The sequence below is a fragment of the Quercus robur genome, chromosome 12 (assembly GCF_932294415.1).
Source record: "Quercus robur chromosome 12, dhQueRobu3.1, whole genome shotgun sequence".
NCBI classification, from domain to species: domain Eukaryota; kingdom Viridiplantae; phylum Streptophyta; class Magnoliopsida; order Fagales; family Fagaceae; genus Quercus; species Quercus robur.
The window spans coordinates 28,430,642-28,502,730 of NC_065545.1; the positions used below are offsets into that span (position 1 = coordinate 28,430,642).

Sequence of the window (72,089 nt, forward strand, 5' to 3'; positions counted from 1 at the left end):
TTTACCCTTTGACTGTAGCTTTAACCTCTTGTAATAAGAACATAAACAAATGCCCTTCAAATTCTTATTAACAACAAAACTACCACTATAACATTTGGGTTGGTCAATATGTGTACTGTAGTGGTCAACTACAGTACTACACCCTTTTGGTGCAACCTGCCCCAACTTTGGGTTTAAGTCGTATTCAATGCAAAATCTTGGTTGGTGATATTTCTCATGCATTTATTTAATGAGATAAAGTGTTTTTTTTTTTTAATATATATTTTTAATTTATAAACGACATAAAGTGTTGCCTTAATGCCATTCCACCAAACCAATGATAATTAAGTAAGCCACCATGCCTGTTATCATGGTTTTAGTAAGCTAAATTAGGTTGGTTTGTCTTGGATTTTTAGATGGCTAGTATTGATCTTTGGAATTCGAGTTTATGATCACAAGTAAACTTGGGAATTTGGGCTAATAATCTACTCCCCAAATCCTCCCTCCCGACCCCCCATGTCCCCTAAAAATAATTTAAGATAAAAGTAAAATAAAAAGTATAACAAAAGATTTTGTTGGTTTCATAAATAATTATGCTAGAAAAAGGCATAAAGTTTTAACCGATTTATTATATATGGTCCCCCTCACCCCAAAAAAAATAAATAAATAAAAGAAGAAAAACTCACTTTTAAGTCTAATTTAGAAGTGAATCATATGACAAAGCCTTTTTTTCCCCCAACTAGGTTTAAATACTCTTTCTCGATTCATGAAATTTTAAAATAAATTTATAAATAAATATGTATGGGGTAAAAACCAATTACCCTTTGGGGCTGGTTCTTAACAGAAACAACTAATTTGTAGAGATAGATCTATAAGCTAATTCTTTAAAAATAGAAAAGGAGCTCATGATAAAAATATTTGATTAAAATATGTTATGGAAAAATAACTACTACTTCTCTTTTATAAACTTTCCTCGATCAGTCCAAGGAAGACTAATATACAAGGATAATAACAATATAGATGAAGGTGTTACAAGGCCGTTTATAATCTTTTCTCTTAACTTAATCTTTTTTCATATTTGCGGCACATAAAGTGCTTTTTTCTATTTATAGGATAATTGCAGCCATCTTAGCCGTCCACTTGTAGGCCAAATGATTTCCCTAGTGGGATACTTGTCCCATCCTCCCCTTCCCCTCCTTTTGAAGCTGAGATGTGAATATAACAATCTATCGAAACACTGTTCAGGAGGGTCATTCAACCATAAAATGTAGCATGACTAGTTGGTGCAGTGCATTTAATGTAGATGAGATAGCTACTTTCTCAATAAGCTTCCTCCAAGTTTCACTTGGGGATTCTATTGCTCCTTTGTCAGATAGTATCTTATGAGTAACTTGCTAGTCTTCAATTGTTCATCCATGTTTCCAAGCTTGCCTTTCTCCTCGGCCTGGGTTCTTGGTACAAACCTTCCTCAGGTTGGTCTTCTTGGAATACCAGAAGGTGGTTTGCTTTAGGACATGTATTTTATGGGCCAAATCATTTGCCCTTTGGCCCACAATGCTCGGTTTAGGGCCCATTTTTTCTTTCATCAGTACACAATTGGGCCTCTTCGAGATTATCTAGGCCCAATCCTCTTTGATCTTCACCCCCCTCCCCCCCCCCCCCCCCCCACCCACCCACCCACAATATTTATTGATATTAAAAAGGCGGTGTCCCAATTATTGATTAGTATTTTGAATTTAAAAAATTGTCTAATTAACGGGTGTCTGGGTATTTGACAAAAATATAAAAAGGTGTCAACGAAATTAATTACTTTTTTTTCCCATAAAATTTTCTATAAATATTTCTTAAATCAATGCCTTTAAGGCAACCATTAATTTTCCCCTTTTAAAAAATCTATAACAAAAGCCAATTAAATATCAAATAAGTCAAACAAAATAAATCAAATTTTGTTGTATTAGTTTTCCAATATATAAGATGACAATTTAATTATATCAAAAATTTATAATAAAGTAATATCCAGGTCTAGCTCAATATATTTGGGGGCTTAAGGCAATAATTTTAAGCAAGACCTTAATATTTAAATATCAATTCAATAAATTTATTTAATATGAATGAAATCAAGGTCAATTTGAGGAATACTATATGTATGTGTGTGTGTGAGAGAGAGAGAGAATAAATACTAACCAAACTAAAACTAATTTCATATGCAGAATTAAGTGTCATGGTTGAAGAATAAAATTTAACAAAATTTTTTAAAAGTATTATTATGTTAAAACAACAGTTTACTTTATCTTAAATAAAACAATGCATTGTAATAAATTTTGATTTGTGTGTTAAGAAAGAAATAGATGTTGTTTGGTGTGTAGTCATGTTGACAATCTATTGTGTAAAATATTGGCTTAAAAAAATTAAAGCATCAAAACAATTCTCCCCCACCCCCCCCCCCCCCCTCCCCCAAAAAAAGTCTATGATTTTCAATTGGGTTGAGTTTTTGTTGGTATAATATTTTGGAGGTGTGAAAAATGGTACACAACCTTTTGGTTTAAACCACTTATTATCATACAATCTTGGAAAGTTCTAAAGTCACAACAAACTTTAAAACACAAAGTACACAAAGTGATGTAATAATAAATGTGATTTAATGTGGCAAATGACAATGAATGTAATTGATAGGTTTCAACTACCTAATAAATGAATATTTGAATTTTTATATATAATTTGTTACAAACACATTTTTAAAAAAATTGAAGCATGAAAACATTTTTTTCCCCCAAAAAGTTTTTGATTTTCAATTGGATGGATTTTTTTTGTTGCCATAGTATTTTAGAGGTGAGAAAAATGAGAAAGTATACCATGTTTCGGTAATACTAACTTAGCATCTGTTTTGGTATTTCATACCCAATAAATGAGTGACATCTGTTTCAAAAAACCACATTAGACTACTCCAATAAATTAATCATAATCTTCTATACTATCGAAAAGATAAATTAATCATTTATTGGAGTAGTCTAATGTGGTATATTATCGAGAAGATAAATTAATCATTTATTGGAGTAGTCTAATGTAATTTTTTGAAACAGATGTCACTTATTTATTGAGTAGAAAATACCAAAATAGATGTTGAGTTGGTATTACTGAAACATGGTATTAGGGATGGCAATTTTGCCCCACCCTGCTTAACCCGCCCCTCCCCCGTTTCGCCCTGCATGGGTTTTCCCCGCCCCGCATAGGTGATGGGGCAGGGATTTTAGTCTCGCCCCGCCCACATTGCTAAGGGTTATAATTGTAAAGTTTTCATACTCTAAAACCCTACTATTTAAATAATATATCAATATTAGCTTATTTTATTTTAACCAATGTGGTTCTTTGCCTTTATTTTGTTATTTGTTATACTATGAGTTTTTTTTTTACTGTCTTGTTAAACGCTTAAATATATTATTCAATTTTTTCTAAAAATTGATTTAATTTGATGGGATAAATTTAGTTGTAATTTCAAGTATATTTTTTATTAATGAAATAGATTTCATTAAAAAAATTGTACTAATTGTAGGACAAATTAACAAAAAGTAGAGTTTTACGGGGTGGGACGGGGCTTTGCAGGGCCCCAAGGGATGGGGATGGGGATGGGGCAAGACAAAACCATGCGGGACGAGGACAAAGATCCCATCCTTCAGCCCCGCCCCGCCCCATTGCCATCCCTATGGGTATACCTTCTCGAGAAAAATAGTACACAACTTTTTTTTAAGTCACTTATTGTCATACAATCTTGAAAAATATTAAAGTTATTACAAATTTTACTATATAAAACACACAAATTGACATGACAATAAATGTGATTAGTGGGTTTCAACCACTTAATAAATGAATATTTGAATTTTTTTATTTGGTAAAAAAAATTATAATATCTTTAAGACTCTAACATTATTCTACAATTTTGGGCCTCTTTATAATAAAATTTGCCTTTTTTATTTTTTTATTTTTTACCTATTAAGATCTTTTAAAAATTGGGGCTTAGGCCTAGGCCTAAGCTACCCAACCCATGAGCCACCTTGGCAATCCTATCAAAATTTAAATAACTATGTCGTACTAATATTACAATGTTCTCTTCTTCATGATAATTTAATTACAAGAAAAATTTATAATATTAAACGACTTAATAAATGAACGTTTGATTTTTTTTTTTTAATAATTGGTAATAAAACAATTTTTACTATCTCTAACTTCACTCTACAATTTTGGGTATTTCTATAATAAAATTGACATTTTTATATTATTGGGCAAAATCTTTTAAAAATTGGGACCTTAGGCCTAGCTCTAAGTTGCCTAACCCTTGAGGGGGTGTTTGTTAGTACTGTTTAAATAACAGTTTCAGTGTTTAAATAATATTATACATATTTTCACATACGTATTTTCATATATTTTTTTCATTCACACGTATTTCTACAAAATAACAATATTATTAAAAATCTTTTACCAAACAGGCCTTGAGCAGGCTATCCTAACAATATCCTATCAAAATTTAAATGACTATGTCATACTAATATTATAGTGTTATTTTTTCATGATAATTTAATTATATATGAAATTTATAATGTTTAACTTCCTAATAAATGAATGTTTAAATTCGTTTATAATTGGTAGCAAAAAAAAAATTATAATATCTCTAATACCATTCTATAATTTTGGACCTCTTTATAATAAAATTGACCATTTTTTATTAAGCAAATTAAAAAAAAAAAAATTTGGGACCTCAGGCCTAGGTATAAGCTGCCTAACCCTTGAGCTGTCCTGACAATATCCCATCATTTTTTTTTTTGCTGAAATATCCCATCAAAATTTAAATGACCATGTCGTATTAATATTATATTGTTCTCTTCTCCGTGATAATTTAATTATATGAAAATTTTATAATGGAACAGTATCCTATCAAAACTGACATGACCGTGTCATATTAATATTGTAATGATTAAAATTTCAATTCAACTTTAACCATACGGCGTGGCTTCAGCTGTTTAGTGCTTAAAGAGTCCATGATTGATAGGTCAATTATATCAAAAGGCACATAATAAAGCACACAATAAAATGTATTAGATACCCATATTTGGAAAATAAAATAAATTAGCTTTAAAAAGTGCGTACGGTGGCGTTTGTGTCTCCCCAAGTACGCCAATAACTCGTAGTCAAAAAGCTCTCAAAAACAGAGTGGAGATAAATAAAAAAAAGAAGGAAACAAAAAAATAAATAAGAAAAGTGCTAAGTACTTGTATTAAAATTTGCCTCTCCCTTTAGTAGCCAAGAAAAAAAAAAGGGCAAAGAAAAAACATTGCCTCAAAGGCACTTCACATGTTTATTGCCTTTTTGCACCAACTTTTTTTTTTTTTTTTTTTTTTTCATTAAAAAATTGTTTCAACTTATGAAGTTTGTTCCTAATTATAATTCTTTATCGTCAAATCAAGGCACCAATCGGTTTTTGGTGTAGGCGGAAATTGAATCTCAAATCTCTTATTTCACTATCAAAGACTTTATTAGTTAAGTTAACTGAAACCTATCTTTTTGCACAAAGTTAACAGCAATAATTTCACAAGTCACAGCCCCAATTTTAGCTTTCGGACAACACTTGGACCAAATGACCAACCTTGCTGGCTGCACCAAACAACTCATCAGTCTCAAATCAACAACAACTTTGAGTAGTACATACCATAATGAGCAAAGACAAGTTAATAATTGTAGCCTTCCGTTACACTTCTTCCCCTAACCAAGTACTTACACTTTATATTTTTGTCCTCACAAAATGCTCCGGTTAAAATTCTACGATATTAGTATTCAAAAGCTGCACTGTCAAAATTTTGTAAAATCATTCAGATTTAATGCTTAAAAATTTAGGCCCCATTTGTTTGGTTGTGAAAATATTTTTTAGGAGTTTGGTGCGATATATAAAAAATTTCAAGTACACACTACCAAAGTCAGTTGCTTAGCCATCGGAGTTGGCAATATGGTGGTCCGACTTCAATTGCATGACCATTGGCTTTGGTTGTTGGACTACCAGCTTTGGCCATCAGACCGATGACCTAGCCACTAGATAAGAGGAGAGAGCCGCTATGTGTGTGTTTGTAAAATGTTTTTACCAAATTTTTAAAAGTAAAATGTTTTACAACTTGTTACAAAAGATTTTATAGTTAATGGAAAATATTTTTCAGGTTTAATAGAGTTTTACAATGAAACAAATACAGCAAAATGCTGAAACTATTTTTTGTAAAATATTTTACAGCGAAACAAATTGTGCGTTAGTGTATTAGGCTTTTTTTCTCCCTTACAATAATAAGTGGGATGATGGATTTGAAACCAATTTGTCCTATGAATTGTTAGAAATAGTTAGATTCTCAAAGAATTCTAAACATCTTAATTAAGAAAAAAAAAAAAAAAAAGCTTCTTGAAGGCTCTTGGTTATGGATTGAGCTTATCTCCAATACTTTTTAAAAAAGAATCTCCTTTTAATTTAATGAGAGATTGCCACATCACTCATTAATTAAATAAAATATGGGGATTAAAACCCACTACTACTTGTCATTATATATTTACAATGGTGGCTATAAGAATTTTTTTTTAGAGTAGCCACTAAGAAATTTAAATTATACAAAATTTAATAAAGCGATAACTTGAATATTTGCTCCAATTGTGAGTCAAGTCACTAAAGAGAGTAAAATTGTTGTGATTTCAAAGCCAAAAAGAATATAATTGTTATCACCATTAAGGAGAATTGACAATCACAATATTTTTTTTTGGTACCATTTTTTAGGGAAACATGAAATTAGAGATTATTTTTATTGAATAGGTTGAACGAGCTACAAATTTGAATGTTTAGCGATTTTTATCTTTTTGTTTTATAGTAGGCTTTTTGTTGAATAATTAGATCACTTGTTGTTGTATGGTCTTATCTTGTTTTTGTTTGGTTTATGTTTGTTGTTATTTGGACTAATATTTATTATTGTTATTTAAGTTTTTTTTTTTTAAACAAATTTATAAAAGGGATTAAGGATTATGTTTAGGGGGCAAAATTAATTTTGGAGTAATGCTACGTCCACAATACTTTTATAATAAATCTATAAGGATTACGTTTGGATTAGACCCAGTATGAGATTGAGTTTAAGCCCAACAAGCCCAAACAATGAATTTATAGAGTATGAGTGAAAGAACTAGTTCTACTCTAAAAGATGGACCATTAAGTTGCTGAATTAAGTTTATTAAACACAAGTAAAGTAAGAAATTCTCTCCTCGGCACAACCTAAGAAACTTATTTTATAATGTCTTAATGATGGACACAGTTATCAAAACCCACAATGTTATTGCCTAGATTTTATGATTTTTTTTCGATTCCCTTTTTAGGTCACCTTTTCGTGCTATATATTACAATTTTGGTGTTATCCATACCATACACGTGTAGGTTGGATTCTAAGAGCTCCTACTTGTCCCATCTAACACCTCCTAAAACCATTAAATAGTAGCTGTAAGGTTGTTTAGTCACTGTTCAGGTATCACCTCCACATTAATGCGGCAAAAAAATTAGTTGGGAGACATTTAATGTGGAGGTAGCAGCCTTTGAAGATATTTGTTGCCTCCCTCTATTTACCCTTCGTCTAACGTCCAACTCCTAGTTGTGATGTAACTTTGAAGAAGGTCTAGGGTGATATGACACTCTTACTGACCTCGGATCCTTGTTTCTGAGATGGCTTTTCTCCTCGGACGTGTATTGGAATTATCTCGTACTATTTTTATTTCTCTCTTTATGCCATTCCCATTATAACCTCATTTGGCCATCCTCGGATTAGCTAATGTCCTCGGATTGGGCCATAGGCCCAATTCGTACAGCCTTAATAGTACCTCCTGACTAACTGATCCCCACAAATCTTATGCAAAAAATTGTTATTGGTGGATAACAAAATAATATTAGTATTGAGCTCAAATTAGAATTAATAATAGTTTACCACATTAAATTTGTTGTAAAATTATTGTAAAAATGTTGTGAACATTACACTATTCTTATTTTTGTTGAACCCCAACTTTTTGTAATTCTCAAGTAAGGGTCAACATTTTTATTAAGGTGGTTACAATAGGTTAGTTTAACGTATAATTTTTTTTTTGACAAGTGTATATGCAATTTTTTGCAAGTTAGGGTGGTCCTGTGACCACCCTGGCTTGCACATAGAGTCGCTTGTATATATTTAAACAAAATGATATATCTAGTTAAAAAATTACTGGAGCTAAGCTACATCCCTTGATTATATCCTCTCACCCATCATTTTTTGTGCAAACAATTATTAGGTTAGTTCACCTATGGACACACTCAAACCCAAATTCAATTTCACAATATATATATATATATATATATTTTTGAGAAAGTGTCAACTTATGATTGGATTTCAACATTTTCATATTAAACTATTATCATACGTATTAGAAAAGAAAGGAAAAAAAAAAAGGGTGTACGAATTACAAAATGATACTTACGCATACAGTAAATTTGAGCGTGTCTCTCGACTTACTCTTGATAGGTAGGTCATTAAAAACAAACCATATGAAGTATACATAATAATTTCTTCTAAATTTTCAGTAAATAAAATAGCTATCACAAAAAGGCCACCCTCGTAATAAAAACTAAGGAGAGAAAACAATGGCTATCTACAAGTACCATTATATAGCTGAGCTGACACAGACAAACCAAAACCAAATTTATCGGTCTTGAACTCAATAATTTTGTCTTTGTCTTTTGGTTTCAGTTGAACACATACCGGCGGCGTTAAAACTCTCAAAACTTTATATTTAACCCTTTCATCTCTCTCTCTCTCTCTCTCTGTGAAATTCTTTCTTATCTCGTCTTACAGAAACCCGAATATATCGATATCTGTCTCTTTGCGGCTTTGCCCCCAATTTCCGGGCTATTTACAACACTGTCCTTGGCTTTACTCACTTTTTTGTCTTTGTGCATATCTAAAGTCTCACTCAGACCAAAACCAAAACCCCCCTTCTCATAAAATAAAGCAGAGAGTATTTGGGTTTTGGTTTGACACTCTCTCTCACTCTGTTCTCTGTTTTCATAAAAGTGGTCCGGCAGAGCAGAGCAGAGCAAGAGCAAGAGCAGAGTCTCCATTAACAAAGAGCACATACTCCTAAAAAAAGGTATGTAAAACTTTTTCCTTTCTTTTTGTGAGGCTTTGTTCTTGAATTGTTTGTTTCTTTTAATAGTTTTTCTTTGATTAATGTTGCATGTTTATTTTCTGTTTGGTAAGTATTTAGTATCTTTATTTGATATCTGAATGTGGGGTTGGGTTTTTTTTTTTTTTTTTGGTGGTGATTGTGGGTTTTTTTTTTTTTTTTTTTTCCTCATCATCTTTTGGGATTTGCATGTGATAATGGTTTCTGGGTTTATGAGGGATTGGAAAATTGAAGGGTATTTTTTTTTGCAATGTGCATGGGGGTTTTGTGTTCAGTGTGTTGCATGTAATGCTGAGTTTATTCATGAGATTTTTGAAGGGTTAAAGAACTGAGCTTTGGACAATGTGAATAGAAAATTTGTGTTTACTGATCAGTTTAATTATTACTGTCGGTAAATTTGTCCTGCAAATGGGGTTTCCGGTGTGTGTTACCGGTTGTTGTTGCGGTTATGATTGTTGTTTTTGTTTGATTTAGTGAACTTATGAGCTAATCTGTGCTGTGTCTGCTACATGGGTTTATGAATTAATGTGTTCGTTATAGCTAAGTGATTGACGAGTGAAAATGGTAGTTTATGTTTTATGTGGGGAGGGGGGGACTTGTTTTGTTGCTTGTTGGTGATAATAGCTTGTGTGATGTTGCTAGTATCATAAGTTTGTAGACTTAATTTTACCTACATTTCAGTATTTGAGAAGTAGGGGATAATGTATTTCTTCTTATTTGATCAATTGGCGAGTTACTTATAAAAAGAAAAAAATGATCAATCAGTGAGTTGCATTTATGATGTGTCTTTATTGTTAATAATGGTTTGTTGTTGTCTTACTGTTGAGTAAGTTTCATTACCCTGATTTGTGAGCAAATTCGAATTTATGAGTTTGATTGAACATGTGTTCAATTTCTAGATTCGGGCATGTCCACAAGTTTGATTGTCTGTCATGGCAGTACTTGTATGTTGTTCTGTTATTATCTTTACGTTTGTTGTAAGATCATATAGGGGAGACGACAAAATTAGTAAAGGACATGTAATTTAAGTCAGCTCTGCCCAGCATTACACCCTATTGGATCATGACATCAGTACCACTTTCATCACAGAGTGGCCGTATAACATGACATTAAGACACATGCTCATTTCATTTAAAAATTTTTTTTTTTTTTTAAAATTTTTTTAAAAGTTTTAGTAGATGCCTTTCATGCTTGGTTTAATGAAGTGAGTATTCCTATGTTACTCTTTTTCCTATTGACCTTAGTAGTAATAGATGAGATTCCATTAATTTTGTTTTCTGAAGTGATTTATTGGTCTGTAACTCATTAGTTGATGTGGGTTTAACACATTCACACCGAGAAAGGAAAACTAAAGTTTCTTGTTTTGTAGTACTTGTTGGTTTTAGGTTGTTGGTGCCGTAACTAATACCATGTGTTAGCCCCTTTTTTTTTTCTCTTTTGATATGTGGATTTCTCAAAAAATTGTGTAGTTAGGTTCAGTTGATAGCCTAATGGTAATGGCATCATTTGTGGTGTCCCATGTTTGTGGTTTGAATACCACCTCCCCCTCTTGCATATCTACGTATAAAAAATTATTTAATTATATATATAGTTGAAATCACTCCAATAGTGTGTAGTATAGTTTATTGAATAAATTCCTTAGCTTATATATATCACAATTAGGAGAAATTAAGGATGGTGGTTCTAGAAGCTATATCGTTTCTATTACCATAATTGAACAAATTAAACCTGAATTGTTTCCTTTGGATATTGAAAAAACTTGGATATTTGACATCTAGGGCCTAATTAGATGCACTTTTTAAACCTGCTTTCATTTTTTTCTTTTGTTGTTTAAAAGAAATCAATTTGTCTAGGTGTAGGGGTGGCAATTCGTGTTCACGTGTCGAGTTTGTGTCGTGTCGACTCATGAGTATCCGACAATATGGGTCAACACTAACCTGACATGTTTATTAAATGGGTCAAAATTCTTCAACCCTAACATGACCCATTTATTAAATGGGTCAATCATGTTGACCTGTTTATCTAATTTTATCAAAATGAGAAGAAAGAAATTTAGTATTAACCAAATTGAACTATGAAAAACTAAAAAAAAAAATATTTTTAATATAAAATTCAAAACTAACGAGTAACTGTATCACAAATAATCATTCGAAATTAAAGAATATCTCAATATCACATATAATCAATCATAACATGTCAAAGAAAATAAATCACAACTAATAAGTTTATATACTTAGGATTTGAAGGGTATATTGGTATATTGCCATTTCATTAAACGGGTCAGACAGGTCAAATGGGTTTCATGGATTGGATACTAACCCAACCTGTTTATTAAACGGGTTAGTCATGTTAACTCGAATATGATACTAACCTATTAAGCCTCAACCCATAATCTGCTAATTTCGTGTCGGGTTCACAGGTCATGTCCAATTTTGCTACCCCTATATCTAGGTGTAGAGCGTTTGGTTGGGCGTTTTGTGTTTTCTATTTTAAAAATTACTTAAAAAACAGTTTGTAGACCAGTTTTTAGGGAATTCTAAAATGATTTTGGGTGTTTTGAAAACTTTTCCCAAAACCACAATAGTGATTGCTCCTTCAAAATCCATCAACCCAATTTCACTCCTTCGTCTTGGTGATTCTAGCGAAGAACAAAAGAAACAATTTCGGTGAAGAACTAGACAAAAGGCGATTTGTCACCTCCGATGTCTGTTTGGACTCCACTAAGGTGTGATTCAGTGGTTTAGGTTGGTGGATCAGAGCTTTTCTTGATGGGTTTGTTGGTGATGAGTGGCTTTAAATGGTGCAACTTGTGGGCAGTATGGGTTATGGTGGCTTGGAAAGTAACATGGGTGATCAGTGCTAGCTGTAAATGAAGGGTGGTGGTGGATTTAAGGGGATTCAGCTGATTTGAAGGGGTTTTATAGATACACACACACGTATGCCTGTATGTATGTATGTATGTATGTATGTATATACATATTTGTATAAGTAATAGAATTTTATTGTAAATTAAAAGGGCTACTCTATGTTCATGATGGTGAACACAAGGCTTCTTGGAAAAGTACAAGTAAATTAATTGGAAAATCTAAGAGACTAAGGGTGGGAGGCTCATGTTACTTATGAGTACTCTCTCAAGTCTCCCAACGTACTTTTTATCTCTTTTTACTATTCCTAAAGCTGTGGCTGCTAGATTGGAAAGTATTCATAGGAATTTCCTTTGGGGGTCTTCTGAGGGGAGTTTCAAATATCCTTTGGTGGCTTGGGAAAAGATGTGTTTACCCGTTGAGATGGGTGGTTTGGGGATAAGAAATGTGGTGCCTTTTAATCAAGCTTTATTAGGGAAATGGTTGGGGAGATATCGTCATGAAGTTACCCATCTTTGGCGGCGAGTTATCTCCTCTAAATATGGTGAGGGTCAAGGGGGGTGGAGTACTAATGTTTGCAGGAGGACTCATGGGTGTGGCCTTTGGAGAAGCATTAATGAAGGGTGGGAGAGCTTTTCTAAGCATCTGACTTTTGTAGTGGGGGAAGGCACTCGTATCCGCTTTTGGCATGATAGGTGGATTGTTGACAATACTCTAAAAGATCTCTATCTTGAGCTCTATGTGTGTTCATTGGTCAAGGATGCTTGTATCTTTGAGGTTTTGTGGATTCCAGAAGGGGGTACTGTTAGAGTGTGGAATTTAAGGTTTTATAGAGCTTTTGAAGATTGGGAGTTGGCTGCATCTTATTATCTACTTCAGCTTATCCAAACTCGTATTCCTCGGGGTGATAGGAGAGATACTCTTTACTGGCGGGCGGCGGCTTAAAGGTGATGATAAGTTTGACACCCAATCTTACTACCATGAGATTCGGGGTGCTTTGAATTCTTTGTTTCCTTGGAAGGGTGTTTGGAAACCAAAGATTCCTAAGCGCGTGGCGTTCTTTTTGTGGACAGCACATGGTCGGATCCTCACTTTGGATAATTTAATAATTATTCTTTGTTTCCTTAGAAGGGTGTTTGGAAACCAAAGATTCTTAAGCGTGTGGCGTTCTTTTTGTGGACAGCTACATATGGTCAGATCCTCACTTTGGATAATCTAATGATTAAGGGTTGCCCTTTGGCTAATAGGTGTTGCATGTGTTGCTATAATGGGGAGTCGGTTGATCACCTTCTTCTTCATTGTCCTGTTACCCATTCCCTATGGACTTTTATGCTATAGGCCTTTGGTATTCATTGAGTTATGCCAGGATCGGTGGTGGGTTTGTTATCTTGTTGGCATCAGTGGCTTGGGAAGCATTATTCAGACATTTGGAACTTGGTTCCAGGGTGCTTAATGTGGATTGTGTGGTTGGAATGATATTGTCGATTTTTGAGGACAAAGAGAAGACGTTGGATGAGTTAAAGGTTTTATGCCATCGTAGTCTTTTGGAGTGATCTCGTTGTTGGGGTTTTACGGATTGTTCTTCTCTCTCTGAGTTTTTTTCCTCACTTAGCTTAGTTCCCTAACTACCCTCTGTTTGTTGTGTTGTTTGTTTCTTTTATTTCTTGTTGTTTATCATCATGAACTTCTTGTTTTTTCATTTTTCTCTCATTTATAATAGCTTTCTGATTACCTATCAAAAAAAAAAAAAAAAAAAAAAAAGAAAATCTAAGGGAAAGGTGGAAATCAGAAATTGAAGTACAATTAGTAAAACCCCATGTCCTAGACCAATCAAACAAGGGATGGAACAACAAAGTCTTCAATTGATCAATAGGTCTCTCAATTTCCTCAAAAGTGTGATTGTTTCTTTATTTCCACATTAACCATCACATAAGCCAACACCAAATTCCATACATTCGAAGAATGTTTCCCAAACCAGTTGCGCCAACCAAAGAGAAGGGATGCTACCTTGTTCGGCAACACCCAATGAATCCCAAAGATCATAAATAATTTACTCCATAAAGCATGAGCCTCACAATGGATCAAAAAAGATTCATCGTTTCTCCATTGCACTGACATAAACAACTCCAATTGACTGGCAATAATTCCCTCTTGTTGAGGTTGTCAATTGTGAGAATCTTACCCCATGCAATTGACCACAAAAAGAATGATACCCCATAGGGACCTTGGCATGCCAAATATTCTTCCATAAAAATGAGTGAGTATTAGTTCCACAGATGGCATTATAAAAAGAGCAAACATTGAAATTACCATGCCCGGTTAACTTCTGCAACTTATCATCCCCCTCTGCAACTTATCATCCCCCACCCCCCAGGCAATTTTGTATAAATATGATCTAAGAATGAGCACACTGCCTACATCTCCCAATCATGAATATCCCAATGAAAACACAAATTATAGCTTCTTAATGTCCCCTGTGATGGGGGGTCTAACACATTAGAGGCTAAAGCACCCTTATTTGCTGAGCAATCAAATAGATCAAGGTATATATCCTTTATAGGAAGATGGTCACTCCAAGTATCATACCAAAACCGTATTTTATTGCACTCCCCAAGCACAAAAACCACACATGGGAAAAAATTATCCTAACCCGCTCTAATGCTCTGCCCCAACCCACACCCGTGCGTACCTCTACTGACCCTTGTACACCATGCCCCTTTATCCTCACCATATTTGGCTACAATGACCTATCGCCACAAATGAGTGGCTTCATACCAAGACCGCCATAAGAATTTTCCAAGTAATGCTTGATCAAAGCTCCTTATCCTTGTAATCCCAAACTACCAAACTCAATGGGAGAGCATACCTTATCCCTTGTCACCAATGGGTAGTTGAATTTATCCTCCGAAGCTCCCCACAAGAAGTTCCTTAGGTATTTTTTCGAATCTATCAACCTCAAACTTGGAAATAGTAAATAAAGATAGATAATATGTTGGTAGGCTTGATAATTTACTCTTTAAAAGGGTAAGTTGGCCTCCCATAGACAAGTATAACCTTTTCCAGCCAGCTAATTTTCACTCCATCTTCTCTAATATAGGGTTCAATGTAGACTTTGCCTTGTAATGAGCCGCCAACGGCATCCCCAAGTAGGTCATTGGCAAGCTCTCTACTTTGCAGCATAAAATCTCAGTTAATGCATCCAAGTTGCCCACCTCTTCTACGGGGACTTTTCAGTCTTGTTCACATTAATTTTCAATCCCGTAATAGCTTCAAAACAAACTAACACCATTCTAATGTACAACAATTGCTCCCTAGATGCATCGCAGAATAAAATTGTGTAATCAGCAAAAAGATGTGAGACACTCAGCCCTGCAGGTGCTTTCACACCTGCTCAAAATTCTCAAATAAAACCTTCCTCCTCAGTTTTCTTGAGTATTCTACTCAGCACCTCCATAACCGATGAAAAAGGAGAGGTGAAAAGGGGTCTCCTTGCCTTGGGCCACGGGAACTACTGAAGAATTTGGCTGGAGTCCCATTTACTAAATCTGAAAATTTAACAATAGAGATACAAGCTTTAGTCCATCGTCTCTATCTCTCCGCAAATCCCATCCTCTCCATCAAGTAAAACAAGGATTTCCAATTTGTGCGGTCATAAGCCTTTTTCTATGTCAAGCTTGCACAACACACCTGGAATACTACTCTTCACTATACTGTCTAAGCATTCATTGGCAATTAGAACTGAATTCAGAATCTGCTGGCCTCCTACAAATACATTCTTGGAAGTAGAGACTAATTTATCTAGAACAAGGCTGTTATGTACTTTGGGTGGTAATGGGCTTTTGTGAGTTAGCAGCGGCAGATTTTGTGGTTGGTGGAGTTTGGGGATTTGATGATGATGCAACCTTGTTGGATTTGGTTCTATGAGTGAGGTTTGGTTGTAGCTTGTGAGTTTCTGTGCTGCAACTTTTAGTATGGAAGCTGAGCTTTCTTTTAATTATAGACGATCTTTACAGTTTAAAGAGCACTGATTCGTGTCCAAAGGAAAAGAAATGGAGATATAAGAAGAAAGAGAGGATTCGTAAGCTTGATTGTATGAAATGGCATCTTTCCTGGAAAAAGTTGCATAAATTAACTATACTTTCCCACCAGTAAAGATTAGAGGTATAAGATTTGGAGGACAATTGAGAATAGTCTATTTTCATGTTGATGAGTGAGGAGACTAGTTGGTGTGCATTTGACTGGCAGTTCAGGTCTTTTAGGTAGATTCCAATCTTATTATCACTCATGTGTTTTGCATCTGGGGATAAGAAGTCAGTTTGTGCTCGGTCTCACCTGAATGTTTCATGCAAATAATATGATGGTTTTGTTATTTGGTGGTATGAATTGGTGTCAAACAATTGGTTCAAGGGTCCTATGATCAGTCCTAAGTGTGTGTGTGGGGTTTTTTTTTGTTTTATCCACCACCAATGGCACTTGTGCTTTTGTTGTTGGCAGCATTGGAGTGGAAGATTGAGGGGAGTGGGGACCTTTCTGGCCATGGCATCCTGCCATCAAGGCTTGCCCATGGCTTCTCCACCAGTCAAAGGGCTTGGTCAAACAGAGAGCTTAAAAAATATGATTTTTGTTTTTATGGTTTTCTAAAAATGTTTTTTGAGATGCATCTTTCTAAAGATTTTTCTTACTTTGAGAACGACTTAAGCAATTTTTTGTTTCAACTCAAGAACAGTTTTTATAAAGTTTTTGAAACACTTATAAAAAAATCAAATCAATCAGGCCCTTAATTTATTGTTGGTATCTGCTTGCTAGTGTCACCCTTTCACCCTTTTAGTGCCTTTGGTGGAATGGTGAATGATAAACCTATAGGTATCTTAATAACTAATTTTCCTCCATGTGATACAAGAAAATCTTTGCCAATTATCTTTCCTTTCCTCTTAAAATGTTATATAACACTGAGAAGATGTTGGAAGAGTTAAAAGTTCTATGCCAACATAGTCTTTTTGATTAGTCTCGGTGCTGGGGTTTTACAGAGTGTTCCTCTCTTTCAGAGTTTATGTCTTCTCTAAGAATAGACTCTTGATTTCAGAAACTGAAGATGTTTACCTATGGAAAAAAATTCTTTGGAAGATTAAAACTAAACTTTGAGATAGATTTTTAGGAGGTATATGTAACTTATTTATTCAGTTTCTATATCATGGTCACACTAACAGAAGATCTTTGGTGATATGGTTTAACATTTTCTTGCTGAGGGAGACCTAAGCAATGTGATTCCAATAAATGGTGAAGAGGACCTTAATTAGAAAACCACGAAGTTTCTTATGATAAAAAATTTGGTAATCTTTGCAATTTTTGAAATGGGTTTACATCTTACACATTAGTCTAATTTATTTATTTATTTATTTTTTAACTAATATGTTTGGAAGGTTTACTGTATGTTTACTAACAAGCATGTTTTCTTCTTCGCCTCTAAACCTTTTTGGCTGTAAAGTTACTGAAGTAGTGGTATGAGCTTTTGAGAGACGTGAAATTAGGCCTATAGTGCTACCTACAAGAGACTACCAACTATGATAGCAAACATCTTTAGGCAAGCATATCTGAGAGGTTTTGGTTGAAGGTGGCTTTTAGATATTTATAAAAAGATCTCAGAAGTAATTTCATGACTCCTATTGATTTCCAATTGAATTCTTAGCATTTTCTTGAGTCGTCTAAGATTAATTGATCAGTGGTTTAATTTACTATGGGTGTGTACTTGGGCATGCCATGCAAGTAAACATTGTTGGTAAAGGAGAGGCATGGTGGGTGTTTCTTGTTATGCCATCCGTATTTTACTCTTAGCAGGCTTTCTAAACAGGTCAAGTTTTATTCAGATTGTTTTACAACTATCTTAATTTCTGTACATGGTGAATTTTTACGGTTGTTTGATCTTCCTTGTTCTAATGCTTTTGGTTTGCTATAGGTTGCTTTATTTGTCTCCATACCAAGCCCCATGGACAATGAATTGTATGAAGAGCAACAAGTCCCATCTGGTCTTCTCACTGGCATAAGTTTTAATATTTCAACTCAGACAGATACAGTAAGCACTTCTTCATGATTAATGCTATGTTGGTTGTTGATTTTCTGAGAACTAGGAAATATCCATTCTCATTTCTTTTTTTTTGGGGGTGATCCTTTGGTATACCAATATGTTCATTTTTATTTTAAATGAATTTACTACTCATACATATAATATAAAGAAAACTCGTTCATTCTTTGTAGTCTGTGGATTGGATGCATCACTCATTCAAGTAGATTGAATGCCTTGCAAATTAGTAGCTGTTGGTACTAAAAAAAATAAAATGGTGACTTATCTCCATTTTCATCTGGTAGTGGGTTGGGTTAATTAATTAACCTGCCCAGCCCACATTTACCAGGAGAACATTTGGGTATAGGATAAATCTGAGGAATCAAAGATGAGTAAGGTTCAGATTTTAGTGAATTTATTAACTTGATGACACTTCATATAATTTTGATAGAACACGCAAATATATGTTTACTTAGGTGTATTTGGTTGGAATGAAATAAATGGACATTTTAGCTTACTGGAGATTGTGGCTGCATTCTTGTTATTAATTTTCTTTTAATAAGTAAACTGAAAAAAAAAAAAAGAAGCTTGCTGGAAATTGGGTCCACATCAACGTGTGCTTTTGATCACATAACCCTTTTAATAGTCACATGACCTATTTAATCACTAACATATGGTCACGTGACTTGTTTGTGTGATGTGATTAAAAAGAAAACTTGGATAGTGGTGCAGACACCAGATGCACGCCACCAATTACATGATTGGACAATAGAGGCCCTCTACCCATTGGGCTTGAGTTCGATTGGTTTATTAGACCTTATTGATTACAAGTTGAATTATTCTTGTAATTGATTACAAATTTTTTCCTGATATGATATGGATCCATAGTTGACCCCAAATTTTTTGGAACTAAGGCTTTGTTGTTGTTGTTGATATGGTGCAACTCAGTAAGTTTTACTTAAAGGCTCCAAAAAACATTATTGAGTACCTTGATTTTGATGAATAAAATCTTGTGAGAGTTTCCATGGCTTAGTGGTGATTCCATACAATCTCTAGGTGGGGAGGTCAATGTGCTTTAGACTTTGATTGAAAGGATGGAAATTGGGGGATAGAAAATGTCGGAAGCATTGATGTGATGACAAAAGCCTTCCACCCAAAGTGGTATGTCGTAGGTTCGAGTCCATGAATCAACCTCTCCAAAAAAAATTGGGGTTAAGGCTGCTTACCCTATCACCCTTATCATACCTTGCAAAAGTGGGAACTCTGTGCATTGGGTACAAGTATTTATTGAAAAGTATGGGGAAAGAAATGATTTTTGTTTGGCCTCACATGTTTGGTTGGAGGGATAGAGAAGTAGAAGAGTGAAGCATGAAAAAGGAATATAACTTTCATTTGTTTGGTTGGGAGGAATTTTTTTATTGATAAATAATGAATTTTATTCTATCTAAAAAAGATCACCCAAGTATACAAACGGAAACAATACAATCAATCATGCAAGTTACAATAATCAATCAAATCAGAAACAGAACATGGTGATAAAGAACCCACAACTGACATCCAATCCAATATGGTTTTAAAGAAAGACAGCTTAAGATCAGGCAAATTTCTTTTAGAATCCCCAAAGCTTTGGTCATTCCACTCTTGCCTAATACACCATATTCTTCAATCCTTGTTTACTTTTATTTCATATTAAGTGTCATTTATCAATTCCTCCTTTGGCTGTTCTTTTCGTAATGTGTGTTTCTGGATATGAAAATGATGCTTTTAACAAAGTATTTGTCCTATTAGCATATGGCATTGAATGATTGAAATAACTGATCATTCCTTTGGTTTATCTTTTAGGGGTTAATTAGATGATGGTTTTAAACTACTAAGAAGTTTTTTTCCAAATCAAATGAAACTTTTTAACATTGTGATACTGTAACAGGAGAAGATGTCTGGTCTAGCAATTAATTCAGTCAGTGAGGTCACTGATCCTATGTTGGGACTCCCAAATCCGTCCTGTCAATGCTCGACATGTGGTGCCAAAGATTTAAAACACTGTGAAGGTGTAATGGGCATGTGATGCCAAAATTATGCCACGTAACTCCTTTTCCTTGTACTTTTACTTGAAATTGTACTAAACTATTGCTTTTATTGTCTTTTCAAGGTCATTTTGGGCATATTAAATTCCCATGCACTATACTCCACCCTTATTTTCTATCGGAAGTTGCAAAGATTTTGAATGAAATTTGTCCAGGATGTAAATCTATCAGGCGAGAACTATGGGTCAAGGTCAGGTACCTCACTCCTTGTGCTGAACAGTAGAACTGTTGTTTTGTTGTCTAAGTAAAAAATAAGTATGCTGTGTATTGCAGCTTACTGCTTGATTCATTTATATGATAGAGCATTGAATTACATTTGCTAGCATGAAATTTTTTCCTATTTATTTATTATTTATCCTGAACTCATTTCTCAAATATCCTTGGTTTTTATTTATTATTATCATCATTTTTTTGTAAGACTAGTTTTTAATTTTAGTAGCTAAAAATAGCTGTATCAACAAACCTATTGGGCAGCAGAATTGGCTAGGACCATGTCTCATGAAATGGAGGTTCTAAGTTCAAATCTCCCCCTTCCCTCCTTCCCCTTGGGGGATGTTATATGGTGTATCTGATACATGATATCCTTTTTCCTCTCCTTAGGTCTAAAACTCTTTAATATATTTTTTATAAATAAAAAGCTGTATCAGCATTGACGTCAACATGAGAGCATCTTGTACAGATCTTTTGGGTTAAAACTGGTTTTGACTTTTTGTAAAAACTGCATCTCCCTTTTCTACTATTGTAATGAAATTGAATCATTTGTCTGATAGGGAATCCCTTTCTGTTTATTATGAAAAAAAGAAAAAGGGTACAACCTAAGAAGCACAGGAACGGGTATGGACCGTATGGTATGATAGGATATTTTATATGAAAATACTGCAATTCTTGAAAAACTAGGATATGATATGGGGAATGCATATATTAATTAAAATTATTTATATTTATATTTTTAAGACATTGTTAAGCATATATAAGAACAATAATGGATAATAAAGTGAATCTAGGAGGTGTCAACTAGTTAAGCTATAAGTCTCTTAGTGACACACATGCAGAGGTATCCCAAAAGTATTGGGTACAAATACATACCAGATACGGATACTTGCAAAAATGAAGCATTCGTGCTTCCTAGAGTACAGCTCAATTACGTTAGAAATATCCAAAAGGCCCCTTAACAAATTATGATCTAAAAAATTCAAATGGTTAGGATAATCGAATAGAGTGGAAAAGATTTAGCCTCCCATCACTTTCAACCACACAAGTGATTTAGGAAAATACTATAGCTCAAATACTATAGCTTATTGAGCATAAGCTCATTAACAATATTCCAAAATTATACATCATTTTAACTGTATAAAATTCTTTTATTTTGTACTGATCTATTGTGGACGATATATTTCTTTTATACAAGCTATCAATTACACATACACCACTTTTTTATGGATTTTACTGTGGAATAGATTAATTAGCTAAATTGATGTTTCCTAGCTGTTTGCTTCTTGTTGATGGCGTTTTATGCTTGCCTAATCGTGCATGTAGCAGGGTGGAGATTTGGTATCTAGCCATAATCGGCCTAAGGGATGCAAATATTGTGTTGTAAGTTTGTTATGCTCTTATTTTCTTCTTTCTCTGGGAAAATTACATATTAAACCCTATAATTTCGGGGGTGTAACAAGTTAAACCCTAAAGTCTGAAAAAGTGGCAACTTAAACTTAATAGTTTCAAAAGTAACAAATTAAACCCTGAGATTTCAAAAAGTAACAAATTAAACCCTTGGTCCATATTAAATTCCAAACACAATGTAATTCCACCTAAATGGGTGAGATTTAATTTGTTACTTTTTGAAAATTCAGGGTTTTATGTGTTACTTTTAAAACTATAGGGTTTAATTTGTTACAACATAAATTATTGGGTTTAAAATGTAATTTTCCCTCTTTCTTTTTGCGCCTCTGTGATTTTAAAATCATGACTTCTGTAATAAATAGGGACATTCAATAGAGTGGTATCCAACAGTGAAATTTAAAGTTTCCTCTAAGGAACTCTTTAGGAGAAGTGCAATTATAGCGGAGGTAAATGAAAAGTTGCTAAAGCAGAAGAAAAGATTAAGGAGTTTGCCTGCTGATTTTTGGGATTTTATTCCAAAAGATGAACAGCAAGAAGAAAGTTGTTTGAAACCAAATAGAAGGGTTCTATCACATGCCCAGGTAACATTGCCTTCCTATATAGATGTCTCAAATGTGCATCCTGTTTAGTCATTTGTATTAATGTAAATATGTATGCTTATTTGTTATTTCAAACTAGCATTTCCTGAATAGTTTTTTTTTTTGCTTTGTCAATTCAATAATTACAATGGGGGAAGGGGTATTTGAATCCTGGATGTCTTTGTTGGAAACACTTGGAGGTGCTAGTTGCGCTACAAGGTTCTTGGTAGCATTTCCTGAATGGTTGTATTTGGAAACTACAGACATTTCTTGATCATTTATCAAACTATGAAACTCATATACTTGCATAAACAGACATACACATGAGCACATGTTTCTCTGGATGTGCATGTAACTTCCAGATAATTGTTTGTTCTCTTTTTCTCTTTCCCAGCTTCTCTATGGACATGAGAGTCTATTATCTCCAGATTTGCTTCTCACCTAAAACAATTCAAGGGAAGGCTGTTTATTTTCCAAGTGATCCTCTGCTTTCTTATGATACATCCATAATCAATCTTGGATCTCCTGCAGTTCATAACAAAAGCCCATTCATACAATAATTTTTGCATATCCTTCAATGCTCTAGCTCAAATTGCACCTCAAAATTAACTAGGTGTATCTGTAACATACTAATAAAAAAAAGAAAGGGAAATGCTAATGGATGCCCTTAGGGTAATGGTTAATAATTCATTTAAAGAAAGTTTTTATGGACAAGAAAAAAAAGCAATCAATGTTTTGACAGTTTTTTCCATTTCCTATAAAAGTAGTGTCAAAACTTTCCTAAAATGGATTTTTAACCATTGCCTTAAGGGCACCCAATAGCATAAGTTTAACTAATTAGTCTGTGCTAGTTTAGGTTATGTTAGTAATAGTATGTCTAAAAATAGTACTCGTGGCCACTGACTTGCAGTTTTCTCTAGATTCATCCATTTTTACTCATCCAACTCTTTAGAGGTGGAATCTACCCAATGGTTTAATATCTTTCTTCCTTTTATTTTTTGATAGGTAAAAATAATATTATTGGAAAGAGACTATGTTGTGAGAATAATATCTACTTATGAATTGACTCTATGAAGGAGTGAATAGAGAATTAATGAAGGATGCTTGTGTTTGAGAAGACTTGCACTCCACCTCTTCAAAAACATGCCGATTTCGTTCCCTCCATTTAGTCCACATCAAACATAAAGGGATAAGATTTCAGATATCCGAAATTGGTCCACGACCTCGCCACCCACATAATAAATCAAGAACGTTTTCCTGTAAAACCCACTGAACCCCAAACATCCTAAAAATAAAGCTCCATAACTCGAAAGCCATGTTACAATGAATCAAGAGGTGATCCATAGTCTCCTTGCTACAATGGCACATACAACACCAACTCACCATTGAAAAGAATATCTTGATGAGATTCTTAGTGGTGAGAATCTTCCTCCAAGCTGCTGTCCACACAAAGAAAGAAACTCTCTTGAGGGGCTTTGGGTCTCCATATGGTCTTCCAAGGAAAAAGCATAAGGGTTGAGCCTTGCAATTTCTCATAAAAAGATTGCATAGTGAACTCCCTATTACTCTTTAACTTCCATATCATCCTATCATTCCCCTCCCAAAGGGGAGTATGAGAGTCTAACAAATGGAAAAATGAAGCCACCTCATCAATCTCCCACCCCAAAGGGAGTATGAGAGTCTAACAAATGGAATAATGAAGTCACCTCATCAATCTCCGAATTGTTAAAATTTCTTATGAATTCCACACGCCAATTCCTACTCTGCCCCTCTACCTATCTCTCCAATAATGATTCCACAGAAGCATTCTTATCCACGACAATTTCAAACAGTACAGGAAACATTAGTTTTAAAGGCTGATCCTCACATCAAATACCATGCCAAAATTGAATCCAACTACTAGAACCCACAACAAACTGAATGCATCGTAAGAAATGATCCCCCTTCATTCTAATGCTCCTCCAGAACCCACAGCCATGAGTGCATCAAACAGGTTTCGATAACCATCCACCCCATTCCTCCCCATTTTTCACAATATCAACCTGTCTCCAAAATTTTTCTCCTCCAACCCAAACCTCCATAGCCACTTTCCCAACAAAGATTGATTGAAAGTGGTAAGTTTTCAAATCCCCAACCCTCCATAAGCCAAAGGAGTGCATACCTTATCCCATCCCACCAAGTGGTGCTTGAACTCCGCTCTAAACCACCCCACAAAAAATTCCACTGTAACATCTCTATTCTATTTGCCACACTAGTGGGAATGGTGAATAAAGATAAATAATAGGTAGGCAAGCTTGAAAGCGTGCTCTTTAATAACGTCAACCTTCCTCCTTTAGATAAGTACATCCTCTTCCAACCAGATAAATGATGTTCAAATTTCTCCAAAATAGGATTCCAAATGTTATATGTGCAAGTGGTTTTTGGTTGCTCTGGAGTTGTGGGACATGGTTTTTGGTTTATTTGGAGTTTGTTGGGTTATGCTAATGTCTGTTGTTGAGTTTTTTGCTTGTTGGCAAGGTCGATTTGGTCGCCATTGCAATGGAGATATATGGATGGTTTTTCCTCATTGTTTGATGTGGTGTATTTGGAAGGAAAGAAATAGTAGATGTTTTGAAGACAATGAGCGTTCTATGCTTGCTCTCAAGCTTCTATTTTTTAGAACCTTATTGGACTGGTTCTCAGTGTGGAGAAACCAACCTTTTTCTTCTATTTTGGATTTACTTGATTTATGTAATTTTTGTGTTTGATATGTTCACCCTTGTATACTTCCTGTGTACTTGGGTGTCTCTCTCTTTTTGATATCAATAAATCCTTATTACTTATCAAAAAAAAAAAAAATGCCATTGATTTAGAAGAGGCCCCTAATGGCATTCCAAGATAAGTCATAGGCAAAGATCCCACCTTGCAATACAAAGGATCTGCCAGTTCATGTATATTCTCCACTTCACCCACCAGCACCATCTCACTTTTTCCCAAATTAACTCGCAACCTGGTCACCGTCTCAAAACAAGTTAGTAACAGTCGAATATACAGTTGCGGCATCACACAAAAGAATGGTTTCATCAGCAAATAAAAGATGCGAGACAAACAAACCACCAGCAATAGAATTTCCGACCTTAAAACCTCTAATAAGTCTTTCCTCCTCCATCTTCTGTAGCATTCTACTGAGAACTTACATGACAAGGATGAAGAGCAAAGGAGATAAAGGATCCCCTACCTTAGTCCCCTAGAAGAGCCAAAAAAACCAAAGTGAGACCCATTAACCAAACAGAAAATTGGACTGTGGTGATATATGTATGAATCCACCCTCTCCACTTTTCACAAAACCCCATCCTCTCCAATAAATAAAGAAGAAGCTCCCAATTAACATGGTCAAGAGCCTTTTCTATATCTAGCTTACAGAAAATGCCAGGAATGTGACTTTGATTTTGCTATCCAATCACTCATTGGCAATGAGCACTGAACCCAGAATCTGCCTCTCACCTACACATGCATTTTGTGGTGAAGGATGAAGAGCAAAGGAGTTAAAGGATCCCCTACCTTAGTCCCCTAGAAGAGCCAAAAAAACCAAAGGGAGACCCATTAACCAAACAGAAAGTTGGACTGTGGTGATACATGTATGAATCCACCCTCTCCACTTTTCACAAAACCCCATCCTCTCCAATAAATAAAGAAGCTCCCAACTAACATGGTCAAGAGCCTTTTCTATATCTAGCTTATAGACAATGCCAGGAATGTGACTTTTGATTTTGCTATCCAATCACTCATTGGCAATGAGCACGGAACCCAGAATCTGCCTCCCACCTATACATGCATTTTGTGGTGTAGAAATAATTTTATCCTGCACTCCTTTCAATCTATTTGCCATCACCTTAGCCACAATTTTATGTGCTTCCAATCAAATTGATAGGTCTAAAATCCCTACCATTAATAGCATTATGTTTCTTTGGGATTAATGCTATAAATGGGAATTAAGGGATTTTTTTGAACTTACAGTATTTATGAAATTCGTTAAAAACAGCAAATATATCTGCTGCAACCACCCTCCAACAGTGCTGGAAAAAAGCCATGGTGATGCCATCTGGACTTGGGGATTTATCCCCTTGAAAATTCTTCACCACCTGAGTAATTTCCTCCTTCTCAAAAGTAATTTCCTCCTTCTCAAAAGGCGTTTAAAGCATGCGACATTCATCCTCCCCAATGCTAGCAAGATTAAGTCCATAAACCTTTGGATTCTATCCCGCTGTTTCTTGGTACAAGTTATCGTAAATTGGCACAATCTGATCCCTCACTTACTCATTTTCTTCCTGTACCACTCCACCTACTTCCAACACCCTCAGATGGTTATATTTCCTGTGAGAATTAGCCAACTTTTGAAAATATTTAGTATTATTATCCTCCTCTTTCGATGAAGTAGCTCTTGACTTATGTCTCCAAGATATCTCTTTTAAGGATATAAGACGATCCAACTCAGATTTTACCTGCTCTATTTGTCGCCTCTCTTCCTGGGTAAGGCCATGCAAACATTCCTTTTCATCTAACTTCAACACTTCACCCAACAACCTCCTTTTATTAACCCCTACATTTCCAAACTCCATTTTATTCCACCGCTTAAGATCCTCTTTAAGGGCTTTCAACTCAGAGTTCCTCTAAAAGAATACATGCTCCAGCATGTTTGAACTTTCTCCACAAAGCCTTCTGTTTTCAACCACATTTTCTCAAATCTTAATGGACTTTTCCCATGTGCCATGCCCCCAGCTTCAATCAAAATCAGACTATGATAAGAAAGGAGGCGTGGTAGAAGCCTCTGTGTCACATCAGGAAACTGTTCCTCCCAATCTCCTGAGATTAGAACCCTATCAATGCGGGACATAGAGGGTGGGTCTCCATGTGAACAGTCCCCCTTCCAATGGTAAGTCCAACAAATTAAGCTCTTCAATAAAATTAGAGAACTCAAAGACTGCAGGACTGAATCTGCTATGTCCCAATCTTTCAGACGGGAATCTAACCACATAAAATCCCCAAATAAGCACCAAGGTGTGCCCACATTAAAATCCTAAAGAGAGAATGAGATTAGAAGAGTTAATAAGTAATATAGAATAGTTAGTTACTATCCCTAGCATGCTACTCACATTAACACGTGTTAATGATAAAAACACAAACTAGAATTATTTGTTGCGCATGGGGTATAGTAGAACCAATGAGACGAGGAGATGTGGGCCAAAAAATTAGCTCTATGGATATATAAACAATCTATTGTAATCTCTTTTCTAATCATTGAATGAAATTGCCAAATTATGGCTTAGACTTGATTGTCTTTTACTTGGAGGAAGAGACTCCCCTGAAGAGGTCTCAATTGGACCAAAGAACCCTTGAAACCCTAACCCCTTAACCTATCATTTAAAGATTCCACTCGAAGTTCCTTAAGAACACATACCCACTCTTGTGTAGGTAATTAATGCACATTGTAGTAGCTTTTATGACAATCCCATTACGGATTAGGAAACTAGGCCTAAAATGACATTAACATATATCACACCTTTGCCACAGCACCTGTACTATCTTTTCAAATCCTCGTTTTTTTTTTACAGACCATGCTTTGTTCAGTTAGTTGATTTTATATTCAGAACTACTGAACTGTTTGATTTGTTTTGTTCTAGTGGTTGTCACTACTATGCATACTTATTCTTATGCTAACCTTAATGTCCTATGATACTCCCTTTATTATGATGCCTTATTTCTGATTTTCAGGTCCGTTATTTGTTGAATGATGTCGATCTGAAGTTCATCGAAAGATTTGTTTTGAGGACCGATTCACTTTTTCTCAATTGTTTTCCTGTGACACCAAACTGTCATCGAGTGACTGAAATTACTCATGCATTTTCCAATGGACAGCGATTGATCTTTGTAAGAATTCTCTCATCCATTGCTCTCCTTGTGTTGAAATGGACTCAAATCACATAATCTTGCAATATTTATGGTTTTCTTATCTCATTTTCTGATTCTACCTGATTAATTGCTGTAGGATGAACGAACCAGGGCCTATAAGAAACTGGTTGATTTTAGAGGGATAGCTAATGAGTTGGGTTCTCGTGTTCTGGACTGCCTGAAAATTTCAAAGGCAAGCTGCACAGCCTCTATTTCTTCTAGTGTTTTGACTTAGTGATTTTATAGATCATTATTTGTCTTTCTTATTTCTATACTTTTGATATGCAGTTATGCTCGGACAAGTCATCAAATAATGATTTGGCTTCTGCCCAACAAAAAAAAATTACGGATCCTTCCACCTCTTTCGGGTTGAGATATGTCAAAGATGTTGTTCTTGGGAAGCGAAGTGATCATTGTTTTCGAATGGTAGTTGTTGGTGATCCGTGTATCAAGCTCAGTGAAATTGGTATACCATGTCATATTGCAGAGAGGTTGCAAATTTCTGAATGCTTGAACAGGTGGAACTTTGATAAGGTGAGTGATTGGGCTGGACTACATTTCTTTGAGAAGGGAGAAGTTTTTGCTCGCAGAAAAGGTAGTCTGGTTCGTGTTCGTCGAATTACTGAACTTCAAATGGGGGACATAATTTATAGACCTCTGAGTGATGGGGATATTGTGTTGATTAATAGGCCTCCGTCCATACATCTGCACTCCCTTCTAGCATTATCTGTTAAGGTTCTACCAGTAACCTCAGCACTTTCTATAAACCCACTTTGTTGCTCCCCTCTTCGTGGGGATTTTGATGGTGATTGCCTTCATGGCTATGTTCCTCAATCAATTGATGCTAGGGTTGAACTTAGTGAGCTTGTTGCTATAGATAGGCAATTAATTAATGATCAGAATGGTAGGAACCTTCTTTCACTTAGTCAAGATAGTTTAACTGCTGCTCATTTGGTCATGGAGGATGGGGTTCTCCTGAACCTTTTCCAAATGCAGCAGCTGCAAATGTTCTGCCCACATCAACTTCTGTGGCCGGCAATTATGAAAGCTCCCTCACTAAATAGTTTTGTTTGGACTGGCAAGCAATTATTTAGCATGCTTCTGCCCCCAGGCTTTGAATATGATTTTCCTTCAAATGGTGTTCTTGTTAGTGATGGAGAGCTCTTATCTTCTGAAGGATCTTTTTGGCTACGTGACAACAATAACAACCTTTTTCAGAGTCTTGTCAAACATTATCAGGGTAAAGTACTTGACTTCTTGTTTGCTGCTCAAGAAGTTCTTTGTGAGTGGTTGTCAATGCAGGGCTTGAGCGTTTCACTTTCAGACTTATACCTAACCTCTGACTCATACTCCCGGAAAAACATGATGGATGAAATCTTTTGTGGTTTACAAGAAGCAGAGCATATGTGTAATTTCAAACAGTTGATGGTAGATTCATGTTGGGATTTTCTTGTCGAAGTTGGTGAAGAGAAAGATGTTCCTGAAGTGGAACGTTTGTGTTACGAGAAGCAAAAATGTGCTGCACTCAGTCAAGCGTCCGTTGATGCTTTCAAGTACGTGTTTCGGGATATTCAAAATTTAGTCTACAAATATGCAAGTAAGGACAACTCGTTGCTGGTTATGTTTAAGGCTGGAAGCAAGGGTAATTTGCTGAAATTGGTTCAGCATAGCATGTGTCTTGGTTTGCAACATTCACTGGTTCCACTATCCTTTAGAATCCCCCACCAGCTCTCATGTGCTGCTTGGAATAAGCAAAGGGCACATGATTCATTCCAGATGGCTGATGATACTCCTGGACGCCCTAAGTACATCCCATATGCTGTAATTGAAAATTCCTTTCTGACAGGCTTGAATCCTTTAGAATGTTTTGTTCATTCAGTCACAAGTCGAGATAGTTCTTTCAGTGACAATGCAGATCTCCCTGGGACTTTGAACCGACGGCTTATGTTCTTAATGCGTGATTTGTACACTGCATATGATGGAACAGTGAGAAATGCATATGGGAATCAACTTATTCAGTTCTCTTATAACATTAATAAGGACAAATATATTCCAAATAGCAGCACTCATGATTTTGGTGAGAATGTTGATGCCTATGATGCGGTAGGTGGTCAGCCTGTTGGTTCATTATCTGCTTCTGCCATTTCAGAAGCTGCATACAGTGCTTTGGATCAGCCAATCAGTCTACTTGAAACTTCTCCATTGCTGAATTTGAAGGTGCTCTCTCTCTCTCTCTCTCTCTCTCAACAGTTAAAATATGGTTTATTCATCATCTTGTTCTGGGGAAATATCTGATGTGACCTGCAATAGTATTGATCAGTCAATTGTTGATGCTGAATATTCAAGAATCATGTTAAATAAATTTTGTGAAGTTATTAATTTTTTTTTGGGGATAAGTAATCGTATTTTATTAATTAAAAAATTACTTTATGCTCACAATGATGAGCACATTGTAACCTAAAAGAATTACAAAAGAATTATTCAAAAAATTGAGTGATTCTTTGAAACCTAGAAGGGAATTGCTATTCGTAAGACCCCATTCTTGGGACTAATCTACCAGAGTTCGAATCAGCAATGATTCCAGCTGGGCTTTTGATCTTTCTGTTTCTTCAAAAGTATGACCATTATGCTCCCACACGAATTCTGTCACCCAAATAACAGATTGGCTACTGTCCTTGGTAACACCCCTTGAATCCCAAGAGCACTAAATGTTGGACTCCATAGACCATATGCTACATCAAAATGGATCAACAAATGATCTATTGCCTCACCACCTGCAACACCATGTGATTTTAATGATGAATCTACTTTTAAATTTTTTAATAAATATTAACCAAAATGTGCAGTTGACAGAATCTACTTTTATTAATGATTCCCCTCCCCCTTCCTAAAAGAAACGACTCACCTGAAGAGGTCTCTCATGTATTATCTATTTGAACTAGATTTTACCATTTACATATTCAAAGAGGTCTCAATAGTGTTTCGCTACGTACTATATATAAATGCTTAAATAAGCTAACATTGTGCTTATTTTTTGTTCTAAGTGCCTCAATTTAGTTTTTGCATGTCTTACATATTTTTTAAAAGATTTGAGTTTCTTGTTATTTTTACTCTGCCCTTAAATGTGTGGCAAAAGGAGCATCACACTTGTATTGTATCAACCTTCTTAGTGTCATCTTTAATTATGTAGCTAAATTTGTGTCCGTTGTCTAGCTTAACAAATCTTTAAATCTGACTTATAGTAGGGTGCCAAATTCTGCCTAACCTGAAAGATGGATTATATGGACCTGGTTGCATAAAATCATGCGCTTTCCGTTTTATTTTCATTAATATCTATGAATATTTTATTAGCTATTATTTATATATATATATATATATATATATCAAGGAACATTCTGCTACTTGTAGGGTTTCTCACATCACCAATAGACTGAAGAAAAAATGAGGTAACGAGTTTATGTGGAGTTGTTTCAGTCCGGCAGTGCATTCAGTGTGTTCCAGCCAGCAGCAGGCATTTTAGGTCTTGATTAGTTAGTAATATGTTGTTGTACTATAAGTGATAAGTAAGAGTGTTGATAAGCATAGGCACTTATAACTAAATTGTGAGCTGGCTGCAATAACAAAATTCTGTTAGAAAGTTAGTTGCAAGATGAAATCAGCCATGTGCTTAGTTAGTTGGGGTCCTAGCCTTGTAATTCATGTATAGATACCTTCTCTTGTGTGTAATTCAGTAGATGATGAATAATACAATGTGTTTTGAAATCCAAGAAGTGTTTCTTGAAGAGTTGAAAGCCTAGTGCCATTGTTTCTAACCAACTTAGTTCTTCTATCACTTATAGTTGCTAGGACAGATTGTTGGTGCGTCACCCTTGGCCCTTTGTTCTACTAATTGAGGTCATTTAGAATGGCTTTGGAAGCAAGGGCTCATATGCAGACTTCCAGAGATTGTATCAGTAAGGAAACCTTATGATAGAATTCCGTTTATAACTTTTTCTTCCAAGAGAAGGGCTCTATTAATTTATTATCCTGATTGATAAATTTTGGGGCTAGGGGTTGATGGTCAGGTGTTTATCTGTTGTTGAATGATCTGTTTTGGAGCTCAAAAGTTAAATAGTGTTATCTATATAAAAGAAAGCGCCAAAATTACAAAACTGAAACCTATTATAATTAAGTGGTCCATAGTAAATGGAAAACACATACTTTAATGGAAGAGGCCATCAATATCAATATATTAATGAAAATAAATCAGAAACCACGTGATTTTATACCCTTAATGGGATCTTTCCCTGAGTTTCTTAATGTAATGTAAGAAACTCAAATAATGTGCTGCATACTACAGAATCTGTCATACAAAATTAGCTTATCTCATTCTATCAGGTTTTCTAATCACCCTACAAAAGCTGCATACTAGGTTTATTTTCATGTATCATGCATTGTGGTTATCCAGATTCTACATGACTTGGTTACTGGTCAATGTAGCCAGGTGATCTAGTAGTGTGTTGTTTCTTTATTCAGTGGAAGTAGGGTGTGACCTGTCTATGGACTTTCATTATCTTGGTTCCTTGTTGGTCTGTATGCATTTTTGGATTAATAAATCCTCAAAATAACGTGACATCATGTTTTAGTTGTTTAAATGCATCTAAAATTGTGTTGATCATCTCCTGTTGCATTGTGGAGAGGTGTCTAGGTTATGGGGTTTTGCTTTTAGATTGTTTGGCATTACTTGGGTTCTACCCAAGAGGGTTATTGATTTATTGGCAGATTGGAGAAATTGGTTTGGAAAACACTCTTCAAATATTTGGAATTTGGTACCACATTGTGTTATGTGGATTATTTGGAGGGAGTACAATAATCTCATATTTTAAGATTTGGTGCTTCCTGGGGACAAGTTACTAGCTTTATTTGCTGGCACTTTGTTTGATTGGTCAAGGGCGTGGGGTTTTACTTCAAGGGAATCCATTCCGCATTTTTTGATGAATTTTTTTTTTTCGTAATATATATTTCTTATCTATCAAAAAAAATTGTGTGTTTTGATAATTTTTGTAATTCTTTTGTGATGTGGTTTAATTGTACAGAATGTTCTGGAGTGTGGTACGAGAAAACGTAATGCTGACAGGACTTTGTCAGTATTTTTGTCCAATAAACTTGCAAGACGGAGGCATGGTTTTGAGTATGGGGCCTTAAAAGTTAAGAATCATTTGGAGCGGCTAATATTTTCAGATATTGTGTCTACTGTCATGATAATGTTAGTTTCCATTTCTCTCTTATTTGCTTATCTCCTGTTTTATGTTTTGTATTAATAATATTACTTTTTTGTTCTTTTAATATTAATTTATGTGATTCTGTGTATATTAGCTTTTCTCCACAGACTTGTAGCAAGACACATTTCAGTCCATGGGTTTGCCATTTTCATATATGCAAGGTAGTAAATTTGGAAATCCAAATCTTTTCTACTTTTATGCAAGTCCAAGATATGAAGAATAAATATATTTTCTTTCAGGAAATTGTGAAGAGAAGAGGATTAGAAGTGCATACAATTATCAATTCCCTTGACAAGAAGTGTAACTCTTCAAGAAAGGAATTAAAATCGAATTGTGCTGACTTGCAAATAACAAGCAAGTAAGCTGCTTCTTTTGTGTGACTAAAAGATTTAATTATAGTTACCAATGAGGATTTTTTTTTTTTTTTTTTTTTTTAAGCTTAGATTATTCTATCCAATGTTCCCAACTAATAATTTAGTTCCACATGTTTAATTCCAAACTGCAATAGCCTAAGATTTCACCATCAGGTGAATTGCTTGAAAAGAAAATAGAATACTCTTTCATTTTGCCTTCCACCTTAACAAAACTTTTAATCATCTGTTGAATTATTTTTATCATTCTTTTCTTTTTAGCAAAAAATAATAGTAATAAGGTACTTTTTTTGTTGTTGTTAATTATATGTTTAACAAGGTACATGCATTCATGTCTAAGTATTAGTTTTTTTATTTTTTTATATGTGTACTAAACATTAATATTAGAAGGGAATTTATATTATTCTTTTTATTTTTTATTTCTGCTCACAATAAGTTGGGAGGGAGAAAGGATTTAAATTTGGGTGAGACTAGGGTCTTGGTAATTTATATGATTATTTTTCTAAGATTTATATTAAAAAAAACTAGCATTCCTGCTCAAGTTTAGTTGCTTTTGCAACAATTGAAACAAAAACCAGAAAAACACAAAAGCAAATTTAATAATACACGCAACAAAAAAAATTGAAAATAATTATGCAGTTAAGTTGGTCAAAATAATTAAATATTTGAGTTCATTCAAACAATATGTTCATATACTAAATTATATCTATCATAATAATTTACCTTTTGCTCTCTTTTTAATAACATGTAATAATTTTAACTTATTCTCAAATATAATACTACCTAATAAATATTATACGTGGACAATATTGTACTCAAGAATTGCACAGGACATCCACTAGTAAAATTATAAATTTGAACAGAATTTATTAGAACAAAATGCTGCATGGCTGTTTTATACTTTTACATGTAAAGCATACGGTAATAACTATGCTGATAGTAACATTCGTGTGTCTCTACTATGGATCCTAGCAGAAAACATCCTTAAAATAACATGCCTAGAGGAAAGCCATTCTGTTAGGTAGCTTTAGATGTCATGCATCAAAAATTTAGTGTTTCGTCATGGAATGTAGCCACAGCACTCGCTCTGAATAACTCTCTTTATTAGGTCACTTTAGATGTCTCAAAGTGAATATTCAATCCTCTGCCTTTTCAAGATTTCTTTTTCATTTGTACTTCAAAGTTAACTTTATCTATAATAAATACATGTAAATATTTGGAAGTCTATATACCTGTACATATATACATATGCGTGTGTGGGTGAAGCAGGGTCTCCAAATTGTGGTTGCACCCTATTGTGCCACGTTTCTCTTTTTTTTTTTTTGGAAGGTTTATAGAGATTTTGAGAATCAATTAATGTTCTCATTGATTAAGTTAGATTAACACAATCTTATCATGAAATTTTGACGTGAGTCATGCTAATTTATAGATTTTAAAAATATACAGCTAATAATCATACAAATGATTGTTCTTGGATTGGATCAAATTTTTCCGTTGTAGATAATTACTTAACCATAACCCTTTTTGAAGAAACAAGAATCGGAAAATGTTGGTTCAATGCATATTTCTTATTGTTACTTTATCCAATTCAAAAACTGAATATTATTTGGGTATTGACTTTTTAACATTTGCTTATTATTTTCATGTACAAACAACTTGTTAAGCACTTAATGTTATTACCTTGAATAAAATTCATTAGTTATTTATTTTTGTTAAGCTTGAATAACATATAGTTTGAGACTAAATACATAAAACTATTAAAAAAGAAATCTTGTGAAACGCATGAGCTACAAGCTTGTTTTGGCACATACTACAGCTACTGTTTCATGAGTATATTTGGGGCAGTAATTCATTTTGGACTTTGTTGATTAAATGACAGGGACTGTTTTGAGACACAAAAGGAAGGTAATGATACAATTTGCATCACTGTTACAATAGCTGAAAATGACAAGAATTCCTTACAATTGGATACAGTTAGAGGCGTGATCATACCTTTCCTTCTTGGAACAATTATTAAAGGTTGGTAGTGCATATCTTATCTTGCTTCACTGTTCCATTGTTATAGATTATACATATGCTTGATGTATTTATTGTTTTGCGAATTTGTCATTTTTCTTGATTTGATTTATTAATTCTTATTTCCACACTTTGTAAATGTTCTTTAGGATTCCCAGAGATCAAGAAGGTGGATATTTTATGGAATGATCGGTCTAAAGTATCAAGATGTCATCATGGTTCTTCTGGTGAACTCTACTTAAGAGTTTTTATGTCAGGAGACTCTGTTAGAACAAATCTCTGGAGTTTACTTAAGAATTACTGTGTACAAATAATGGATATGGTCGATTGGTCACGTAGTCATCCAGATAATATTCATGATTTCTCTATGGCGTATGGAATAGACGCCGGATGGCAATATTTTCTCAATGTATGTTCTCTCTGCTAAGATTTTTTTTTTTTTTTTTTTTTTGGGATTGTTGCAAGGGTGTGGTATTGCATTTCAATCATGGAAATTGTCACTTATTTTTAACTATTGCTCTGCCTTTACATGTGCAGAGTTTGGAGTCTGCGATATCTGATACTGGCAAGTCTATTCTTCCTCAGCATTTGCTTCTTGTCGCAGATAGTCTATCAGCTACAGGAGAGTTTGTTGCCTTGAATGCAAGAGGCATTGCACAACAAAGAGAACATGCATCTGTCTCATCACCCTTCATGCAAGCATGCTTATCTGTTAGTTCTCCTACATGTTTGTCTTTATTTTGGCATTGTCATGATTATTCATTATAAAGAGAATAATCTATAGCCATCTAATCCATACTTGTTATTTGGTTCTTTTGTGCAGAACCCTGGTGCTTGCTTTATTAAAGCTGCTAAGGCTGGAGCTGTGGACGGTCTTAAAGGAAATCTCGATGCATTGGCATGGGGAAATGTTCCTTCTACAGGGACGGGAGGCCACTTTGATATTATTTATTCTGCAAAGGTAGATATTATGTTGTTCTTGCTGGTGATGCTTCTAATAAATGTTGGAAAATCCTGTCTCCCCATAATGTAAAAACCTTGAAATTTTAAAGATCCCATCCAAATGCAGCATATCAGTGTATGGTTAACATATGAGTGTGTGGAGACCCCATTATATTAATAATAGGTTTATCTTTCCTTTTCTTCGTCATTTTTCTTTCTTGCATTGTTTTTGGGGTGCTAAACAAGGACTTCATGGAGTACATTTGATGGAGTTGTGATGGATCTGGTTGACAAGTTTTGTTGAGATGAACTGAACTTCTATACATTTGAACATTGGTTTCTGTCAACACGCATTAAAATCAAGCTGTTTTATTGTTTTCAAAATAATAGGTTTGCTGGTGTTTTTTGGCATCTAGCAGTTTCTTGAATATATATTTCTTACCTATCAAAAAAAAAAAAATTTCTTTCAGGTTTTATTACTAACCCCTCATGTTTGTCGGTTTTCATGTTCAATGATATATTTGATTCATATTAATTTTTTTTTTCTTTTAGAGAGAGAGAGAAGGGGGGGGGGGTGGTGGCAGATTTTTTTTTTTTTTTTTCATAGCTCTATCTTCTGTCTTTTAATGATCTAATCATTTCAATTCCAATTATTATATATCAGGGACTTGAGCTTGCAAAGCCTGTAGATGTTTATAACATGCTGGGTAGCCAAATTAGTTCTGATAAGCAGAATGTGAAGATCAAAACACCTTTTGTTTGCAATAGTATGTCTGACAAATCTGGTACTCAGTTCATCTACAAGTATGGTGGTCTTGCAACAAAAGGACTGAAAATGTTGGAAAGCATATCTAAATCCTTAAAAAGTCGTTTGACATCAAACGATATTCAGAATCTTTCCCATTCATTGAAGGTTATATTGCACAAGTAAGTCAAAATATCCATATGATTCTCCTCTCTTTTAGCTTTGTTCATTTCATTGTAATCTGTCATACTACTTTAATTAGCTTCTTATTAATATTTTAGTCATAATTTGTTACTAATATATTACTCATAATTTTCCATTCTTTCCTTGCTCTACGGGATTATAAACAAGAATGTTGTTTCTTGCTTTTCAAGTTATGGCATTAGCTTGTAAGACTCATACTGAAATGTGATTTTATTTCTTTAAAAAATTGTCTTTATATCAAATAAATGATATTTTAAGATTCAAGTAACTGAAGTTCTTAGGGTGTATTTATTTCCCTCAGCAAAGAGCATTGGGGTGTATTTAATATCAATATTTATTTGATCTAGAGGGAAGGAGTTCAATTTACGCAAAAAAATCCTGAAAATAATACTCCCTCCATCCCTAATTATTATTCCTCTGTATTCCATTTTAGGTGTCCCAAAATGAAGTCCTCTTTGAATAGTCAACAATCCTAACTTACCGTTTGGGTGTTTATTTAATAAGTCAATACTCTTTCATTTGAGTTGAACTTAATAATGGTAGTTTTGGAAACTTGTACCTTTTTATTTAAAAGGCAATACATTAAATGATATGCTCTTTAACCGTGTGTTTGGATGAATAATTTGGGACATTCACAGAATTTCACAAATGATGGAATTTACATCCCCATCATTTATGAAGTTCCTTGTTTGGCTCTAATTTTTGTAGAAATTTTAAAATGATGGGAATAGTAAATTGAAAGTTTGGACATAAACAGAATTTGTAAAGTCCTTACAATTCATTTTATTGAAACTCATCTTTGCTTAAGGTTGGAGTAAAAAGAAATAAATAAGCAACTAAAGGATTGCAAAAGACACCAAATATGAATTAAATACAAGATGAAAAATTTATTCAATTGACATTATTTCTTGATAATATTAACAATATACAAAGTAAAAGCATATTGAAGTCCTAAAAATATCTAAGAGTTTTAACTAAACTAGCCTACAAAAACCTACAAAGTATTCACAAAACCATTTGCTGATGATAATCATTAAACATCTCCAATGCTAAGTATCACGAAATGTCACCCATTCATCAATAGCTTGAACACATGTAATCCTATCATCTGAATTATTTACTCTTTCTTCTATTGTTGACTGGCTTAATAACTCCTCATCCACAGAAGCCAAAAATCATAGATCCTGGCCTTGAAAAATAGGGCCATCATGTTGCTAGACTCCAATGAAATTATGAAGTATCAAACATGCATTGATAATTCTAATTTTTGTTTTGATGTTGAATGTGCACAATATACTGGTCCGTTGTTTTAACATTCCAAATGCCCTCTCAATTACATTCCTTGCAACAGAATGACAAAGATGAAATAGTGCTTTAGAATTTTCTAGGTTGTTTCCAGCCCATTCCTTTTTGGTGGTATCTGGTGCCTTGATAAGGTACTAAAAAACCTAGACCATCAGTATAGCCTGCATCCACAAGATAGGGTGCATGTTAATCAATTACCACTTGGAACATGAAACTCGTTATTCCTATGTAAAGCATCTTGCAAATCTCGTGAGTCAGATGTAGAACCCATTAGTTGGAAGACCACCCTTTCTCTTTCAATATCTAAGTCAGTCATCAATTGACACAGTTACTGGAACGTGAGTTCCATCAAGTGCTCCAATACAATTCTAAACAATGTTAAGAAAACTTTTTTTTTTTTTTTTTTTTTGAGAATCAACGTTAAGAAAACTTAAAATACTTAAATAAGTACCAACGAGAACTCTAATTAAAATAAAGGCTAAAATGCAAATTGTACCTTCTAAGTTTGGTTGAAATCCATTTAAGTCCTCTAACTAACTTTTGTTTAATTGAGTCCTTTAAGTTTCAAATTTATTCAATTTAGGCATTTTGTCTAATTTCGTTAAAAAATTGCCATTAAGTATACAATTAACTAATAAAAAAACATTTTTAAAAAATAAATAAAATAAGATTTCTACATAAAAAATATCTATAAAATTAATAAAGATAAGGCTAAAATGCAAAACCCACCCTTTAAGTTTCACCAAAATTTATATCAGTCCTCTAACTTTGCTTTTAGTCAACTCAGTCCTTTTAAGTTTTAAAATTGTTCAATATAGGTATTTCACTAACTTCTGTTAATGTCCTACCATTAAGTGCAATTTTATGTTTATTTTCAGTTTTTTAAATTAAAAGATGCAGAAAACCAAACTACAAAATTTTAAAAATATTTAAATTAAGAAATTTCAGAAACACAGTACATGAATTCCACAAACCCGGTACATGAACAACAAATTTTTTTACATTGATCACAACCAAAAATTGCATCCAAATACAAAATTTAAATATACAAATTCAGAAAAGATCACAGCAAACACGAACAAAGGGATCTAACATCAACTATCACTACCACCTACAATTTACAAATTCGCTACCCACAAACAATGTTTATAAGATTATATATTCAACAAGGAAACAATGTTTCTGGGTTTTTCGATTTTGGGGTTATTTGATTTTTACAAACAAAATCAGAATAAGAACAGATTTGACTAAAAATCAAACTTGAAAACCCAAATTAGATCAGGGAGAGAGATAATCCAAGGAGACCCAGATTAAATAGTTGAATCCAAAGAGACTCAGATCAGGTTATTCACCAAATCTGAAATCCTCTGAAACCAATCAAAAAAAGACTAAACACAACAGCCCAGTTGTGGGTTGGAAGTCCAATGAGGTTTGATGAGAAAACACACAGAGAGGCCCAGTCGAACTTTGATGAGAAAACACAGAGAGGGAGAGGCCCAGTCGAACTGAGCTAAGAGAAAGAGGACCACTGCCACTATAGTGACCGGTGAGGAGAGGAGAGCGGCTGACCTTGGTGGTCGGCCATGAATGAAGCTTCGAAGGAGAGAGAGAGAGAGAGAGAGAGAGAAGAAGAAGAAGAAGAAGAAGAAGAAGAAGAAGAATCTGAGAGATATAGGATTTCTATTTTTAAAATTTTTGTTTCTTCAAAATATAATTTTTATAATTCTTATGGATTTTTAAACAAAAAAATAATTACAAAAATATAAAACTAACTGTGAAGTTGACAAAATCGAACGGAAGGACTTGATTGAACACTTTTGAAACTTATAGGATTGAATTGACTGAAAGCTAAGTTAGTGGACTGAAATGAATTTTGGTGAAACTTAGAGGGTGACTTTTGCATTTTAGCCTAAAAATAATTTTCGAAAAATAAGTAATTTTTTTATTTTATTAACAGCAAATTTTTAATGGAATTAGATTGAAGGCTTGAATTGAATAAATTTGAAACTTAGAGGACTCAATTAAACAGAAATAAAGTTAGATATTTGAAATGCATTTCAGCTAAACTTAGAGGTTGCAATTTGCATTTTAGCCTAAAATAAAATATTTAAGAATTTTATTTTTAGAAGTACCTCAAACTGTTTCCACTTATCTTGGTCGGAACAGCGAAGAAGACATGGATGGTATTTCAAGTAGTCCTTTCTTATTTTGATCATTGCATATTGTGTGCAAAACGCAATTAAACTGTCAGCTTACTGTTTCCTTGGAATGATACATGTAAATTTGACTACAAAAACATTGCATCAGCTTCTTCAATAGTGACTTGTTTTGACTGAACCAACCCACCATTCTCATGTGAATTTTGTACATAAATTCATAAATGCACTCTTGCTTAAGTTGCAACTGTTTAATGCAGTCAACCTCACTTCCATCATACAAATTGTTGGGGTGATAAACACCTCAGGGAGTTTTCTTGAATTATTAATATAACATATAGAAACATACTTTAACCCAAAAGGCCTAAACTCTATAGGTATGTTCTCAATTATGTTATATTAACCACTCATTCTTCTTATCATTATTCAATGTGAGACTTCACTAATACGTGTATACCCAACAATCTGCCCCTCACGTGTGAGTCTCTGCCTTTTCGTGAGCTATGAACAAGTCCTACTCACTTCCCTTTGTCTAATGAGTTTTTTTCTTCGCTAGTGCGTCATCCATGGGCCTTCATGTGTTAACCTCGTACGTCTTTTATCTACCATGGGAACCTTGAACCTCACCGCTTTATAGCACAATTGGCAATAATACTCCTTTGTTGGGTCTTTTTCAAGATTGTTTGGGCTTGCTTGGTGCAATATACCGTGGGACCCGCCTTGCTCCATTTGTGAAAGGGCTTCAAGTACACACACTCCCTTCCCACTCCAATTGCGAAAGGGACCTTGATAACCTTGCCACCTTTGCCTCACACCACCATGGGCTCTGATACCACTTGTTGGGGAGATAAACAACTTGGGAGCTTATTTGAATAATTAATATAACATATAGAGACATACTTTAACCTAAAAGGCCTAAGCCCAATAGGTATGTGCTTAATTATGTTATATTAACACTAATTCTTCTCATCATCATTTAATATTTAATGTGGGACTTCACTCACGTGTATACCCAGCACAAACAATTTTAGAAACATTTACTTTCTTGATCCCAATCATGTATTGGCTCTATTACCCATAATATTTTCATTATATCAAGCTGTAATAACAGACATGATAGATGTAGCTATGGCAACAATAATTTTCATAAATTCTACACCTTCTCTTTAAGCGTATAACTAAATTACTCATCCCATCGGCCATTCCTGTTAAAGTGTTCAAAGTAACAATAATAAGCATTGAATTTAAGTGAGTGGGAAATTTTTAATTTTGTTAACTATGCAAGACAAGCTTCACCAAATTGGGTAAGGCACTAAGGCTATTATTAGGCTATCAAGAGTTAAAGCTAGCTGTTTACTGGTCTGTACCCCTAAAATGATAATAGAAAATATAGAGAATCCAAAAATATCAATTAATAACCAGGATACAAATCATTTTATTGTCCTCCAACTAAACAATATAGCTAAGAGGTGCAAAAACAAATACTTCTGTTCTTGTCGTAAATCAAGCATAGAAAGCATTTCAAGAATGATCTATAACTGTGGCATTTTTGATATAAAGACACTATTATAGTTGCAAAATATGGGCTTCTTTTTGTATTCTCAGAAAGTGAACCCCCTCAAACCACATTAAAGGCACTATAAATCAAGTGACTGTATTTAAACTTTCAAGATAAAAATAGATTTAAACGGTTTCTTAGAAAGACAAAAGATATGCACATTAAGTGAGTGCTACTTCAGGATTTTTGTGTTACTAAGGAAAATGCTTGGATGCCATTGCCATCAGGACTGGTCTGTCATTGACATCAACAAAAAACATGCATTTGATCAGTGAGGCATTTAGTCAAACAGTTCCTGTGCCTCACTCCGCCCAGTTTGGAGCATTGATCAACCCAACAATGCATTTGTTTACCATACAACAACTTTTCATTTGGAATCAGTGATAGAAAACCTCCCATATGAATCATGAGGGTACTCACCCTGGACAACAACAGCATAATCATGTGCATTTAATTTCTCTGTACAAATTCAAGTATTTTAATGATGCTGCAGGTCCAGAGACAACACTCTCTACAAGAGTTCTCTCTGTAAATATGACATATGCATATAAAGAAGACAATGAATGTATATAGTGCCATATGAAACACCACACAAGGGATTCAAACTTTAAGAAGTGGTCTTTGTAATCGTTTGAAAAAATATATATTACTAAAGAATATAATCTATGCTAGGGTACACAACTATCAATTAATTAACCTGCCAACAAACCCAAAAAGGGCAGAGCCAAAGGCTTGGTGTAGCTGTTAATCAATTTAAGCAGAATTTAAACATCTGAAATGTTAGAACAAAGTATTTGGTTCAATACACAATATTACTATCAAGATAACTATAATAAAAAATAATCGATCTAGTTTAAATATGCATAGCCAATCAAGTTTTCTGAGTATATTATGACATCTCCATTATAAACATGCAGAACCCAAATAATTGATATAGAGGTACTGAATTGATGCAAGCCTAAGGCAGTAATCAATTCATACAGTAAAATCTAAAATATATAGTTGATAAAGGTTCCCTTGCCAACATGCAAGCTGAATGACATTCCACTCTAAATTTAACTGGTTTTGAATACCTTTGAGTTGCTAAGAATATGCTAAACTGCCCAAGAAGTTATCTATTTGAATTTTGAACAATTATCTCAAAAATTGATGGCATTATCACAAACTGTAGCAGCAAGTTCTCTATTTGAATGACAATAGCTTTAGGTGTGAATAGGTTTTCTAGCATGCATGTTAAGGGTTGTACCTAATATTAATTTTAAATCACATTATTTTTAGGGCTTTGTTTTTCAACATTAATATGATACCTTGTTGAATGACTGCCCTTGTAGCTTTAGTGTGTTCATATGATTTTTTGAAAAGGGTGGGAGTTCCTGAAGGACTATTCCTGTTTTGGTTGTAGGTATCCCATTGATCACAGGTTAAATGAAAAAGACAAGTCAACTTTGATGATGGCTTTATATTTTCATCCTCGGAGGGATGAAAAGATTGGAATTGGAGCTCAAGACATAAAGGTATATAAATATTTTTTTTTTGATAGGTAATATAAACCTTGAGTTTTGGAAATATTTCTGCTTCTTTGCCAGCTGGTCCTTAACTAATTGGCATCTCCTCCTTCCATAAACAAGGGGTGGAGAATTAGCCATGGTTTCAATCCTGTGTGAGTGCCTTAAACTTGTAACAGGGAAAAAAGAATTCTGTTTTTTTATTTATTTTTATATATTCTATTTTATTTTATTTATATTACAGTTTGAAAAATTATGATTTTGTGTTGTTTACATGGGTTTTTAAAGATAATTGGATTTTTTAAATGCTAAATGCCTTACATCTGGATTAAAATTGGGAGGGGATCCTTTCCCAAAGATCATTACGGGTAAATGTATAAGCTTTTTCAGCAGTGCTGGGTGTTCAAGTTTATATAGTGAACATTGTTCTGTGATGATTGATTACCTGGAATTGATAACCTATTGTGCATAGATATTAAAGTTAGAAATCTGAGGTGGATGGGATGGCTTATGAGGAGGAATCTGAGGTAGCTGCTCATGTGGTACAGTTTTATAAAACTTTGTATCAGGAGCCAAAGGGGTGGAGGCCTTTCGTTGAGGGTTTAGAGTTTGATAGTCTTGGGGATATGGAGAGGTTTTGGTTTGAAAGGAAGTTTGAGAGAGAGGAGATTTTTCAGGTTGTAAGAGACTTGGAAGGGAACAAAGCTCCAAGTCCGAATGGTTTTACCATGGCTTTTTATCATCATTGTTGGAGAGTAGTGGAGAAAGACGTTTTAGCTGTCTTCGAAGAGTTTTTTCATCATTATTAGTTTGAAAATTTTCTTAATGCTACTTTCGTCGCTTTAATTCCAAAAAAGAATGACGCCTCCAATATCAGAGATTCCCGGCCTATTAGCTTGGTGGGGAGTGTATAAAATCTTGGCTAAGGTTTTGGCAAATCGTTTGAGAGTGGTTTTAGATCAGTAGATCTTTAAGTCTTAGAATAGTTTTGTGGGCGAGAGACAAATCCTTGATTTTGGTTCTTATGAATGTGTTGATAGTCGAGTGAAAGAGTAGGGTTTTGGGGGCCATTTGTAAGCTAGATATTGAGAAAGCTTACGATCATGTGAATTGAGAGGCTCTCTTGGATTTGTTGAAGAGAATGGGCTATGGGGAGAAGTGGTGTAAGTGGATCTGCACTGTTATATCCACGGTTCAGTTCTTTGTGTTGATCAATCGGTCTCCAGCTGATTTTTTTGGTAGTTCTAGGGGATTGTGTCAAGCTAGGTTGCACGGACACGCCATTTTTGGCGTCGTGTCGGTGTCGGACACGTGTCGGACACCGGAACGGGTACGACTCGTCGGATTCCGGTGTCCGGCGAGTCTCTTTTTTTTTTTTTTTTTTTTCGCTTCTCCGACACGCCGCCGACACGGCTCCGACGCGGCTCCGACACGCTAGCAGTGAAAAAAAAAAAGAAAAATCACAGATGTCTGACCTCTGACCTCTGCCTGCTGCTGCTGCCGCTGCCCTCCGTCGCTTGCCGGAGCTAGATCGGGCCGATCGGCGAGCTCCTCCTCTCTCCTTCTTCTTCTTCTTCTTCTTCTTCTTCTTCTGCTTCTTTTTCTTTTTCTTTCTCTTTGCTCTCTCACCCAGATGCCTTCTTCTTCTTCTGCTTCATTTACGTTTTCTTTTTCTTTTTCGTTCATTTTAACTTTTCTAATATTTTTTTATATTTCCTCTTTGTTTTGTGGGTCTTCTGCCAACCCCACGTGAAAGCCAGTTTCAAACATTCAATTTCAAATTTTAACTATTGAGTACCATATGTCAGTCATGATTTCTTTGATATGCCATTGGTCCAAAAGAAAATAATTTATATTATTATTTTGACTATTATTTTTAGTATTAGTATTTGAACTTAACATATTTATACTTTTGATTTGTACTCTAAATATTTTATGTGTATTATTGTACTATTTTTGGCGTTAGTTTACTTATTTATAATTCTGATATAATTTAAATTCTAGACATAAACGTATTTTATGTCTAAAAATATTAAAAAATATCCTAAATATAAAATTTAATTAATTATTTAACCGCCGTATCCCCGCCGTGTCGTGTCCTTATTTTTCAAAAATTGCCGTATCCTCGTGTCCGTGTCCGTGTCGTGTCCGTATCCGTGTCCGTGTCCGTGCAACATAGGTGTCAAGGGGATCTATTATCTCCCATGTTGTTTTTGATTATGATTGAGATTTTCTGTAGAATGTTGAAAAGAGTGGATGGTGCTGGCTTACTCCGTCGTTTTAAAGCTGATGGTAGGAGGGGTGGTGGGGAATGTGTTTCACATCTCTTGTTTGTAGATGATACTATTCTGTTTTGTGATGTAGAAGTGGTGCAAATCCTTCATCCTTCATGTTTGGCTGTTGTTACTTTGTTTTCAGACTGTGACAGGTTTAGAGATCAATGTGCAGAAGAGTGAAATGGTTCTATCCAATAGGGGAGGTAAATGATTTGCATGCCTTGGCTGAGATATTGGGTTGTAGGGTTGGAAGTTTGCCTATGTCTTATCTTGGCATGCTGTTGGGGGCCTCTCATAAATCACCTTCAGTTTGGAATCCTATTCTAGAAAAAATTGAGCGAAAGTTGGCCGGGTAGAAAAAGCTGTAATTGTCTAGGGGGGGTAGATTGACGCTGCTCAAGAGTAAATTATCTAGTCTTCCTAAGACTCCTTATTTTTTAGCGCTGTTCACCATTCCTACTCATGTGGCTAATAGAATTGAAAAGTTGCAAATGGACTTTATGTGGGGTGATAGCAAAACTCATTTGGTAAGATGGGATAAAGTTTGTGCGCCTATGGCCAACGATGTGGGCTGTTGTTACTTTGTTTTCAGACTGTGACAGGTTTAGAGATCAATGTGCAGAAGAGTGAAATGGTTCCATCCAATAGGGGAGGTAAATGATTTGCATGCCTTGGCTGAGATAGTGGGTTGTAGGGTTGGAAGTTTGCCCATGTCTTATCTTGGCATGCTGTTGGGGGCCTCTCATAAATCACCTTCAGTTTGGAATCCTATTCTAGAAAAAATTGAGCGAAAGTTGGCCGGGTAGAAAAAGCTGTAATTGTCTAGGGGGGGTAGATTGACGCTGCTTAAGAGTACATTATCTAGTCTTCCTAAGACTCCTTATTTTTTAGCGCTGTTCATTCCTACTCATGTGGCTAATAGAATTGAAAAGTTGCAAATGGACTTTATGTGGGGTGACAGCAAGACTCATTTGGTAAGATGGGATAAAGTTTGTGCGCCTATGGCCAACGATGGTTTAGCTATAAGGAGGAGGGTGGTAGCTTCAAAGTTTGGGGAAGAGTGGGGAGATAGACTTCTAAGTTGGGTAGGGGAGTTCATGGGTGTGGTTTATGGAGATGTATTCGAATGGGTTGGGAGGATTTTAGCAAAAATACTCAGTTTGTTGTTGGGATGGGGAATAGGGTGGTGTGGGGATCAACCTCTTAAACAGACTTTCCTGAGGCTGTATGGTATTGCTACTGCTACTGACAGGGAGGCCTCTGTAGAATCTTCGTTGACAAGGCTGGGGGCGGAGGAGAGAAGAAGTTGGGATGTTTGTTTCATTCAGGACTTTAATGATTGGGAGATAGATGAAGGGGCAAACTCTCTTTGTATCTTGGGAGCTAATATTCCTTTAATGGATGTTGGAGACTGGATCAGCTAGAAGTTGAAGCCTAGTGGGTATTTTGACATCCGGTTGTTTTATAACAAATGGCGAGATTTCCCCTCTATTGTCTTTCCTTGGAAAGGTATTTGGAGAGTTAAGGTTCCTCGGCATGTTTCCTTTCTCGTTTGGTCTATAGCTTGGAATAAGATCCTCATGGGTGATAACCTGAGACGGGGTGGTATTGATTTTGTGGATTGGTGCATTATGTGTTGTCGCTGTGGGGAGATGGTGGATCACTTACTACTTCATTGTGAGATGGCTCATTGGTTGTGGAGTTTTGTTTTTACATCTTTTGGATTTTTGTGGGTCATACCTAGAATGATTCTAGATCTGCTTTTTGGCTGGTGGAATTGGTTGGGGAAGCATTTTTCTAATATCTGGAATTTAGTTTTGTTGTGCTTACTATGGTGTCTTTGGAAGGAGCGGAATCAACAGACTTTTAAGGACTTGGACTTGGATAGTTCCGGAGACCAGATGTTTCTTTTAGTGGAACTCTATTTGACTGATCTTGGGCATGGGGACTCACGACTAGTGCTTCTCTCCCTTCTTTTCTTAGCTTTCTTCTCTTTTGTAATTGATTTGCTGCCTGGTTTTCTTCTGTTTCTTTTCTCTTTTTTCCTTTTCTTGTAAATTTTGGTTTGCCTTGTGCTTTTCATGTTAAGAACAGCCTTTCGAATATATTTCATTCTTACTTATCAAAAAAAAAAAAAAAAAAAAAAAATATATATATATATATATATATATATTAAAGTTTGAAATCATTACTTGGAACTTAGATAATATAGAAATCATTAGCTAAAACTTTTTTCAAATGGATTGCTTATTAAACAAAAAATAATAATAATCCCTTTTGTTGGTGAAAATTTTCTGAAAACATTTTTGTACTCTATGCCTAATTTTCTGTTAGATTTGCAATGATAAGATTAGTGGAAATAAGAATCAATAGCCAACCCCAAATAATTTGGTACTAAGATTTTGTTGTAGAAGTGGAATTGAGAATATGAAGTGAGATAAGGTTTGAAATGAAATGAGGAAATTTTTATAATGATAAGGGTGGTGCCTTTTAATGAAAAGATGAGGGGGGGTTAGTTGGGATGGTTGGTCATGTTTAGAGGTGAACAATTAAGGCACAGTGAGAAAGATAGAGTTTATTCAAGTTGAGAGAACAAAAAAAAGGTAGAGGAAGATAAAAAAACATTAATAGTAGTGAAAAAGGACATGTCAAGTAAGGAAGTAATGAGAGTATGACTCTAGATAGAATAGAATTGCGGAAAAGAATACATGTGGCTGATCCTGATTAGTTGGTTGAGGATCCATAGTCAACCCAAAATATTGGGATAAAGGCTTGGTTGTGTCGTTGTGATATAGATGATGTCAATGAGGACTTCTCTTGGTTTACAAATTCAATTATTTGGAGTTTGATCAGTTGTAATGGGAGACCATTTTAATGGAAAATAATACTAGGAAACCAAGGAGATTTCTTTGCCTAATTCTTCCTTGTTTAGCAAAGTTCATTGCTATCACAATGAAAATGATTCTTTTGTATGTTTGAAGTGAATTGTAGAACCCAAAGTAGTGTTTCTACAATTTATTTGTGCATTTGTGCCCAAAATACTTGCTAATTAAACTGTCACTATTTTTTGTGCGCTGAATTTCTATATCCATATAATTTGTTTATGTTGAATCTTTTCCTTGGGACAGTTTCATAATGGTTCTTTCCCCCATCTTTTACAGGTTGGTTGCCACCCTAAATATCAGAATACGCGCTGCTTTGAAGTGGTAAGAATGGATGGGACAACTGAAGATTTTTCTTACCACAAGTGTGTCATTGGTGCCCTTGAGCTCATAGATCCTCTAAGGGCGAAAACTTATGAATCAAAATGGGGGCGAAAAGCTACTAATCAAAATGGAGCATTTGCAGTAGACTCTCTAGAATAGGGCAAAGAAACAAAATAGGGAAGGAAACCCAATAAACACCCCACATCAGCTTACCTATCTCTTCCCTATTGTTTTCTGTATCTGAGTAACACTGATAAAGAAAAGTGGGTGTTCTGAAAAGTGAGAAAAATAATAAAAAAATGAATGAAGAAATAATATTTAAAATGAAATAGGGTTTAGAAAAGGAAATCTGATGTGGGTGAAAAGGAAAAGTGGTTAGCTAAAATAGGAAAACTAGGTTCTTATCCTAAAATTGGGAGAAAATTTTAGGTAAACTGATGTCAGTGCTCAACATAGAACTGTCAAGCCAACCATATGCCTCTACATATTTCGAACTCCCAAGCATGTGAAGTGACTGACATTGGATTCGAGAACGATGTTTTAATGTTTAAGGTCTTCACATCAGACCATTAAACATGCAGTCATGTCAACTTACATTTGGAATGATCCTGATTTCCTGAATCCCGCATTCTATCCTAGGAAATTGCAAGCAACTTTGGGAATTGGAGCTACCTACTAACTAGTGTAAATCAAATTTGCTCTTCTCTAACAATGGCGGGTGGATCATCTCAAAATAATAGTTTTGGAGCTTTCATACCTTTTCAAAGCTGTATATTCCCCCCCCAAAAAAAAGAAGAAGCAGATATTGTGCACAAGAAGAGTACTAGTAGAGCAGTAAGTGCTTTGCTTTTTGTAGTCAACAGTATTTCCTTTTGTTTTTAATTTTTATTTTAATTTTTTTTTAACTTCAATTGCAGTCCCTTACTCATGCTTCTTTTTGCTACTTCCACTATAACTTGTTTGCCTTACATCACGTCAGGCTAAAAAGCTGTAGTCGAAGCAGCAACGAGAAGCTTTGTAAAGGCCAATTTCAATTTCATGTTGTATCTATGATACATATGTACAATGCAAACATTCATATGAACAGCTATTTTCATAAAATAGTTTTGGCATTTCAGCCTATATGGTGATCTGGTTATTTTGCTATATCTCATTTCCAATGCCAATGATGTATTGGAAATTATGGCTTTAGATTTATCCCATTTCCAATGCAAATATGTATATGATTCAATGGAGTTTTCAGATATAGTCAATCCTCTGCTGATTGGTGCATGTGGAAAGCGTCTTGATGACACTTAAAATCATGTTTGTTTCTGTTAATAGAAATTCCTTCTGATATTTTATTTGATGTCTCTAACCTGTTGTTCATCAAGTGGGTTGTCACATTATTATGCTTTGGTGACATAACTTGTCTGATAGTTTAATAAATTCAATGATTAATGGTGCTAGAAATAAGTCTGGATGATTTAAAATAATAATTAAGATTAAATCGAAGTCATTTTAAGAACAGCATACCATCCAGATTGCATCCACTTAAGTACTTAACACACACACACACACACACACACACACACACGCTAGCATGTGGTTGTGTGATTTTTTCAATTTATAGTAATGCTACAGATGACTCATAATCAATACATTCATATGCATATCCATACATATTTTCAGGTGTTACAAAGTTTGGAAATAAACACTCCAAGAAAAATACTTTTTGAGTATAACCCATCTTGTTGAGCTCGGACACCTCTCCTTTACTATGCCTCAATTTACTTGTGCATACATTTATACTAGTACAAAGACAAGTGCACATTCTCTAATTGATCTCATAATTGTCTGGGTAATTAGAGTAATATAATCATTAACAAGACTAGACTTGTCAAAACATAAATTTTTTTATTATTTTATTTTTAATTTTAAAATAAGATCTTGATTCCTGGAAAAAAAAAAATTGGGAACAGTAGGAATAGTACTCTTGTATTCACGTAAGTAGCCTATTCTTACTGTGGAACCAACCTTATGTGAGAATAGAGATATTGCTCCCATTTCAGTTTACATGAGGTAATTTCTTCTGGTCTAAAGTGCAAGTTAACCTCTTTTTAAGTTTAGAGTAGTTATGATTTTGGTAGTTGATGTTTAAAAGTGCTGATTTTAATGTTTAACATCATTTTCGTCGTTGTCCATCTATTTGTTTTGTGAATGGCGTGGCTATTATATGTCACTTGAACTCGAAACAATAAATCGGTGTACACCTTTCATCTTTGAAGGTTACTTCACAATCTTTCTTCCCTTTGTTGACTGACAGTAAAAAGTAAAAACCTACATAAACTGAAAAGGACTAGCATAGGAATAGGATTGAACACCCCGTGTCCTCCTTGTTGGAACATTATAGTAAGGGTGATGTGGTCAGTTAAGAATTGAAGGGGCACATGCAATACTAATGACAATGCAATATTGTTGATAAAAGTGAGTGATTAATATAACATAATTGGGTAAATTCACAAGCTTAAACTTTTGGATAAAATGATATCTTTATATGTTATATTAACTTCTTAATTAGAGTCTTTCTTCCAACAAGTGGTATCAAAGCCACGAAAGAGTGAATTCGCGCATGAGAAAAGTTTTACATTAAATAGTAATAACGAGTAAGTGGCTAATATAATATAATTGGACTTAAATATATTAGCTTAAACTTTGGGGTAAAGTAGTTTTTCTATATTTTATATTAAACTTTGGGGTAAAGTAGTTTTCCTATATTTTATATTGACTATGAGGGTAATGTGGAAGCCATTGAGGAAGAAAAGAAGAAGAGAGATGAGATGGGGGGAAGGAAAATAAATTATATTTTCTAATGTAGTTAAAACGATTTAATTATAATATTTTAAAACTGTACTAATGTGAGTTTATTAAGTGACATTTAACGGTTACATATGGAAATAGGTAGAACAAGAATTGAGAACAAATAGCAAACTTGAGAGATTAAATTTTTTTGGGTAAATTACATATTTGGTCCATATTCTTTATAACATATTTCAATTTGATCCTTAATCTTTTAATTGTGTCAATTTGGTCCCTAATCTTTCAGTGTCGTGTCAATTTAGTCCCTATTGTTATATCTTAGATGAAAATTAATGACATGTCAAATGACCAAAATAAAATTTTATTGTATTGTCACATCAATGAAAGCTAGTTTTTTATTTTGGCCATTAGACGTGTCATCAATTTTCATCTAAAAATTATCAGTAAGAACTAAATTGACACGATACTGAAATGTTAAGGACCAAAGTGACACAATTAAAAAGTTAGGGACCAAATTGAAATATGATGTATAAGATAGGGACCAAATACGCAGTTTACCCAATTTTTTTTTTAAAAAAAAATCTATAACAAAATAATCTAAAAATTTAGAGGATGTTTTTATTTTGAGAAATAATATGTCCACAATATTTTTACAACAAATCTTAAGTGGCAGGTTGTTACTGGTTGTTATTGTTAGGGTAAAAAAGTAATTTTAGTATTAGGTTCAAATTTGAACCAATAACAACTAACTATCTATAATTTGTTGTGAAAATATTGTAAAAATATTATGAACGTAACACATCTCTTTCATTTTAGCCTCTATTGTGTTATCTTGGTAAGGGGTGGTCCGAAGTATTTGAAGCACTTGGTCCACGACATACCTGCTTGCCTGAATTGGTTAGTTTATCATAACGCCAAAGAGAAAATTTTTGCATATCCTTACCAAAGGTACATTTGTCGGCTGTCTGATCAATGCATCAAACCCATATGGGTCCCTCTTCAAAAAAAAAAAAAAAAACCCATATGGGTCCCTCTTCAAAAAAAAAAAAAAAACCCATATGGGTCCCTGTCACTTACCTCCCATCTTATTTTGGGCCTACATGGAAATGATTATTTTAAATTTTTAATACTGGAAGCGGAAGATAGATTTGCAGGCTCAATGGAGTTAGGTTTATGCAGGAACGAAACTAGGATCAAAATTTAGGGGGGCCAAAACCTCAATAAAAAAAATTCTTTAAAATACAAATTAGCATATATTTAATGTTAAGAAAATATCAACAAAAGAGAGGAAAAACAAAATAACCATTTATTAATACATTTTAAATTAATAATTTAAAAATAGAATTCAACATTCTTTTAAATAACAAAAATCATCTATAGTTGATTTTGTACTAAACTTTGCAACAATCTCCCTTTCAATCCTAATTTCTTTTGATTAATGATACATGAATTTATAAAATTTATATAATAAAATTTGTAATACTAATGACTATACTCTACACATTAGAACCAATTTATTAACGCAACTATTCAATTCTATAATACCCCACATAAAATTAAACTAATTTACTAATAAACAACCAACTAGTAAGTTAAAAAAAAAAAAAATTAAATATTTTAAGTTAAAAACTAATAGCCAAACACACCTGCCATCTCACCCCACACATTGATTAATGGCCACCCACGCACCCCACTCTCACTCACTACATGTACATTAACTTAGTTTGTAATTTGTATTCATTTGTCTTTCTTCTTTTTTTCTTTGCGCATTTTTTTTTTCTTTACAGCAAAAATAGTCATATCTTTTTCACGAAAATTCAAATAGTCAATCTTAACACTCATAAAAAAAAAAAAAAAAAGCTTGGATCTAAGAAGAAAGAGTAAGAAATAGCCAACACAGTAATACAGATGTTGTAGTATTGTTGTTTGCCAGTAGGGTTTTATCATTTCATGGGCCAATTTGTAACTTATTGGGAGGAGGGGGGCCAAAAATAATTATTTTGGGCTCAATTTTTAAACTTTTCATTAAATGTGTATACTATTACTATTTAAAAAAAAAATAAAAAATTTGGGTTGGGTGGTGGGGGGGGGGGGGGGGGGGGGGGGCCGCAATGGCCCCCCTCTGCCCCTTACTAGTTCCATCTCTGGGTTTAAGGTCACATGAGGCACCCATTATTTAGTTTATCATTTGAGGCCACTTTTTCCCCTAATTGCTTCAATCACCTCTCTCTCTCTCTCTCTCTCTCAATGATAAAGTAAAGGTTTTAGTTAGTGAGCATGCGAAATTGCGAATTAAAGAGGAAGTTAATAACAAAAGCAAATAACAAATATTTTTTTACTGAATGTTGTGCGGCTCTCCAAAAAGAGCTAATCAATTCCAATGTAAAACTCAACCTTAATCAATGTTTTCAAGCACCGTTGATCGGCACTAAGTAATAAACAATATATTGTTATTTCCAAAGTTTGTTGTAAGTATAATGTTTGAGGAGACATCCAAAAATAGAAAAAGAAAAATAATAATGTTTGAGAAGGAAAATGATAAATTATTTCATGTGTGGGAAAAATGGATTTATCATAAATATTTTATGTTGGAGATGTTTCAAATCAATATGAGCATTATCACAACAATAGTCTTATAACTCAACTAATGTTTTTTGGTGTTTTCAATAGATACATTCAAGGTTCAAATCTCTTATTGTAACTATCAAATACACACACATATGATCATAAGCAAGCATGTCCTCAACCAATTTTCCACCAAAGTATGGCCGTAAGGGCAACTTGAAAAATCAAGTTGTTTATATTAAATGTAGTGCCTAAAATTTGATTAGAATGATATAAGACACTAAAAAAGTTCATTATATTTGGTGTAGCTTGTTTTAGCAAAATAAAATTAACTTGAGTACATCTGGAGTAACTCTATGTGATGCTATACCATTTTAGGAGCGGAAGTAGGGGGGCTAGGGGAGACATAACAATAGTTGTAACATGATCCTAACTCTCGTATGAAATGGCACCTTAGTAGGACTAGTGTGTGGTGAAATTGTAGTTGCCACTAACTCACAAAAGCTACTCTCATTTCATGTGATGCAGTGCTCGTGCCATAGAATCGTGAGAGGAGAGGAATGATAAATTACACCAATCACCCTTAAGGCATGGGGAAGCAACAATTATCTCCAATCTTCGCATAAACGAAAATTTTCTCCTTGACATTTACTATGAACGTAACAAATACAGTAAAATCCATATTTTATCCTAATTTATGTTCTAACCTTCTTTTCATTAAACAATAACAGAGTTTCTAATTGTATAACAGAAAAATAGATATTTTATTATATTTGTCGCGTTTATTACAAAATTCAGGAAGTGAATATGTTATTTTTGTAAATCTTATGGGTCACTGTTATTACATTTATACCGCAAGACATGGTTGTGTAATTTTTATTTTTATTTTTAAGTACTCACAACTAAGTCATATAGAAATTCAACTAATTTGTTTATCCAAAGTTTACAAAATTTTGAATCTACAATCTACTCCTATATTTTTTTAAATAAAAGAATTATATATCATATATATTATATTAAAGTATGGAATCTCAATCAAGAATCAAATTAGATTCTAATTACACTCCAATTTTGTGCCAAATATTCTTAATTTCAATTTGCTCAATAATTCAACATCTAGTATCTTTAAATTTTAAATGCACTTCACTTTATGCCAAGTCACAAGTGTCCTTCTAAATATACTCTAATTATGTCTAAATTATATTTAAATGTAAATTCATGCATTTTAACTTAGAAAATATTAAAAAATTCAAATTAAATTCATTATATTTATGTGTAATATTAAATATGTACAATTTGTTACTTATGGAGTAGAAATGCTATGTGTGTGTGTGAGGATTTTTATTATTGTTGTTGATAATTCGATAGTTACAACAATGAAAAATTGGAGACTTAAACTCTATTGGTTCTCCTAATTAACGAGAACAAATTATTCTACTGAGTTACAATGCTGAACTATAAGGCTTTTAGCTTAATTGTACTTGTATATATATTATATACAATGGTTGTAAGTTAGTCATATGTAATATATTAAAGTAAAAGAACAATTCAAATTCAAATTTAATCAAAATTAATTCTAATTATAGTCTAGTTTTACATCAAATATCCAATTTATTTATTTAACTTTAATTTTGACAATATTCAGCACAAAAGACGGGTCCAAAATCTAAGTAAACCATCAAATCAATGTTTTTGTTTTTTTTTTTGTTTTTGTTGCTAATATCATTCCAAATGTATCATCCAACAATTATCACTATTTTATTTTATCAAGTTAGTAATCAATGAGTTTATAAAATTTTCAAGACATTTCAAGTTTCAATCCATTAGTAATTGCCAACTGGAACGACAGCACGTACACTTAGAATTCGACAAAATATGATTTCAAACCCACTTTCATGGAATACTATTTTAACCTTAACTCAGAGAAAAATTGATATCCATAAAATATCGAAATATCACCCAAAAATTGTAAAAGAAATAATTGTCAAAACTAAAATTTTAAACGTGATGACAGGACAACTGCTATAGACCCACATTACATGAACAAGTTGTCAAGCCCTTCTCAATTTGTGGGTCACCATGTTTGAAATTATGAAATCTTTCTGTGGTACTATCCCCAACTTTTGTTGTTTTTTTGGCAACTTTCATGAATAGCAATAGCCTCTTCTATCCACAGCACCACTTACTTACAGATATGACCAGACGACATGTTCATGCATCCTAAACCGCATATCAAATCCTCAATAAGGCACCAGTATTACATCCGTTAGTTTTTTATTTTTTAAAATTTTAATTCCCAATCACAATTCATAATGTCCTGCATCTTAAATTGAGGTTTATTGGAGTTGCACTTGTTTAAGGCATGCATGGTCTTAGTTTTATTTATAACAATAACAGGCTATTATTATAATAATTCAGAGGAAAAAAAAGCATCTTTTACTGTTCTACATAGAGTAGTGTTTCTTACCCAAAATGTTTTACATAGGTTTACATCAGTTTGTGTACAAGAAGTTTGATTTTATGAGTGGATTCCAGTTAACTTAACTAAAAAAGTCTCTTGTAATTGAATAAAAGATCTAAGATTCAATCCCTGCCTACACCAAAAAACCATTTGATGTTTTTGTTTAATGATAAAGAGCGACCATTAGGAACGGATGCTGTAAGCAGTGACGGAGCCAGGAATTTAGGTCGGGTGGCAAGATTAAAAGATAAGATTGAAAGTAAAAAATTAATCTAAAAAAAATTAATCAATATTAATAACAAAATAAATAAACTACTATATTATAATGTAATTGTCATACAGAATTTAACATAAAATGTAAACTTTAATATATTTTTTTACACCTAACTTATTTTACTCAATTGCCCTCGATAATTTTTCATGTTTTGAAACTGCTGCATGATTTCTTCACACTCAATAGTCTTAAATATATTTTTCTCAATATATATGACTAAGCAATCATTCACCTATTAATCTCCTATTTGATTATGTAATCGATTTTTAATTATGTTCATTGCCGAAAAAGCTATTTCAATAATAGTTGTTGCAACTAGTAAGATCAATGCCAAAATCACTAATGTGTAAACTAATGAATATGAAACATCTTTTTTTTTTTTCTTTTCTCATTACCAAGTGGGACCCATTGTTTTATATTATAGTTTTACGTTTTTGTTTTTAGAAGTCCATCAAGCTGCTGTGTAGTGTGTTCAGGCTCTTATCCTATTCAATGTAGAGATTTCTTTTTTAATCATTATTAAATGGGACCCATTGGTTTTATATATTAGAATTGTACTAGGAGGAGAAGTCTACTGAGAAAAGGTTTCGTGAATTGATATATATATATATATATATTTTTTTTTTTGTCTTTTGTGTCAAGGGGGGCAAATAAGACATTTTAGGTCTTTATAATATCATAAGTAAAAAAATTTGAAAGTTCAGAGGGGGCACCCCCCCCCCCCCCGGGGTGTAAGTTACTTGAAGCTATCTCTAAAAAAAAAAAATTTGACTCTATAGATACATTCAAGACATGAACAGCCTATTTCAATTGGTGACAAGCACAAATTTGCCTGGAATTTTTCTCTGCCTTTCTTATTTATTTAGTTATTTCTTAGTAACCCTTCACCCTTATTTTTAAATGGGTCATACGTAATTGTATAAGCTTGTCTATACAAGTTTTTTTTTTAGATATATAGTTACAATATACTACGAACTCTACAATTCAAACACCATCTTCTTAAATCCCAAACACTTTGTATGGGAAGTGTGAAGCTACAAACCAGCTGTCTATATAACCTTTTTGTTTGTTTGTTTGTTTGTTTTTTTTTTTTAAATTATTATTTTTTTTAATTTTATTATTATTATTATTATTATTATTGTTTTTTTTTTTGAGAAGAACCTGTCTATATAATCTGATGCCACGTTATTTAGCTAAATATATATATATATATATATATATATAAACAGATCAGATGCTACGCTCTCCATTTTATAATAGATGAAAGTTTGCTGGTATTCCAATAAGACAAAATAACATAATAATCTTCTAAAAATATTCTTAAGTTATTCATATTTTAAATTACTATATAGAGTCTATATTCACGTCAGTTATTGATATTAGACATTTTTTGGAAGATTGTTATGTTCAATATTATAATATGTACTATAATTAATTATCTTTCATCTATTATTAGATAGAGGCAGTACTATTAAATATAATAAAATATATTAGTGAAAAATTTAAAACGTGATTTATTTATTATACCTAAAGTGACTCTTGAGCCTAACCATACCTATCATACCTAATATGATATGATATGAACTTGACTGGGAGAGGTAGTGGTTCCAGATATTTTTCTGATATAGCGAGCTTCAGTTTGACAATTGACAATTCACGATTCCATGATATGAACTCCAAGCAACAAGTTGAGCCTCAATTAAAATCTTACCTCAAAGATTGGAAAGAGACTTAGCTATATGTATGGTACTTAATTTGAACTTTGTCTATTCTGCATTACTCACATGTTGAACTTGAGTGGGAGGTACTGGTTACTTTCTTCCTTTAGAAAGAAAGAGGTGGTTCGACTTTCATTTCACGGGAACAGGAAGGTTTTAAAACAGAGCAAGGATTACTGTTGTGTGGCCCATAAATGTAAATTGACTGAGTAAAAAACCAAAGTGATGAAGAAGCATTTAGTAAGATATTTTAATTAATTTTGTTTATAATATGAAAGGTTCATTAAGTGAATGGTTACAAATTGGAATATTAAATTAGCTGTCCTTTCAACCTGTGAAATGAAGATTAGAAGAAGCCTAATAAGCTTTAGTTATTGGAAGGGGTGGGCAGTTAAGTCAAACTATGTGCATTCGGATTATAGTTTTTTTTTTTTTTCCTGTCTTTTAAGGACAAAATTTAGTTGCAAACTTGCAGTAGAATAAGTTCCCTCAATAAAATTTGAACACATAATTGAATTACTTTTAATTCTCTTTTTGGAAAAATAATACTAATTTAGAAACTTGTTTGTTTATTTGCAGAAATTAGGCTGTATAGAGTTCAATTCCCGTTTACACCAAAAACTAATTGATGTCTTGGTATGATGATAAAAAATTATCATTAGAAGCAGACATTATAAGATAAAACTTTCTTAAAATAACAATTAAAGTATAATTGTACAAAGAAGAAAAGTGAAGTATAGTTTCAATTACGACACGTCAATCATTTAACAATTTGGAAAATATCTTTGTCATTACAATTATTATTACTATTAGATTGCTATTACTAATATTTAGTGTAGTAGTTAACCTTTTTGCAAGGCGTGAACGTGTTGTTGTCGTCGATTGAGCACCTCCTTTTTTGGATTGACATGAATAACCTAACAAATATATATTTGATAATTGACAGATAGATATTTCCATTAATTAATTAGCAAGACTCATGCATATCATTAATAAAATTTTAAAGCATCAAATATTTGCATAATTTTAACCAAATATTCCATACGACACGTGTTGCCCTTTTATATTAAAAAACGTGAATACGTGCATCATTAACAGGCTAGTGTTTTATTGTAATTTAGTTTCAATTCAAACACATTATGCCAAGAGGCAAAAGCTACGTAGCTTAATGGCATAACCTGCTCTCAATTATTAGGAGAATAAAGGTGAACTCTCCCCCCCCCCCCCCCCCATTATTATTATAACTATCAAATTATAAAACACACACACACTTTTGCTGGTCAAATACTATATTTGCTAGAAATTATTAGTATTCTACTACTGTTTGTGAAATAATTAGTAATCTACTACTATTTTAAAACTCAAATTTTTGAAACTTGAGTTTGCTGTATAACTGGCAAACTTGGTGGCTATTTAACTGGCAAACTTGGTAGCTATTTTGTATGAAACTCGAATTACATGGCAAACTCGAGTTTTAAAATAGTGGTAGATCACTAATTATTTTGTAAATAGTGGTAAAACATTCATAATTTTGGCCAAAGATAACTTTGGCCATTTTCACCACTTTTGTTCCTTAAAGTTTAAGGTTGTTTCTATTTAGGTTCCTAAAGTTTAAGATTTTGGTCCACCAAGTTAGATTCATCTTTTAAAATAGTTTTTCCTGTCCATCTATTACTAATCTTAATGTTAAGAGAGAGGAAAAAAAAAACATTGTTTTGTGGGTTTGATCAATTACAGATAGATAGAAGAAGGCCGGAATGAAAAATCTTAAATTTAATGGATCAAAATGGAAACAAACTTAAATTTTAGAGATCAACATGTGATTTAGTCCTTAGTACTCTATCAATCACATTGCATTTATACGATGTCCTTCAGTACTCTATCAATCACACTGCATTTATACGGTTAAAAAATTAAAATGGTAACCCTCAACAACCTTCTCTTTTTCCCTTTTAAAATGCAAAGAGTCTCATGATTAAACCTTATTGTGAAATAATTCCTACATATTCAGAAATTTATAGCTCCTTGTCAAGGATTTTCAAGCTTAAAAGATCTATTTGGTTTTGTTTTTGTTCATGGTGGACATCTTAACACAAATTGAATACTCTTGTGTGAATAGTTATCAAAATTGTACCAAGCATTGAACCGCTAAGGAGTTGGTATGATGGTTCACTAGTTGAACCGTTTGATCATTATTTTAGCCATTGAATTAATAATTAGTTTATTTTTAAAAAATGTATATAAATCAATCAAATAATACATTAAAGAACAAAGATAAACTATATAAGAAAATGAATTGTATTCAATTTATACATATAAATATGCAAGTGTAACAAAGATTGAAATTAGTAAAATATTATTGTTTCAAAAATTCATTCAAATATATGTGAAAATGACTAAAAATATGACATTTGAATTGATCTTTTGACTATTTTATTTAAAGTTTAAAAGCCTATTAATAAAAGTACTAAATCGAAACAGAAAATATGATTATTTTATAATCAAAATAACTGAACATTAATAATAAGTTGAGGATTAACACCTAAATGGGGTGTGGGGTGTAAAAGTATCTCCAACAATCTTTCCGTTTTTTCACCCATATTTGGAGAAAAAAAAGTCACTTATCTATTTTACTTGTTTTTCCAATAAAATCTCTATTCTTCCTCGATCCCAATTTTATATACACACACATGCTTTAATTATTCTCTATTTGTTCTTAAGTACATTTTACTGAATATTTAATTCTCTCATAATTTTTTCATCTCAAAAAAATAGAAACTATTAGAACTAGTATTTATAATTTCCCACTCCAAATATGGGGTATTTAGGGCACTTAGGTTTTGGGTCTTGTACTTGAGACAGTTATGATTTATGAGTATCATTCAAAATTAGTAAAAATTCTAGGACTACGTTATTTTGTGCCACAACTCTAATATGACAAGTTGTAATTAATGAAGAAAAAGTGACGGTCCATGTGAAAGTGATATGTAACTAATTACAATTTATAACATAAGATAATTGTAAGAATGAGTAATTATTGTGTAGTCCGAAAGCATTGCTCCCTTCTCTCACATGAGGGGTGGGCCCTATAGTAAGTCCCATGTGTGGGGCTCACTTCTCATGTGAGAGGAGAGAGCAATACTCCTGGACTACCCAATAAATTTCTGTGATAAAGGGTGTGATCTTAAAATTACTCAAAGTTAGATGGTGTGGTGTACAATCTATAACAGACATTATGAAGACAAAACCTTTTTTTTTTCTTTATAAGTTTGCCTTATGAAACATATAGAAAAGATGAAAAAGTAATAAATAAAAAATTGAAAGAGTCAGATATTTGAGATGTTCTAGAGCATAAAAAAATTTGAGGAATGAGAATGGAAGAGATCCAGGGGCTTTTTAAAATTTACATTTATCTATTTTGTCAAAAAAAATTTACATTTTAATACTAAAAGTTAAAGAGTTATATTTTTCAATCATTTTAACTGATCGATAAAAAATCCTTCTTAAAAAAAAAAAAATGATAACACATTACAAGATAAGTCATATTTATAAGAGAATTACAAAGTTGAAAAATAGTTAAGTATTTACTTATTACATATTTTTTTTCAAAAAAATTAAAATTTTATATTAATATAATTGATTGTTTTATTTTAATTATTTGATTTACTTCAAACATTTATTTAATCTTTATAATTCGAAGAGTGAAGGAAAAAAAATGCTTTATGCCCTTTTCACCCAAATTATATAGTCTTATGCCCCCCTTCTCAAACTAATTAGGGAAATACCCCTCTTTTGTAACTTAATTTTCTCAAAATCGAGTTAAAAAAAAAAAAATTCTGGAACCCTATAGTGACGTTTTTAAAAATCTATAATGACGTTTTAAGGACCTATAGTGACGTTTTGTAACTCGATCTCCTATAACTCGATTTCATGGAGATCGCAATAAAAATTGCCTATAACTCGATTTCATGGAGATCGAGTTACAAAATGCCATTATAAGTCCTTAAAAACGTTACTATATGACTTAACTCGATTTTGAGAAAGTCGAGTTTCAAAAGAGGGGCATTTCCCTAATTAGTTTGGGAAGGGGGGCATAAGGTTATATAATTTGGGTGAAAAGGGCATAAGGCAATTTTGTCCGAAGAGTGAATTATACCTTCCAATAATTTAGTCTCTCTTCTTATTTTTCTTTATCATTTCTCACTTTCCATCTATTCCTTTATCTTTGAGTTTGGTGAATGCGCACTGTGCTAGACTGCTAGGCTTATCAACTTTGATCAAATTCACTCCAAACTTTTATATATATATATATATATATATATATATATATATGTATGATTATGTCTCCCAATCCTACTCCTAGCTGACATTTTTTTTGTTTGTCTAGGTTACACTCCTAATCCTAACATTAGCATCAATTGATACAAACATCTCATCGAATTCATTAGTTTGATCAAGATCGTTGGCACTTCTATTCCTAACATCATTAAAATATTTACCTGCTTTATATATATTATTATCAAATCTCGATTCAAATGTGTAATCTTTACTTCTAGCACCAGATATTCCCATCACTAACATGGATCAAGATTCAAGACCACGAAAATTAACATATTTTTAATCAATAAGTATTCTAACATAATTATTTTCACAATTATCAACAAAAGGATTTGTTTATAATAAATGATAAATGGATTCTATTTAACTTAATTAGTAAAGTTTTTTGTTGTTGTTGTTGTTGTTGTTGAATAAATGCTTTGTATTCAAATCCTGCTTTTAATTTAATGTTAAAAAATAATTATCCTCAAATGAACGTTATATATTTAAATTTTATTATATTAATAAAAAAATAAGTAAAAAATAAAGCGGTATGAGTAATGACTTCATATAAAAACCAATACTTTCTTAACAATCCAATAAATTATGAAATTTATTTGTGAAAACAAAAGACTGTAACACACATAACAGAAAGAGATTACTCTGAAAACAATCATCAATATTGACTGTTCAAGGGGTTGCTCGTCTTTAGCAAAGTTTTCTCTGAAAGCTTCTGCTAGGTCGTAGCACTGACGTCCCTTCCTAGGAAGGAGTCTTCTGTCCCTTGCTCTAACAAGGTTATTACAAGGCTAGTGGGTTATTTCATTCGGGGTTTTTGGGAAACATTGAGAGTGCTCTTGCTTTCCCTCTTCTCCAAAATGGAAGATCTAACCAAGCACTGGAAGTCCTTATCCCTCTCGGATAGGGAAGGTCTTGGCCTATGTTTAAAGAAAGAACAAGCTACTTCGAAATACGCTATTGTAGCTAGATTCCTCACCAAACGTCCCCTTAACATCGACTCCATTGCCAATACTTTCACCCCCCTCTGGAGAAAAAAATCGGGATTCAAGGTAAAACATATCGACGACCATGTTGTTCTCTTCTCCTTTGACAATAAGGCAGATGTGGATCGGATTATCGCAACGGAACCATGGAGCTTTGACAAACACTGAAAGTTCAAAAACGTGTACAAAAACACTTTTGAACGTTTAGACCCCCAAAAACCAACTTAACCAACACAAGCAATATGTCAAACAACTAGTGTGCGGAAACTTAACATATGCTATAATATGAAATTGGTTAAACAACTATCTAAACCATAACAAAATAAACCACAGCAGATAATGTAAAGGCAGAGATAGAGAGGAAGGAAGATGCAAACACAGAGATAACACCCGATGTGTTATCGAAGAGGAAACCGAAGACCTCGGCGAAAAACCTCTCCGCCGCCCTCCAAGCGGTAATCAATTCACTAGAAAATACAGTTGGGATACAAGGACAGCAATAGACCCTCCAAGCCTAATCTACCCAATGCACCTAAGCCCTCCAAGCTTCTTGCTCCAACGAGGTTGCGCCGAACCTTTTTCTTTTCTAGCTTTCCGGATTCCGCTACTACACCGTAGCATCAACCAATGAAGATTGGCTCCTTCCTAACTGCTTCCCAGAACTCCAAACGACTGTCTCACAGAGATGATAATGGTGAGAACCAGGTTTGGTATAATGCCTCTCAAGGATTTGACAATGGAGAGGAAGAAAGTGAGGGAATTTGATGAGACTCTAAGGTAGAGATTGTGGGTGAAACAATCTGGTTTTTTCTTTAGGGTTTCTCTCTCAAAATTCTCCCTGGAAGCTCTCTTTCAATCGTGGGTTAAAAGGGTATTTATACTGGAGTGAAGAGGAATGTGAAACGTCATGTTTTTCCAAAACAGGGGTGGCTCGCGGCTTGACCAAGTCGCGAGATCCAGTCGCGAGTTAACCGTATGGCCAGTTGTCCTGTTTTGTCCTGTAGTGCTCCAGCTAGCATGACTGTTCATCTTCCAGCATGCTTGGCACGTGTGCAGCTTCTGGCGGGTTGAAGCCGCGAGTCCACCCGCGAGTCCCAGCCGCGACACTCTGTTTTCTTGCACACTCTTGAGCAATCTTCACTCTATCTCACTCACTACCCTTACAACAATCCCACCTAAATACAGGGTTACTAAATGCTGAATTACAAGCAAATTTGGCACGGAATAAAGCCAATTAGATGGTTGAATAAATTCAACCTTACAATCTCCCCCTTTGGCTATTCCGTGACAAAACCCTAAAACAGACTCTAGACTTAACATGTGAGTTGGGAACAGTTGAACAAAACTCACTCACACCTAACTCTAGAAGCTGTGAAGCACTTGAATCATATGAACATAAACTCCTGAAACACAACAATACACCATGATCATTGTAAGCAGAAAATTATAAATGCATATGAAACAGGCAATGTGTGATCAAGCAAAGATGGAGTTAATAAGCAAACCATGGCTTGATCAACCAAGTGATCACCACAAGGTAGTGATCACAATGCTCATTCACACTTGGAATGAACACAAGGACATACAAGTTAACAAGCACAAGGCAAGCCACTTGTATGCTCAACACTCAACCAATGCATAGCACACAAGGCATATGCATCTAGGAACAATCCTACAAGGGCACAAGAGTGACAGTACATAAACCAAAATGCAGAACATTTAGATTAAAGTACTGATTTCAACATAGCATAAAGGCTGCACTTAAGCATGGTACATACCATAAAGCCTACAAACTATGCATAAAGCAATAACCCTAAAAGCTTACAAAAGCATATGGGTACAAACCAACAAATACCTGAATAACATCATCAACATATATTAAAGTTTAAACCAAGAGTATATGAAATGAGTTAGAAACATCTATACACCAAAACACAGTGTATCAAAAACATAAAGACCATAAGTTTAGAAGATAAGACTAAAAACAAAAGTATGACAAAAGTATGTGTGTACTCCCCCTATCACTATGCACACTTCCCTTTGAACTTTTCTCCCCCTTACTGAATGCTCTCCCCCTTTTTGTCACGAATAGCTAAAGACTCTCGTCCAACTTTCGTTGAATCTCATCTAGCTGATTCTCCATAGCCTCGAGGCGCATTTGGACATGGTTGTTTGTGGAGTAGAGAAGTGCCACAAGCTCATCAACGCGTTTCTGAATATGCTCAAGAACACTGCCAACTCTGTCAGTATGAGAAGCAGTTTGTGCTTGCGGAATACCAGCCGGTGAAGCTTCAGGAACATCACGTGATGCAGATGTAGTATGTGCAGGTGTCTCTGAGTCAGGGGCAGATGAAGTAACCGGAGAGATGTGAGCACTTCTTGGTGATTTGGAGGAGTGACTTCTGCTCGCTTGAAGAGTGAACAAAGAAATGGGACGTTGACGAGTCAACATTTTACCATCTGCAGGAGGAGTAATGCCTACACTAAGAATAAGTTTCATGACGAGACTGCAAAATGGAATGATTCCTCGAGCTGTAGATCGACACGCGGTCTTCCTCAAGTTGTAGTAGATGTGAGCACATATATCAATGGGGGCTCTGGTAATGAGATCACACAGAAATATAGCTCTCCCAAGATTGATGAATGTAGTGTTGGACAGTGGGTAGAGATTGGTGAACATGATCAACTTCAGTGTGGTCAGCTCAGGTGCAAACTTTGCGGTGTTGATGGAAGTTCCTGCACTGGATACCTCATGATCGTGTCCTAGGATTTGTAAAATTTCTCCAACCTCTGGATTTCGTTCATCATAGGGAGTTAAATTCACATTCTGAGGTCTGGTGATGCCGAGAAGATTTGCGATGGAGTCTGGGGTAACACTAAACTCTGTTCCTCTGACCCAGAAAACGAGGATAGGTCCAAGATCAGATGCATTGGAGAAGCATTCTTTGACCAGCTCATCCATTGGATCATCAAAGTTTCCGAACAAGTTTGCCCAGTCTCGTTTCTCAAAGATTCGAGGGATGAAAGTAGTCCCTAAGGTGTTGAACTCTACTACCCGCTCCACTATAGTTGTTGACTTGTCAAACACATTTGAGTAGGCGTGTGAGTTAAGGGGAACTCTGAATCTATCCTCATTGGGATCTTGAGATGCTTGAGATGATAGACGAGTCCTTTTAGCAACTGGGGTTGCTGGTTCGTCAGCAACAATGTCTTTACCCCTGGAAGATCGACGAGACATCTGCAAGAGAACAGACCAACAGAAAAGAACCAAGCAACAATACCCCACAAAAGATTGTCAACAAGATTCAGTATAACCAATATTTCAATATATAAACCCAGACTGAATATAGTGCAGACCCAACCAAACCTTCCAACAATACACAGAAGCACAAACTAATACGTGCATCAAACTTGGTGAAAGAGCACCAAGACAAAGATAGACATCACAACTGACAAAACTGACATTGAGACAGGTTAAGATGACCATGATATGCAATAAGATACAGCATATGAACATTTAGAGCAGATAGCATAAATCACTCCATCAGAGACATGAACATGGGGAAAATATTTCAATCATGAAGAAACCAAACATCCACACTGGAGCACGTGGTTGAGAAACATACATTATGTTATCATAACAACTCAGTGACCAAAACCAAACACCAACATCAATAATCAGGCAAGTGTAACGAGTAAGTCACATAGACACCAAACCCATTTCAGAAAAGATTCTCAGATTCAATAATAAGTCCAAATCAGAACAATGAAAAACACATTGTGACTGCTCAGCATGAAAAACAGGTGAGAACAATAGCAAACACAACACTCCATACCCATTACACAAAGAGATAAGTATAACGAATAGAATACCAGACCAAACAGTAACAGAAATATGCAGGAGAAAGAAAATGAGATTGAGAAAGCAAAACCCATACCTTTTCTTGATGATTTGGATAAGAAACGAAGCACCAAAGGGGTTTGAAAAATGGATTCACGAAGTGTTTGGAATGGAAAAGCAGTTTAAAGAGAAGATGAACAGTTTACAAAAGTTCGAGGGAAAAACTGAAAGAGGTTTAAAAACTGCTCCTGTTTCTGCAAAACACGCGATTTTCGCGACTGGATTAAGTCGCCACACAGTCGCCAGCTCAAGCCGCCAAAGCACTAAAGAACAAAATTTTGAAAAATTTTTCTAAGTGTTTTTCGCGACTGGAAGGTCTACCCGCGAGTGAGTCGCGAGATGAGCCGCGAAAATCTCTGAGTGATCCTCGCGACTGGACCTTCCACTCGCGAACAAGTCGCCAAACATGACCAGCGAAGATGCGACTGAGGCTCGCGGCTTGACATACCCGCGACTGAGCCGCCAAAACAGGGCAAAACAGTATTTTTGAAATTTTCAGATTTTTCCAACAAAACACTTTCCAAAAACACCTAAAACACTCAAAAATCTTTTTGTGCTTGAATTAACAAAGATTGAGCATGTGAAAACACATTTTATCAAGTACAATCACACAAATGAATATGGCATTTATCGAACATACACTTGTGTGTTGTGTGTGGATATCAACAAAGAGATAGTCCTTTGTCTAATGTGAAGCTTCAATGATCAATTCAACCAAGGCATACACAATTAGCACTAGATCATGTGACCAATCTCAATTATAGAAATATGAATATATGACCTCCCACACATCTTGATAACATAACTTGGAGCTTTTCATTTGACTCCACTAACAATCATAACATTTGATCTTTTTGATCTATTGAGGCAATCATCTCTCATTGTGAGAGGGATAGACAACATTTTTTTTTGAAGAACAGGCCTTTGGCCTTTTTGGAATAAATTTCACTTTTAATATAAGGTCGCTTACCCTTTTTCCTAGTCAAATACTAGAATGTGCGACAGGCTTTTGCAGCTCAATATCTCTTTTCATTTGGAGATTTACATTTGGTGAGCTCTTTTTAGCAAAAAAATAAAAAAGTGGGAAGATATATAGACACAAGTCTATGCATGACTCAAGATCAACATAACCATTCACTAATCATTCATGACAAGTTTGAAGATCCATTTACAACAATCACATAGATTTCAAGATTTTTCCCATAGTGATATGAGTGCATGAAAACAAGCAATGCTCGAAAATGCACAAAGCCATTAGCACAAAGGTACAAGGCAAAACGAGTTTTAAGACACAACTCAACAAAGTCAATCAAGCTTTTTGATTTTCAAATTTTTATGTAATTTTTGGATTTTTGACTCAAGAAACAAAAAGATTGATAAAACACAATTAAGAAATATTCACAAGAAGAATAAACAAACAACCAAGAACAAACACAACAAGCATACCAAACAAACATAGTCACAAAGCATAGGAAGTATTAATGCATGGACATGTTGTAATGCTTATGCATGAGTACCCCTTTTCACCCACACGTCACTTGCGTTTGGGGTGATTTCCTTAAAGGATTGGGTACGGGAGTTAGGGCTTTCAAACCTTCGTGAGAAGCTTTCCAAGCAGTTGGTGAATGCTCCAATCATCTTCATCACGTTCATCATTCCGGGATCTCCATGTTGCTCTCTAGATTGATCACCTGCCCAAGTTCTCCTATCAACTCTTGGTCCTCCTGACCCTTGAGGAGTTGCACTGTTCTTTGCTCTCAGCTTTTGGCAATTTGGTCGAGTGTGCCCTTGAAGTCCGCAATAATGGCACACATACATTCCTCTAGGACCTCTTTGTGGTCGTGGACGTGACTTGGCACGAGATTCAGACCTGCCCACAGACTGATTACGATGATTCAGCATCCGTTGGTCCACCACATTCTTCTTCTCCTCCACCTCGAGCTTCACACCAGTAAGTTCAGCTACAACTGGATCTTTCGCTTTTACAAACTTCACTTCTTTAGTGACATTTCCAGTTGAGCTACTTCCTCCGGCATATCCCAGTCCGGATTTGTCTGAAAAGCTCTTTTGAGAAGATATAACATCATCTAGCTTCTTGGTGGTGACCCTCTCTATTTTAGCATTTGCTTGCATCACCTCGTTCTCAAGAAATCTCACTTTAGTGTAAGCTTCGGACAGCTCACCATTCAGAGTTTCAATCTCGCATTTGGCCTCCCTATACCGGATTAGGAGACTTTTGTAGTCCTCCTCAGCCTTCTTCATCTTTCTCACAGCAGCCTTGGCTACCCTTGTGTATTCACCTGACTTCTCCAAGAGTGAGTTGTAATTTTCTTGAAGAGTTGCTGTGCTTTCTTCTTCTTCAGCTTCTGATTCTTCAACAATTCCTAGTGATTCATCATCACTATGTTCTCCAAGGTCTTGTACAAGCAAATTCAACTCATCCGACGACTCAACATGAGCGATAGTCATGAAAGCTGAATAGTTCCCCTCTCCATCACAGCTTTCTTCAGATTCTGAGTCAGACGAATCTGAGTCACTCAGGGTCGTGGCATACACCTTGCCTTTCGATTTCAAATAATTAGGACATTCCTTCTTAAAGTGTCCATGCCCGTTGCATTCAAAACAAGTGACACCTTGTGTGGATTGGGATTCTTTTCCATCTTTCCTTTTGAAATCCCTCTTCTCCCTTCCAGAATTTTGGAATTTTCTCTTATCATCAAATTTTCCATTGTTTTTAAATTTCAAAAACTTTCTGAAATTTTTAACAAGATAGGCTACATCTTTGTCAACCATATCTTCTCCCGATGAGCCTTGATCTTCCACCTTCTCATTAATGGTCTTTAGAGCAAGTGATTTGCTCTTCCGTTGATTTGGCAGCGACATCTCATAAGTCTGCAGAGAACCAACCAGCTCCTGTACTCTGATGTCGTCAAGATCCTTGCTCTCTTCAATGGCTGTCACTTTAGCACGAAAACTTTCCGGCAATGATCGAAGGATCTTCCTTACAATCTTTGAGTCCTCCATTTTCTCCCCCAAGTTAAACTTACTGACAACTACTTCGTTTAGCTTCCCATAGAAAGAGTCGAAAGACTCATCCTCACTCATCTTGAGCTCCTCAAACCGAGTGGTCAGCATTTGTAACTTGGTATCTTTCACTTTCTTCGTGCCTTCATAAGTTGTTTCC

General features: G+C 34.3%; 1 protein-coding gene across 4 annotated transcripts; it reads left to right on the forward strand.

Annotated features, from left to right (window-relative positions):
* Positions 1-8,652: 8,652 nt before the first annotated feature.
* On the forward strand, positions 8,653-50,988 carry LOC126709928 (DNA-directed RNA polymerase IV subunit 1). Of its 4 annotated transcripts, none has more exons than XM_050410298.1 (19): positions 8,653-9,153; positions 18,007-18,123; positions 20,039-20,159; positions 20,261-20,385; positions 21,735-21,788; positions 22,178-22,396; positions 28,145-28,300; positions 28,419-28,514; positions 28,610-30,538; positions 33,397-33,566; positions 33,677-33,743; positions 33,822-33,940; positions 35,833-35,972; positions 36,119-36,378; positions 36,507-36,680; positions 36,793-36,930; positions 37,576-37,838; positions 44,282-44,393; positions 49,822-50,988. In XM_050410298.1, exons 2-19 carry the CDS (start codon positions 18,037-18,039, stop codon positions 50,023-50,025), a joined length of 4,434 nt encoding a protein of 1,477 aa, XP_050266255.1. In that variant the 5' UTR covers positions 8,653-9,153; positions 18,007-18,036; the 3' UTR covers positions 50,026-50,988. The 4 variants fall into 4 exon arrangements, with proteins under 4 accessions (XP_050266255.1, XP_050266256.1, XP_050266257.1 ...); XM_050410299.1 differs by lacking the exon at positions 8,653-9,153 and adding an exon at positions 17,882-17,901; XM_050410300.1 differs by lacking the exons at positions 8,653-9,153; positions 18,007-18,123 and having other exon boundaries at positions 20,074-20,159; positions 20,261-20,390; positions 21,732-21,788.
* Positions 50,989-72,089: the final 21,101 nt, after the last annotated feature.

What these genes read in the sequence shown, in the direction of transcription:
- LOC126709928 (XM_050410298.1), top strand. Translation starts at nt 18,037, where the DNA reads ATGGACAATGAATTGTATGAAGAGCAACAAGTCCCATCTGGTCTTCTC. An exon ending in ATGGACAGCGATTGATCTTT is followed by an intron (nt 28,301 to 28,418) that starts GTAAGAATTCTC and finishes TAATTGCTGTAG; the next exon opens with GATGAACGAACCAGGGCCTA. An exon ending in GTGTCTACTGTCATGATAAT is followed by an intron (nt 33,567 to 33,676) that starts GTTAGTTTCCAT and finishes TGTGTATATTAG; the next exon opens with CTTTTCTCCACAGACTTGTA.